The sequence below is a fragment of the Passer domesticus genome, chromosome 1 (assembly GCF_036417665.1).
Source record: "Passer domesticus isolate bPasDom1 chromosome 1, bPasDom1.hap1, whole genome shotgun sequence".
Classification (NCBI taxonomy): domain Eukaryota; kingdom Metazoa; phylum Chordata; class Aves; order Passeriformes; family Passeridae; genus Passer; species Passer domesticus.
This window is the reverse complement of record NC_087474.1, coordinates 15,441,078-15,510,850: the sequence shown is the minus strand read 5'-3', so window position 1 is coordinate 15,510,850 and position 69,773 is coordinate 15,441,078. Positions and strand designations below refer to the sequence as shown.

General features: G+C 43.5%; 3 protein-coding genes and 1 long non-coding RNA gene across 8 annotated transcripts in view; 3 read left to right on the top strand and 1 right to left on the bottom strand.

Annotated features, from left to right (window-relative positions):
- YME1L1 (YME1 like 1 ATPase) overlaps nucleotides 1–10,390 on the top strand; it is an 18,388-nt gene extending 7,998 nt beyond the window's left edge. For all 3 annotated transcript variants that reach the window (XM_064406909.1, XM_064406820.1, XM_064406873.1), the window contains 11 exons: nucleotides 574–664; nucleotides 1,427–1,579; nucleotides 2,887–3,019; nucleotides 3,487–3,549; nucleotides 4,015–4,127; nucleotides 4,478–4,633; nucleotides 5,402–5,553; nucleotides 6,415–6,541; nucleotides 6,641–6,714; nucleotides 7,377–7,463; nucleotides 8,605–10,390. In XM_064406909.1, the coding sequence (XP_064262979.1) occupies nucleotides 574–664; nucleotides 1,427–1,579; nucleotides 2,887–3,019; nucleotides 3,487–3,549; nucleotides 4,015–4,127; nucleotides 4,478–4,633; nucleotides 5,402–5,553; nucleotides 6,415–6,541; nucleotides 6,641–6,714; nucleotides 7,377–7,463; nucleotides 8,605–8,748 (1,293 nt within the window). In that variant the 3' untranslated portion in view covers nucleotides 8,749–10,390. The remainder of the gene's footprint in view (nucleotides 1–573; nucleotides 665–1,426; nucleotides 1,580–2,886; nucleotides 3,020–3,486; nucleotides 3,550–4,014; nucleotides 4,128–4,477; nucleotides 4,634–5,401; nucleotides 5,554–6,414; nucleotides 6,542–6,640; nucleotides 6,715–7,376; nucleotides 7,464–8,604) is intronic.
- Nucleotides 10,391–22,277: 11,887 nt separating this feature from the next.
- LOC135292396 (patched domain-containing protein 3) lies at nucleotides 22,278–28,405 on the bottom strand. The gene is made up of 4 exons (XM_064406635.1): nucleotides 27,526–28,405; nucleotides 27,145–27,266; nucleotides 26,038–26,183; nucleotides 22,278–24,054 (listed from the first exon to the last, which is right to left on the bottom strand). Exons 1-4 carry the CDS (start codon nucleotides 28,255–28,257, stop codon nucleotides 22,481–22,483), a joined length of 2,574 nt encoding a protein of 857 aa, XP_064262705.1. The 5' UTR covers nucleotides 28,258–28,405; the 3' UTR covers nucleotides 22,278–22,480.
- LOC135292492 (uncharacterized) lies at nucleotides 22,536–26,043 on the top strand. Its single transcript, XR_010354786.1, has 3 exons — nucleotides 22,536–23,011; nucleotides 24,018–25,192; nucleotides 25,752–26,043. It is a non-coding gene; the product is annotated as an uncharacterized LOC135292492 (long non-coding RNA).
- Nucleotides 28,406–34,817: 6,412 nt separating the features above from the next.
- Nucleotides 34,818–63,925, top strand: LOC135292167 (phenolphthiocerol/phthiocerol polyketide synthase subunit C-like). Of its 3 annotated transcripts, XM_064406429.1 has the most exons (12): nucleotides 34,818–35,033; nucleotides 35,438–35,558; nucleotides 39,280–39,575; nucleotides 40,139–40,459; nucleotides 41,948–42,065; nucleotides 50,740–50,844; nucleotides 51,970–52,038; nucleotides 52,761–52,914; nucleotides 53,876–54,036; nucleotides 56,903–57,106; nucleotides 57,210–57,391; nucleotides 57,674–63,925. In XM_064406429.1, the coding sequence occupies exons 7-12, from the start codon at nucleotides 51,978–51,980 to the stop codon at nucleotides 63,233–63,235; spliced, it is 6,324 nt and encodes a 2,107-aa protein (XP_064262499.1). In that variant the 5' UTR covers nucleotides 34,818–35,033; nucleotides 35,438–35,558; nucleotides 39,280–39,575; nucleotides 40,139–40,459; nucleotides 41,948–42,065; nucleotides 50,740–50,844; nucleotides 51,970–51,977; the 3' UTR covers nucleotides 63,236–63,925. The 3 variants fall into 3 exon arrangements, with proteins under 3 accessions (XP_064262499.1, XP_064262614.1, XP_064262550.1); XM_064406544.1 differs by lacking the exons at nucleotides 34,818–35,033; nucleotides 35,438–35,558; nucleotides 39,280–39,575; nucleotides 40,139–40,459; nucleotides 41,948–42,065 and adding an exon at nucleotides 46,888–47,098; XM_064406480.1 differs by lacking the exons at nucleotides 34,818–35,033; nucleotides 35,438–35,558; nucleotides 39,280–39,575; nucleotides 40,139–40,459; nucleotides 41,948–42,065 and adding an exon at nucleotides 46,888–47,137.
- The last annotated feature ends 5,848 nt before the right edge of the window (nucleotides 63,926–69,773 follow it).

Below are 69,773 nucleotides of genomic sequence, written 5' to 3'. Positions count from 1 at the left end.
ATTAATCTACCTTTTGCAGAAGTTAATTGGCATATGAAGATGATAATGTTATTTGATCCTTTGTCTCTTAGTACCATCTCTTTCAGGCAGTATTATTGGGACAGGAGATATGGAGATTCCCAGAAAGAAGTGGGCATGTCACTGCTGATGGGATACCTCTGTTTTTTCTGTTCAATTGTTCTTTGACTATTAGTGGCAAAATGAGGACCTCCCTCTTGCCTTCCCCTTGGACAAATAGATAGAATTAATCTCTTTTAATTAAAAAGACTCGTATTTTGATTTGGAATTTTTGATTTTGTTTATTTCTTTGATGACACCTGGTCTTGAATTATTTGATTGTTCCTTCAGTGTTACTGAATTTAATGTTTACTTAGTCTTGCAAACAGTTTTAGGATAAGCTGAATTAAATATTAGTATCCACACAAACTCTGTGGTACACTTTAATCTTTTTCTGTTTGTATTTTTGATCAATACACAATTAGGGACTTAATCTCTAATAGAAAACTTATGTACAAAACCATGCAGTGTTTTATAAATGCTTAGTTATATTTGTGGCATGTTTTTCATGTATAGGTTGAAGAAGCTAAGCAGGAATTGCAAGAAGTTGTGGAATTTCTGAAAAACCCCCACAAATTTACTGTATTAGGAGGTAAACTTCCAAAAGGTAAGAATAATTGCTCAGCAGAAGTTAAAAACCTATGTGAGCCATGTTCTGTACTGTACTTTACAGCCTAGTTTCTTACTGTTTCTTAATGTATTACGCAGATTAAAATACTGGAGTTAGATAAAATTTAGTGTGCCTTCTTCAGTTATTGAACTAATAAACAGTAGTGTTTTGTCCTGTAAAGCAGGAGGGTTTATTAACTGAACTCTTAAAATACCTTTATTTCCTTATGGCTTTTAGCACGTTTAGTGCTTCCTAACTGCTTTAGATAGTTCAGAAAGAAATGTTTTCATGTGAAAGGATGATTGAGGTCACAGTGGAAGTCCACATAAATCTGAAATGTGTAGACCTGAGAAATCTGTTTCTTATTAGTGCTCTACACTGTTTAAAGACAGTTACTTGGAAAGATTTAATTAAAAAAAAAAAAGGATTCCACAGAAACAGCCTGGAAAATGTCACTTTGAAGCAAACACTGTTAGGGATTCAGCTGCTAAACTCAACAGTAAATCTGCAGAATACTTCAGGCTTCTGTTTTGATGGTCTTACAAGTCTCTGTTGTTTTTAAAATATGGATCAAATTATATCTAGATCAGTTCCAGGAAGCTCCTTCAGACTAGCAGTAATGAGCAGTACCTGAAACGGGATCTTAACAGCTTTAGGGAGTCAAGTGTACATTATTTCTCCTAATGCATGGAAGAAACTACTCCTACAAGAAGACTGTGTGGATGTGGTGGTTTTGTTGGGTTTTCTGTTTGTCTTTAGGCATTCTGTTAGTCGGGCCGCCCGGCACTGGCAAGACGCTCCTGGCGCGGGCCGTGGCGGGCGAGGCCGACGTTCCGTTCTATTACGCCTCGGGCTCGGAGTTTGACGAGATGTTCGTCGGCGTGGGCGCCAGCCGCATCCGGAGCCTCTTCAGTGAGTTAAAGATCCCTGGGTTTGACATCTGTGTGCTTGTAAGAGGAAGTACCCAGTGTTGTTTACATTAGTTACAATTCTGGTTGCTGGGAAGTAGTAGTGTATGCGACAAAGAAAGCTTTAATTGTGTAGGTAAATGTCACAATTCTGTGAGCATCAGTTAACTATAGAATCTTCCTACCCATCACATGAAATTATAGCTAAACTTATAACTGATTTTACAGTGGTCCCAGAGAGAAGTGGTAATTCAGTTAGAAACTTAATACTCTATAGACTAAATTGAATATTTGAAATTGTAACTTACTTAGTCATATATAAATTGTAGTAAATTTTAATTGTAGATGTAAGATAAAAAAATTGTGATAACTGTCTCAATTACTGCCCTCATATTTAGATTTTTTTTTTAACTCTTAATTAAAGGTTTATGGCATCATGGCATGGTAATAAGCTGAGATTTCCTTTCTCAGATCCATCAACAGGCTCAGAATAATGGGCAGAATGACAAAACTTTGAAAATTAATGTTTAGATTTATAGCTTTCACAGAAGAGACTTCCTGTTTTAAATGTGAAAATATTTTTGGGGAGGAGAAAATCCAGTTTACCTCTTAAATGAAAGATTGATAGGGTCAAATATATACAATGTATGAAGTAGTTTGCATTTGTAGAAGAAATGTGAATTTATATGAATGGGGTGCAAAATGTAGTACACGTAGTATCTTAAAAATGCATTTACTTCTGGTGACTAGAGAAGTGCCTGACTGGTGTATTAATATTAATGTTACAGATATGTCTGGGGAGGTGACATGAATTGCATCCTGCTATGCATGTATAACAGTTGATGGTCTTCATGTTTATTACAGCATTTTTATTTTGTGTTTTAATACCTGTAAATTTTAGTGTGAACCTTTCGTTGTAAATTAACAGGCAAGTTCTATTAAAGTAAGACAGTGTTGAGACCCATCACATTTTATATTGTTTTTATTTAATAGGCAAATATTCTCTACTCAGGCCTATAAAATAAACTCTTGTAAGAAGTTCATACAAAATATGACTAGTTTCATAGTTTATTTTACTAGTGATTTCTTGTTAGCCTGATAAGAAAAAGCTGATGAGGAAATATATTTTTGAAATGGCAAGATAAAGAGAATCAAGATTCTATTTCCTTTTCTTTAGGCTAAAAGACAGTTTTTGTGATGTCTAAGAGAACATTTTATAATCCAAGAATAACAGAAACAGTAGATCTGCCTGATAGACTGTCTGTTCCTTTGTGTGGTTCAAGGTTCCTTCTGCTGTTTTCCTTTTGTCAGGGGAAGCAAAGGCAAATGCTCCTTGTGTTATTTTCATTGATGAATTGGACTCTGTTGGTGGGAAGAGAATTGAATCTCCAATGCACCCCTATTCAAGACAGACCATTAATCAACTCCTTGCTGAAATGGATGGGTAAATATATGAATTCTGAGGGCACAGAAGGTGCTTGACTGACTGGTATTCTGGATACATGGGTGAACTTTTTCTTCTTGACAGCTTTGAAGTTTTGTGTCATTTTTTGTAATGTTTTAAAGGATATATATTTAATAGGCTTTTATGACTATTTTCTAGTATTGCTAACAGTAGTATTAATGGATTTATTGTAAAGAATATAGTAGCTTTTGAGCTGTATTTGCACAATTTGCACTCAAAATTATTTATTTTAAATCATTTCTCCGTTTTTTTAGCCTGGTTATATATCTAAAGGAAGAAGTTCAACACAGAGATTAGAACATGTTTTTAACCAGTTGCTGAGTTAAACATGGTCATTCTTGGATCATGTTTTTGACTGGCTAGTGAAGTCAGTAACAGTAGTTATTGACAAAGTTGTAAATTCTGTGTCCAGAAAAAAAATAATTCACACCTTGTTTTCCACACAGCTTTAAACCAAATGAAGGTGTTGTTATTATTGGTGCCACAAACTTCCCTGAAGCATTAGACAAGTGAGTATAATTCATTGCTTGTTTTAGACCATGTAGTAAAAAACCATTGCAACAAAACTAAAGTTGCTTGTGATAATCTTCAAGTATTACAGTGTCATAGCTGGAGTTTTCCCTCTTAAAAAGGATGTGTGTTGACTGTGTTTTGGCATTTAATAGGTTGCAGAGTTAAATATGGAGAAATAATTAATATGTTTCTAAACATTTGAAATTTCAGGAAGTTTTTCAGCTAAATTGATAAGCTGCATTCCTTGTTCACAGTGCAAAATTTGCAAATGCAAAAATGCCTTTAAAATTAGTTGTCAGTAAATACCTTTCGTGTCTTTTTACAAGCAGCTAAGAAAAACGTATTCTTTGTATACATGTGGATATCTTTAGAAACAGCAATGGATTTTTGTTCCTTGATATACATTAGTAAGTTTACTGCAGTATTTTTGAGTCCATGTACTAAATTGTCATTTCCCTTAGTGCTCTAATACGCCCTGGTCGCTTTGATATGCAAGTTACTGTTCCCAAGCCTGATGTAAGAGGTCGCACGGAAATTCTGAAGTGGTACCTCAATAAAATCAAGTATGACCCATGTAAGTAAATATTTTGCTGTAGTATCTTTATATGTAACAGTTTTTATACTGGATCAGCCCCCTCATATTAGTCCTTTATTCATTTGGCAGTTGAGACTTTACAGCATCAGTAAAGAACACAAAAATTGTCTCATATGTCATGTTTTTCTCTAGTCCCTAAGAGTTCACAGTGTCTTGAGAATTAGGCTTAATTTCTTTTAAAACTGTTTGGTTTGTTTGTTGTTTTTGTTTGTTTTGTTTGATGCATAATTTTTAATAGAATATGATTCTTGCTTAAAATTTCAGGACTCTAATGTGGACTCTAATAAACAAAATGGTTTTGCTTTGGTTTTTTTTTTCTTCCCCTACAGCTGTTGATCCAGAAATAATTGCACGAGGCACAGTAGGATTTTCTGGAGCAGAGCTTGAAAATCTTGTAAATCAAGCTGCCTTAAAGGCAGCTGTTGATGGAAAAGATATGGTAACCATGAAAGAACTAGAATTCTCCAAGGACAAAATTCTAATGGGTAAGATTTTATACAAAAGACATTAATGTATGTTATAACACACAGAACTTTTCTTGTGTGATAAGGACTTTTACAGGGGAATAGAGAAGTTTTTATGGTGGTGTTTTTCAGATTGTTGCACTGTGGCTTTTTTTTGTTTGGTTTCTTTTTTTGTTTTGGTTTTTTTATAGTGGGGGGTTGGGGTGGATTTCTTTATTTGTTTGGATTTTTTTTAACAAATAAAAGTTTCCTATCAAGTTATTTCTGAATAGACCCTTTTGAGACCAGAGAGTAGTATGTAAAATCTAGTGTGGAATACATTTTTTAAAATTTCATGCAGTTTTTAAAACACTGCATGTCGTACTTCAGCCTGGAGGGAGACACAGGCTTGATTTCTTATTCTTCCCCTGCCAATGACCAGAAATCTGGAGCTTCTGTTGAACTTCTCATGTGGTAGCACAAATCTTAAACATTTTAGACATAACCACTATAAATCCGGTCTATTCATGCTTGAGAGAAGAAATGGAGTTTCTCAGATACTTAGACTGCATTTTAAATCTGCTACTTGCAAGCAGCTTGTCTGTAGGATATGTTCAGGTCCATTTTTTAGGCATTAAAATCTGAGTTGTAAACATTTTGCACTTAAGGGTTAGTTCCTTTTGGTCACATGCTGTCCCTTGGCTGCTTTGTGCCCTGTTTGAGTTTATGTAATGTGTGCATTATGTGAGTTTATGTAATCTGTGGTGGCCAGCTGTACAAGAAGGTTAATTTAATGTTCCTCTGTTTAAGGACCTGAGCGTAGAAGTGTGGAAATTGATGAGAAGAACAAAACCATCACAGCTTACCATGAGTCTGGACATGCTATCATTGCCTATTACACCAAGGATGCCATGCCGATCAACAAGGCCACAATCATGACACGAGGAACAACACTGGGACATGTGAGTGTTTCTTCATCCATTTTTTAGTATTTTAAAGTTTTATTTAGTTTATTAATGCTTCTTTATTTAGCTTTATTTTTGTGTTGGTTTGGTGGTGTAGATGAATTTGTAACAATGCTATGTGCTGTGATTATGTTAATGAATATTGTAATCTGTGGAAATACTCAGTTATGAGCAGTATCTTGGAAAACCCAAGGTCTTTTCTGTGTGATAAAAAGCTTTCTTTCTTAATTTTTTAATAAATGATTGTGCACTGGTATAACAGTTCACATGTACAAGGAAAGAGAAATATAAGTAAGTTTGATTCTGCTGCAGTTGAAATAGCACCCAACAGCAACATTTTGAAGAACATCTGAAGGACTGGTCGGTAGAAGCTCAACTGTACTTTTAACACAGACATCCTTTATCAGGTTCTTTGTCCAGTTTGGCTTTTTTAAGCTTCATTGGTTACCTGTTTTGTTTTTTGCATAGATATTGATAAGTTTTTTTGTTTTGCCTGTATCTACCAAGCATTTGAACAGAAAAATATTTCTATTATGTCTCTTCCTGTTGAACTTTTTCAAGTTAATGTGTTCACTTAATGAAAACCATTGGTCTGAATCCTCTGGGCAAGTTGATTTGTTCTGTTTCTTGTGGCAGTAGGTGTAAGTTGCTCACATTGATGGGGTGCTCAGGGTCTGAGGAGGCTGTTTCAGTGGTTCAGCTGAGCACCTCAAATCAATCCTGATAAATGCATATACTAGAGGCAGGCCAGAGCATGCAAAGTCATACATAAAATCTTTATCTGCTCCAGATGTGCACAAGAATATTTTTGAGAATACTTCAAAATTTGTTAGCTGACCACAGTCCTGTATCTTACAGGTATCTTTGCTCCCAGAAAATGACAGATGGAGTGAAACTAGAGCCCAGTTGCTCGCACAGATGGATGTCTGTATGGGAGGAAGAGTAGCAGAAGAGCTCATATTTGGAAGTGATCACATCACAACAGGTCAGCTAATTGCTAGTTAAAAGAGTTTTTGATCAAGGGTGTGGACTGGCATGTTTAATGTGGTTTTAGTAATGTAACTTAGATCTGTTTGCTCTCTAGGTGCTTCCAGTGATTTTGACAATGCTACCAAAATTGCAAAACTGATGGTGACTCGATTTGGAATGAGTGAGAAGGTAATATCATCAATCTTTTAATATTTATATGGAGCAAAACCAAATTCTGTTCTCTAGCTAAAGCCTATTTGTCTGTTAGTGATCTCTGAGATTAGGGTAAGTAGTCATCACAAAAAGAGTAAGTCTTATGACCTGGTCTGCTATAGAGAGCTCAACTAGAAAACCTGTATATTGACAGTTTAAAAAATTACCTCACAGGATTTTCACTTCAAAATTGCCTTGAAAATCACAAATATCTTCAGGAAACAGTTATAATAAAGCTAGACATTTTGGAATTAAGGATAATTCTGAGTCTGGGAGGGCAAAGGGGGTAACAACAGTGAGTTTTCTGGACTTTCTTTAGAAGCTTCTTTAGTCATGTTGATTGTCCATCAAGTATTAGTAGTCTAGGCATTTTGTTTTGGTTTTTAAGTAAGAAAGCACCTAATTAGGATCTGTACTGTAACCTATTGAAACAGAATTCTGCAGTAACTACATAGTTGATGAATAGGCTTCTTGTTTTGCTTCTGCTCAGAGCGCTTCACTCATTTGACTTATGACTTATGACATTTGACTTAGTGCTTTTGTTTGCATGCAGAAGCAATATGTGCTGAAACTCGTAGAGAGTTTTATGTGTATGACTGAAACAGTAGCAGGATAAAGATATTTTTGTTGTTGTTTAGCTTGGTGTTATGACCTACACTGATACAGGGAAAGTCAGCCCAGAAACCCAGTCTGCAATTGAGCAGGAAGTGAGGACGCTTCTACGGGTAAGAGCCTCTCCCCTCCACTCATACTTCTGAGATTAATTGAACACCTGCTTGATTGGTTACTTCATTTAAGTAATTATACTGGTGAAAATACACCAGTGGATAGAATTGTCTAGTATTTAATGTAGCTGCAACTTTGAATCTCTGCATATCAAAATTTGTTGGTGATTGTCATGCACAAGTAGCGTAAATCAAGTTGGTGGTGTTGGGCTCTTTAATATGCTCTTTAACACTTCTCTTTGGTCAGGATTTGTATTTTTCCTATTCAATTCACAGGAAAAGTATGGCTACAAATTGTTTTAGAACAGATGTGGATGTTTTATATTACTTTCACATTTCATAACTCCCAAGATAAGTAATTTTGTATAAAATCACAGGAATGGCTGTATCAGATCAGAGTGTTACCTCCAGGATCCTGTTCCTTCACAGTGATCAGTGTCAGATGCTTGGGAAAATTTGTAACATTTGATAATAACATTTGATAATCACTGAACTTCCTGATCACTGTTCTGGTAATCTGACTTAGTTTGGTACAGGCAGGAGAATTACTTGTATTGTAATATTTAAATGAGTAACACTTTTGCTGTAGTTGTTTTTGAACTGACTTGGCCTTGTGAGAGCTACCAGGGTAGAACTAAAAGTTGAAGCTGGTAATGCTGGCCGTGCACATCTACTTGCAGCAGCTAGTGACTTAGTGTAGCTGGTAGGTTTCACCTTTCTAAAACTACATAGGGTTTTGAGTTTTATAAATATTTTAAAATGCTTGTCTTTTGAGGAAAAAATCTGTGAATGCTGTAGCTTTGCTCATAGTGCAAAAAATTGTTAAAAAAAACGGAAATTTTCAAATTTAGTAAGTCTTTTTCTAAGTCATATGTAACAGTACTAAGGTTTGTCTCAGGACTTTGTTTTTAGCCCTACTTGTGCAAAATGCACAGGTGGCATAAAGTGTTTGGTTGCTTTTCATTAATTATGCCAGCTGTATTTTTGTGAATCTGGAGCCATGCTAGCTTTGAAATGTAAGGCACAACTTTAAATGTTTGTGTCAAGCTGTATTTACCTGGAAATAATTTTTAAAATGGAATCTTGCTGTTGTTTTTGTTGTAAAGTCTTAAAATCTCCTTCTACATGTTCTCCAAATTAGGACTCCTATGAGCGAGCAAAGAACATCCTGAAGACTCATGCAAAAGAACACAAGAATTTAGCAGAAGCTTTATTGAAATATGAGACTTTGGATGCCAAAGAAATCCAAATTGTTCTAGAGGGGAAAAAACTAGAAGTAAGATGATGACTTCTGGGATATGTAACTGATAATTTGAAGAATGTACATCTAGCAATGCAGTAGTCTTATACAGCATAGCCTTTTTTTCTCTTCCTGATGTGTGTATGGCATTAGTGTCACTTTAATATTAGTCTGTCTCTTGTGAGCTTTTGTTACTCATCTATTTGTTGTGTCTCATCAGAATAAGACACAAAATAAAGCAAGTTCCTCATCCTCTGCTCCTTATACTCTTCGCACAAGAAGTTATTCAGAAGGATAAATCTCAGGGTTGAATTCAGCATTTTGATTCAATCAATGTGTTGAAGCTGAGCAGAAAAACATGCAGATCCACTGGTGTCTGTTGGCACAGCTTCCTGGGCTGTGCTGCTACATGTGTGTTTGAAGTGATACCTCACAATATGTGCTCTGGGGTGTTTTGGAGAGTGACAGACTGAGATGTAAAGCAATAGTATGTCATGTAGCTATTGCTCATACTCTGTTTGAGGTTAGAGACCACTGTTAAAGAATTCTTGTTTAGAAATGTAACAAAACATCTCAAAGCATTAACAGGCTACATTGTGGGAGCACCATGCTAGACAAAAATGTAAGTGGTCATGTTTCCAGTACTCTTGGGGTTAAAATGCACACATGGGTGGCTGGGAGAGAATTACAACAACAGGCTAAATGTGTCTAAGCCTCTTTGGACCATGTTTGGGTAGAACCATAGCAGGGATAAGAGAAATACCTGTGACCTCTGATGTGCTGCTGACAAGTTTCTTAAAATTTTTGTTACTGCAGTAGGCAGATGACTGCTTTGACAGTGCTTTTACACTGCTGGAGATTCAACAGAACTAGTTTCTATTAATACTATGTATGGCGTTTGATAATCCAACAGATAATCTCTTCAAAGGGGACAACATCACTCACTGAAAAGTAATTCAGAAAATGTTTGAAGCATGTGTTGTTGCAAGTAACATTCCTAGTTCTGTTCTTGGTAGAAGTAGGGAAATAATACCTTTTCTTTCAGCCCTTACAGAAACCTTGGGAAATTCTAAGAAAATACAAAAAAGGTTTTGAAAACAAGACTAGTTCCAGTCAAGTGGAAGTGATGGCTAGCAACTATATGCCAGTATTCCTCTGATCTCATGGAACTGGATTTTAGGAATAACACATATTGATCATAATCCTTCTGCACAATGAGCTGTAGTGTTGTGGGATTACAAGCTTCTGTTGCAGAGAGGGCATGTATCAGCATATTAATATTGAAGGTTACCATATTTGGACATAAAAATAGTTGGGCTGGTGCCAAGAAATGTGAATGGAAACTGATAGCTACACCTAAAACTAGAAGTAACATAGTACTATAGAATTTTCTGAGTGTAATGCTTGATTATAACCTATTTTTTTTAGTAAGAGCACATGCTTTTGGGTTGTTTTTCCCCTTTTAAAACAAGATCAACTTTCTTTTTTGCCTCTTTTTGTCAGCTTACTATAGTGGCATCCCACTCAGTGTGGGAGAACTTCCAAATATTATAAAACGGTATAGGAAATGTCTAGGCTGACTAGTTACAGTTGTACATGTATTTTGGAAATATACCAATAGAAACAGAAGTATACTGCATATTTGACATCTGTTTTTGGAGTAATAAAGGTTAATTTTAATTATGCATATTGGTTTTCTTCTTATTCACTGTAAATCGCTATGAAATGTAATACCAAGTTCCCTAGTATGTAAATTGAGGTGTATAAAACATTTAAGATTGTAAATAAATTTAAGAATTATGGCAAAATTGCACTCTGTTTAAGTGAGATTTCTAGGGAATGTTCTCCCTAGAAATTTACACCTTTTTTCAATTGCTGCTTTAGTAGTAGGACTTGGAAGTGATCTTTTCCAGCTAAATAATGTGAATTTGCGTTTAAGAGAAACAAAAAACTTTTTCTTGTTTGAAGTAACTAAAATCTGTATTGAATGATCTTGTTTAGCAGGGTAAGTTCTTCAAGTCCAACTTTCCTTATTCAAAAGCTTCTTGCTATATGCATAGGATAGTATCAAAAAGGAAAAAAAAAGATGTATCATTGGGTCATGACAGATTATTACAAGATCAGCCATAAAGTGTAAAGGGTATCTTTGCTTTCTGGCCAACTTAACAGCACAAGTATTACTGAAGAGTTTGCTGTCATTCCTAGTTGGTTTTGTGCATGTAACATATGTGTAACATATTCCAAGAAACTTGTCTGGTAACGCATTGGATTTGATCGCTGGTGCTCTTGGGAGCACCTAGGACCTGGAATTTTTCCTTTCATATTGGGCAGAGATAGGAGAGCACGGGGTTGGGTTTATGTGGCATGGTTTTTGTAGTGAGGAGGCCACATGGGTGGCACCTAAGAGGAGATGCCAGAAGCTTCCCTGTGTCCAGTGGAGCATTGCCAGACGGCTCTAGGAGGACCTGCTCCTGTCAAGGCTGAGCCCCTCAACCCTGGTGGTAAAGCCTTTGGGACAACAAACTCAAAGGAGTGGAAGAAACTCTGCCCAAGAGCAACTGCAGCCAGAGAGAGAGGAGTGAGTATGTGGGAGAAACAGCTCTGCAGACACCAAGGTCAGTGAAGGAGAAGTAGCAGGGTTTGAGTGAGATTCTTCTCAGCCTGAGGAGGGAGGAGCGGCAGAGGCAACCTGTGATGGACTGACCGCAACCCCAGTTCCTGTCCCGCCCCCACCCTGCTCTTACCGCTTGAGGGGGAGGAGGTAGAGAAAAGTGGAAGTGAAGGTGAAAACAGGAAAGAAGAGGGGTAGAGGAAGAGGTGGTGTTAAAATTTGGTTTTATTTGTGATTTGATAGGGAACTAAACTAATTTTATCGACTCAAAACTGTTTTTGCCCATGATGGTAAGTGGTGAGTGATCTCTCTTCCTGCCTTCATCTCAACCCACAGGCCTTTTCCTGTGTTTTCTCTTTCCTGTCCAGCTAAGGATAGAGTGGCTTTGGTGGGCTCCTGCTGTCCAGCCAGGGTCAACATAACACAACCATGAAAGCAGCTTCCAGAAATCAGTCAGAGAGGTGTTCCTTTAAGGATGAACAGCCTCCTGCTGTTGAAAACAGGGCAGAGCTAAGTGCTTAGATACACTGTTTGCATTTTAAATACCTCTAAAGTGGTCACAAGCAGGGTGCCACATAAAAATAAGAAATTAAAACTTGGACATAATTCTGAATTTTCTGTATTCCTGAGGCTGGCATGCCAAAATTCTACCAGCAAGCTTAACACAAAGAAAATGCAAAGTTCCAGTGAAAGTTGTGGCTGCTCCTTCTGACTGCTTCTTACTCTGTGATGACCTGAGTCAGCTGAATGTCAGAAGAGTTTTCTAAATATTAATCCTTTAAACTGGCTGTGAAGACAGAGCAATCAAGCCATCCCTAACTTTCTGGTCTATTGATCTGCTTGGCAACTTTGGCTAGAAGTAAGGAGGCCTATTTTTGCTTCTAAAAGATAGCCAAACAAAACAATGAGAGGTAAGAGTACATGTTTTAAATAGGCTGCTCTCTACTTCCCTCAGAAGTAAATTTCCCTTTTTCCAAACCCATCACTCACACATATTTATTAAGAGGCCTTCCTCTGGCATTGGTCAACATGAGAGCATCATCTGCTCCTTCCACAGCATCATCAGTGCATAAATGTCTGCAACATTTGCCATTAGAGCACTAGTATGGACCGTGAAACGTTTAATGGGAGAAGTGGGGACTCTAGTGCATTTGTTTGTGTTTAGTGCCCTGCTGGAAACTTAATGCTGCTAGCTGTAATTCTGAGATTCAGCATGGAGTTTTGACTTGGAGTTCAGGACCAGATTTCTTCTAAGATTAATAGTAGTTTTCAGTCTTTCACTACTCTTTCAAAAACTGTTGTGGAGGTAACAGAAGGATCCTGCCCTGTATACTGAGTCTCATTAAATGGGCCAGAAGTTACAGGAAACAGAGGCAGACTCTGTCCCACTTGCTTAGTCAGAAGAAACCCTCCACAGCAGCAGATTTGGACTGAATGGTTTAATAAGTTCTACACCAATTTTTCCAGAATTACATCAGTTACCGTCATTCACTTTATTTCCAATGGGTCATTCATGATATTGGCAACAAATTATGAATTCACTTTTACCTTTTGTCCCTACAGCTTAGAAGGCTACTTGTCTTATATTCTTAGCTCTTATTCAGTGAAAGCTCCTCAGGATGAACAGAATGGAATTTATGGGTTTACAGTTTTAGGACTGAGCTGCTTAAACCTGAGTTGCCTTTTCACTTTGTCTTAAATCGAGCTGTGATTCTCTCTAGAGAATTCTTGCCCTGTCATACCATAGCATGGCATCTCCCAGCGTGGTTACTCAGGAGGTCCATGCAAGTTCAATAACATACAGCACATCCTTTGCAAACTGCAGGCAACAGAAGCTACACACAAACTTTTTAAGGGTACCAGATGTTCAACCTTAGCTAGAAAACAGGACACCAAAAAAGGTTTTGAATAGAAAATGGGAGTCAGCTTGGGGTGAGTCTTCCCCAAGGTTTTTTTTGTGCTGCATTAGGAACCAAAGCACAATTTGTCTCCTGAAGACTTATGAGTTATTGCAGTCTGAGACAGTTCTGATCTCTTGTAATTTTGCTGTAAAACATCCAGATTTGAGCCTCTTGGGTAAAGACTGTCTTCCAGCTCAGTGCTGGGATGAATTACAGCACCAAGGCAAACAGGTGGAAAATGCAGTCAGGTGGAAGTTACTCTTCCCCATTGTGAACATGTCCTGACAAACATGTAATCTAGTCCATTAAGCTGGCACAGTGGTCAGTGTTTATAATAACTTTAATACATTCAGAAGCCACAAAAAATATTTAACAACATTAATGTTGGGGCGCGTTGGTTTGCTCCCCGCACCCCCGAGTTTTATACATGGTCTAGCCCTGGGGCACTCCCTCTTATTCCCTGTTAATCACCCTGTCTGTCATCCCTTTCCCCTCCCTGTTTAGCAATGTATCCACCTGAACCCCTCCCTGGACCCCCATCCATCACTCGGAGGCCAAGTCCCATTTTCTAGAATATTCCAGCCAGGCCATCGGGTGATTGGCTCAGGGGCCAGAGACACTCCCCACTTCCCCTCTCATTGGTTAATTTAGTTGTCAGTTCAAGGTTTGTTACACCCCCCGGAATCCCTGATTGGTTGTTGGCTGCCCTTCAAAAGGCGCTGACAGGCGCAGTTCTTGGTCTTTGGCTTGTGTCTTCCCTGGAATAAACCGGACTGTGACACAGCTGGAGTCCGTCTCGTTCCTTCCTGCGGATTGCAGTCTCTGTTCCTCACCTGGAAATCCTCGTCATTATAAGGCTGCAAAGCCTTAGGTGCTCTCCCAACCTCGCGTGGGCATAGGAGTGCGCCCCAGTGCTGCCGGTGACGCTGGCCACAGCCAGCCGGGTTTTCCTTTGAGGCCAGCCGCCGCTGCAGTTTGGCGCCCAACGTGCGGCAGCCGGGAACATCGCCGGAACCCACGGACGAGGTTTCCAGATCCCAGGACACGCTCCGCTGGATTTGGACTTATACCTCACTGGCCGTCAAGCTACCTCTGGGTGAGCAGACCCCGTTTTAGTGGGTGGCGCTCCCCGAGGATTGGGATCGGCAGCTCCTCGCACCCCAGGAGTCGGTCCCGCCGCAGGATCCACCCTCCTCGGACCCTTTCCCGGATTCACCACCGAGTGTGAGTTTTCGCCCTTCTTTCACCCCCGTCTTCTTAAATTTCTGTTGCCCTTTTGTTGACGGTTTCGTCCGTCCTCCTTGTCAAATCCTGCAGGTCATTTTCGTCCAGCGACGGGGTTCGGTTGGTGGTCCCCTTTCTTTGCTCCTTTTTCCCTCCGAGGTTGGGCGGTTTGGGTTGTGGTTGTAACATCTTAAGATGGGTGCCAAGGTCTCCACAACCCAGAAGAGACTTATTCTTAAAGTTCAAGGGATTCTTGTCGTTGGGGGGTTTGAAAATGTTAGTAAAAAGGAAATAAAAAATTTAGTTGCTTGGCTGCTCTCCCAGTTCCCTGCCACCACCCCCGAACAGATTGTTAATTACGTGTTTTGGTCCCATGTTTGTTTGAAAGCAGAAAGTATGTGCCGTTCGGGGGATTCTAGGATGCTAAAGGTCACATTTTTGTGCTCTCAAATTCGGGACCTCTTGAGAGCTCAGAAGGAATTGGAACAGCAGCCAGCCACAAGTTGTTCAGTCCCAAGTTCGTACGGTTCTCCCTACCCTACCCCTCATTCCTTATCCTCTACCCCTAAGTCCGGGATTCTAAAGAGGGCAGCCCGCGACAGCACCGCGCAGGGTTTATACCATCTCCCTGGCTCTCTTCAGAATGCCCAATCCCCCCGCCGGAGGAGTCCTGGCCAGACTCCTCGGGATTTATCCAACCCTCCCTTTTCCCCGGTTCGCGTTCTCCGCGGTTCAAAACGTTCGGTTCGGTTCTGTCCTCCCCCTTCTCCTTCACCCTCTGAGGATTCACTGGCGCAAGATGGCGCCGGTGAATCACAAAATGGCGGAGGCCGCATGGCTTTTCCCGCCAAAACTTCTTCTTCCCACAATCCTTTTCTCTCTCCCCACAATCCCTTCAATCAATCTGACCCCTCCTCTTTTATGTCATCCCCTCTCCCTTCCGCTCCGCCCTTGTCTCCTCCCATTGCTCCTCCCTCCGCGACTCCTCCTCCTCGACCAGCTCCTCCCAGATACCACGCCTCCAAGGCGAGGACAATACCACCAGTCCCCGCCCCCGTCCTTGGTTCCTCCTCTTCCTCCCCCAGTTCCGGTTCCCACGGTACCCCTTCCGATTCCCACGGTCCATCAAGCACCGGGAGGGGGGCTGGGAGTCGGGACCCAGAGCCGCCGCCTACGCTCTCTGCGGCCCCAGTTGTCTACCATCCGGGGGCGGAGGGGAGGACCCAGGCCCAGTGGACCCCTTTCCCAAACTCCACAATTAAAGAACTATGCAAGGCCCAAAAAGATTACACTCGAGACAGCGAATTTTTTCGGGGAATCTTGAAGGCCACGCTCACTGATGCTGTAGTTATCCCTGCCGATCTGCGGCGAATTTTCTCATGTCTTTTGAATCCCACTGAGTTTGTAGTTTGGGAATCTAAATGGAAGAGAGAAATTTCTAAGTCTCTACCATCGTTGTGGGACAATCAAGGCACCGCCGTAGATTCGGAAGGGGGAATCTTAACAACAGATCACCTCAGTGGAGTGGGGGCTTGGGCCGACGGGAATTATCAAGCCTGGTACATTCCTTCGGAGGCATTGAAAGCTACCACATTGGCGGCGCAGAAAGCGTTTTTTAGTTTAAGATCTCCTACTGCTCCTTTAATACCTTATTCTAAAATCGTGCAATCAGATAATGAACCTTTTTTATTGTTTGTTGAGCGTCTGCGCAAAGCAATTGACATGCAGGTCAGAGACGAGGCGACCCGGGATGGAATTCTAGCCGAGCTAGCGGCGGCGAATGCCAACTCCGCGTGTAAGGCTGCCATTCTCAGCCTTCCCCTCGAGCCGCCGCCAGAGCTTTCCCAGATGATTGAGGTATGCGAGAGGAAGGTGGCCGTTCTCCCGGAGGAGCCTAATCAGTGTTCCCGAGCGCCTGCACGTCGTGTCGCCGCCGCTGGACCTGGGGAGGTTCAAGTCGCTGTTGCCCCTGTTCACCCTCGTACGCCGCGTCCCGTCCGCAGACCACCGCCCGGCACGGACGCGCCGTGTCATCTGTGTCATCAACCTGGACATTGGATGCCTGATTGCCCCTTGAGGCGAGAGTTTATCAGCTTTAGGAATCATCAGAGGCCTCAGGGAGCCAATCAGCAGCCAAAAAACTAACTTGTGAGCGCGCCTCCTCCCCGCGCCATGAAATAAATAGGGCAGGCGTTTCTCCATCTTGCAGGGGGGGAGGGAGAGAAGAAGCTTTCCACCAGGCTTCCCAGCAAAACCTGCTTGTTTCACAACACTCATCGGACTTGACACATGATGCATCAATTGATATGTCACCATTTTTAACACGCCCAGTCTTGACAACTTTCTCAAATTTCTCACCATACAGGCTGCAGTTGACGGACTCCCTTTACATCAAGGACTCCGATTTTAGAGACGTCTCGGTCTGCCCGAACGTGCCAGGTACCTGGTGGCGGATCAAGAGTAAGTACGTTGTCGTCGGAGACACAAAACACACGCCAGAGCACATCACAATCTTGCCTGGTCTTCTGTCATCTGATTTACATCAATTTTCCGTTGCACTCTACTGCACGCGCCCTCCCATCTTCCTACCAAAAGGGCAGGTGATAGCACAAGCGATCCCTGTTCCTGAGTTAGACCTTTTTAACACTTCAGACACTTTGACACCTGTTGTGGCCTGGTCCCAGGTTTTATCCAGGGACAAGCCGAGACTCACATGTCACTTGCAGAAAGAGGGAGATTTTACCACATTGAATGGGCTTTTAGATACTGGGGCAGACGTGACGATCATTCCCGCAAAGGAATGGCCGTCACAGTGGGAATTGCAGGACGTGGCTGGAAGGATCCAGGGTGTTGGAGGGGTGCAATTGGCCAAGCAATCGAAGGGCATTGTGCAAATTATGGGGCCCGACGGGCAATTGGCATCGATCCGCCCGTTTGTTTTAGACTACGCGGAACCCCTGTGGGGAAGAGACCTCCTTGCCCAGTGGGGAGCCAAAATTGATCTTCCATCGGCTCCCCAGGTTTTTCGGGCAGCGGCCACTGAAGAGCGCCCTACTCAAAAGTTAAATTGGAAAACGGATGTTCCTGTTTGGGTAGAGCAGTGGCCGCTTTCCAACAAAAAATTGAAGGCGCTCCAGGAGCTCGTGGAGGAACAGCTGCAAAAGGGACACCTGGTTGAGACCACGTCACCATGGAACTCACCGGTGTTCGTCATTAAAAAACCTAATAAGGAGAAATGGCGGCTCCTCCACGACCTTCGACAAATTAATAATGTCATCGAGGATATGGGGTCTCTTCAACCAGGGATGCCGTCCCCTGCAATGCTCCCTCAAAATTACCATCTGGCCATCATTGACATCAAAGATTGCTTTTTTCAAATTCCCTTGCACCCGGACGATGCCCCACGTTTTGCCTTCTCGGTTCCCACCATAAACCGGGAAGCCCCAAGGAAGAGATACCACTGGCGAGTTCTCCCACAAGGGATGAAAAATAGTCCTGTCATCTGCCAGTGGTACGTCTCTTCCTTGCTGTCCCCAGTACGTGCAGTGGCGACGGAGGCGATCATCCATCATTATATGGATGACATTTTAGTCTGTGCTCCGACCGAGGACGTGCTTACCCATGCGCTTGACCTGACAATCAATTCATTGGTTGCTGCAGGGTTTGAGCTGCAACAAGAAAAAATTCAACGGATGCCGCCCTGGAAGTACCTGGGCCTTGAAATTGGCAGACGCACGATTGTGCCCCAAAAAATCTCAATTCGGCCTCACATTCGGACTCTGTCTGATGTTCAGCAGCTGTGTGGAGCTTTGAATTGGGTGAGACCTTGGCTGGGCATCTCCACTGAAGACCTGGCCCCCCTTTTCAATTTATTGAAAGGGGGAGAGGAGCTAAGTTCTCCAAGGACCCTCACCCCAGAGGCACGAGCTGCACTGGAAAAAATTCAGACGTCCATTTCTGAGCGCCAGGCTCATCGTTGCATCCCAGAATTACCATTCAAATTTATCGTGTTAGGAAAGTTACCACATCTCCATGGGGTGATTTTCCAATGGGACAAATCATTCAGGAAGGACCAGGGACCTAAGGATCCCCTCTTAATCATAGAGTGGGTATTCCTTAGCCATCACCGGTCCAAAAGAATGACACGGCCACAAGAGCTGGTGGCAGAACTGATCCGCAAGGCTCGCCTTCGGATCAGGGAGCTGGCAGGTGTGGACTTCGAATGCATTCACATTCCCATTCAGTTAAGTTCAGGTCATCTGACGAAAGCAATGTTGGAACACCTGTTGCAGGAAAATGAGTCACTGCAATTCGCACTAGATAGTTACTCCGGTCAAATTTCTATTCATCGTCCGGCACACAAAATTTTCAATCCGGAAGTTCAATTTCATCTTTCTCTAAAATCTGTTCAGAGCCGAACCCCTTTGAAGGCTTTGACCGTGTTCACTGACGCGTCTGGAGCATCCCACAAGTCAGTGATGACTTGGCGGGATCCTCGAACTCAGCGGTGGGAGGCTGATGTTAAAGAGGTCAAGGGATCACCTCAAATAGCTGAGTTGGACGCTGTCGTCCGAGCCTTCGAGAAGTTCTCTGAACCCTTTAATTTGGTTACTGATTCAGCGTATGTAGCCGGAGTGGTATCCCGTGCAGAAAATGCGGTCCTGCAGGAGGTTTCCAACAACACGCTATTCATCTTGCTCTCAAAGCTTATTAGATTAGTCTCCCACCGAGAGCAACCTTACTATGTGATGCATGTCAGGTCCCACACCGATCTGCCAGGGTTCATCATGGAGGGAAACAGGAGGGCCGATGCCCTTGCTGCTCCTGCCCAGGTGACCCCGCTCCCGGACGTGTTCCAGCAGGCTAAGATCAGCCACCAGTTGTTCCATCAAAATGCTCCTGGTCTTGTTCGTCAGTTTAAGATCACGCGAGAACAGGCCAAGGCAATCGTGGCCACATGTCCCCAGTGCCAAATGTACCAACTCCCATCCATCTCCGTAGGCACTAACCCCCGTGGATTGTTCAGTTGCGAAATGTGGCAGATGGATGTAACGCATGTCACGGAGTTTGGACGGCTCTCATTCGTTCATGTCTCCGTTGATACCTTTTCCAATGCAGTTTATGCCTCTGCCCACACAGGGGAGAAGGCCAATGATGTTAAGAAACACCTGCTATTGGCTTTCTCCGTACTGGGCATCCCAAAGTGTATAAAAACAGATAACGGCCCTGCGTACAAGTCCAGGGAGTTGCGAAGCTTCCTGCAGCAATGGGGAATTGAACACAAAACTGGCATCCCCCATTCCCCGACAGGCCAAGCCATGGTGGAAAGGACCCATCAGAGCCTAAAAAGGGTTTTGAGTCAACAACATTCGGCGATGAAGATGGATCCTCCACAGATCCGCCTTGCCAGGGCACTTTATACCATCAATTTTTTGAATTGCTCATTTAACAACTTAAATCCACCGATAGTAAGGCACTTTGGACAGAACGAGACGATGCAACTGCGAGCCAGACCGCCTGTTATGGTGAGAGATCCTGAGACCTGGAAAACGGACGGCCCATTTGATTTAGTAACCTGGGGGAGGGGATACGCATGCGTCTCCACCCCTTCAGGCTTGAAATGGGTGCCATCCAAATGGGTTCGGCCGTTTGTCCCAAAGAGAACTCCAGCGGTGAGTGTTGCACGACAGGTGGAGGAGGCATGCTGGCGGAGAAAATGGAAGCCTTTTATTAATGATCTTGATCTTCTCCCAGAGCTAGACCTTCCCCTTTAATTATATTTCTTAATCCTTTTGTATGTTTTATTGCAGAGCTCATACCATGACCACCCGAGCAAAATCCATCCTGCCGCTCGTTAACATCGCAACCATTGTCGTTTTGTGTGCCGTGCTGCCGTCATCTCAACCATGGGTTGTTCCCCAACCCAAAAATAACGTCTGGAGAACCCTCGCCGGCGCCCTCGGCCAAGACAGCATCTGCCTGACCACCGCAACTGCAGCAGACCCCTTGTCCACCTGCCTTGTGGGGATTCCAACTCCTCCAGATGAGTTGCCCGCCTCCCTTCATACCTCTTTTGAACCCTTATTTAACAATAAAATCAATCGCCCCTCCAATCTCTACCCTAATATCGCCTGGAGGAAGTTTTCCAATCGTTTAAATCAATCAAAATCCGAACCACCTGAGTTTACGTTGCTCGGTTCTTCCACAGCCCATTTTTGTTTTCAGTTTTCCCCATTCCCGGGTCAGGATAATAAATCATATACACCAATCATATCATCAAATCATACCGCCGGGAATTGGTGCTCTTCCCTGTTCCAAATTACCATCCCCATCACCTCCAATGATAAACCCAAGTCCCTTCCCAGTGGTTTGTTTTTGATTTGTGGAAACCGAGCTTGGCAAGGCATCCCCTCTCGCCTTCTCGGAGGTCCGTGCACCATTGGCCGGTTGACGCTGTTTACACCCAGCAAAAGTCAAATTACTGATTGGCAGAAAATAAGGGTCGCAGCAAATTCCAATCGGACAAAGAGAGATTTAGCTAATTTGGATAACACTTGCGACGAAGAAATTGTGCATTGGGGTAAACCAGAGGAGGTAGCATGGATCACCTTCCTTCCCTGGGTGGCCGTTGCTCAAGCTCTAGGTGAATTAGGCCACCTGGAGTGCTGGGTTGCTAAGCAAGCCAATCTTACATCAACCGCGCTCAGTGACCTCTTAGCAGACGAGGAGATAACAAGGCAGGCAACGTTACAAAACCGAGCAGCAATAGATTTTCTATTGCTGCTCCACGACCATCGTTGTGACGAGTTCGAGGGGCTCTGTTGCATGAATTTGTCATCCAAGGCCGAGGACGTCCGGATCTCGATTGATAAAATGAAAGAAATGATAAATCAAATAAAAGAGGATTCTTCAGATTGGTTGGGGAACATGTTCGCAGGATGGGGGTTGTCGGGATGGGTTTCATCTGTCCTGAAGACCGTTGTCTTAATTTTGCTTGTTATATTGTTGATTTTGGTTGCTGTATCTATTATCTGGAAGGTTTTGAAAAGACTTTTGTTAAAGTTAACGTCCCCGGTAGAAGTCAACCGAGTGGCAGCGGAGGAAGAATGGAGGTTTGGAAAAGAGGACTTTGAATCTGCACAGATGATCGATCACCCTGATGTGGACAGCTACTCGGAGGACAGTTTTTAAGCTATTATAGTTCTTTTTCTCGTTTTTCTTTTAAAACAAAAAAGGGGGAGATGTTGGGGCGCGTTGGTTTGCTCCCCGCACCCCCGAGTTTTATACATGGTCTAGCCCTGGGGCACTCCCTCTTATTCCCTGTTAATCACCCTGTCTGTCATCCCTTTCCCCTCCCTGTTTAGCAATGTATCCACCTGAACCCCTCCCTGGACCCCCATCCATCACTCGGAGGCCAAGTCCCATTTTCTAGAATATTCCAGCCAGGCCATCGGGTGATTGGCTCAGGGGCCAGAGACACTCCCCACTTCCCCTCTCATTGGTTAATTTAGTTGTCAGTTCAAGGTTTGTTACACCCCCCGGAATCCCTGATTGGTTGTTGGCTGCCCTTCAAAAGGCGCTGACAGGCGCAGTTCTTGGTCTTTGGCTTGTGTCTTCCCTGGAATAAACCGGACTGTGACACAGCTGGAGTCCGTCTCGTTCCTTCCTGCGGATTGCAGTCTCTGTTCCTCACCTGGAAATCCTCGTCATTATAAGGCTGCAAAGCCTTAGGTGCTCTCCCAACCTCGCGTGGGCATAGGAGTGCGCCCCAGTGCTGCCGGTGACGCTGGCCACAGCCAGCCGGGTTTTCCTTTGAGGCCAGCCGCCGCTGCACATTAACACGACACAAAAATGAGAAATGCAAATGCAATCTCTAAGTTTTAATTTATTTTTCTTGCCTGGCTTTTCTGAAACCTTTGCTTCCCTGTTGTTTATTGTCTTTCATTTTCTTAATGTCTTATATTCCCTGACAGTCATTACAATTGAATCTACATATAATAAATATAAATTAGAACACATTAAACTTAGTCACAAACAACCTTTATAATTTCTCAAGCTCAAGTTTTTTAGATTTGGTATTGGGTGATCTGCCAAAGTTTCCAAAAAATGTTAAAAACACTGGAATAAAAACAAGACCATGAAGAGCCCCAAACAAAATAACAAGGAACATGATCTTGAAGAATGTCCTAAAGATGTAGGTGTTCGCTGCAGCCAGGACAACTACACCCAATATCGTAGAAACTGCACCTTGCAGAACTGGGTAACCTAGCAGGGACAGAGCTTCAATTGCCCTTTTATTGGCTGACGACTCTCCACTCGTAACAAAGGCATAGGAAATGTGAGCAGAGAAATCTACTGAAAACCCAATGCAAATGACCAGGTTGATCATGGATATGGAATCAAGGTTGACGTTCCAGAAGGTCATGAAACCAGCAACGCCAACGATAACAGAGGCTATAGCAAAGGTCACCCACAAGCAGCACAGCGGGTTGGGAATGAGCAGAAGGGAGACAACGAGCATGGCCCCGGCAGCAACGACAACGTTCTGAACAGTGTTCTGCACTATCACCAGGTACTGGTCGTAGTAGATGAAGGCTGGGTGATACACCTTCAGTGGAATGCTGCACTGCTTGGCTGCCTCTCTTAACTGGTTGAGGAGATTCTTCTCATCCACGGCTGATGTCACGTTCACTGTCTGGATGAAGAAACGTGAAGCCTCTATTTCATCCTGAGTCTTGTTTATGTCCCACCCAAAACTGGGAACAATTCTGAACAGTATAGTTAAGTTATTTAAGAAGTCAGTCTTACTGTTTATGTTTATCAAACTCCTTTTGGCAAGTACTGTGTATACTCTCAGCCATGACTCGGAGAGATTCTTATCTACATAGGAAATGTTCTCTAAGTTTTGTGTGCAGCTCTCAATGCCAAGACGCACCGACTCATTCCAGTAATCTACACTCTCAGTAATGACAACCATGACCCTGGGTCCATATGTGGAGAAGTATTTGTCATCATCATCATAGTATGGAATAACATAGGAGGCATCATTTGCCAGATTTCGGAGATCGATGCCTTCCCTGATCTGAGTACACCCATAAACACTGCCACCCAAATATGCTCCATAGAGCAACACCACGAGCACCTTGATCCATTTATTTGTAACAAAAGGGCCATAATACTGTTTAAAGAATACGCTCATTGGATGCTCCCCTTCTGGCTGAGATGGCTGCCTAGAACAGCTGCCGATACAGCAGGCGTTGTACAAGCAGGAGTTCTCAGCCTGTTCTACATCCACACGCATACAAGTCAGCCAGTGTCGGTTCCCTTGCTCCCTTTTGTGATTTAATACCAGAACTGCCCCAAAGAAGGTCATGGTGTATACATAGCAGAAGACAAAAGCTGTCCCTGTATAGAGGCAAAAAGACCTCACGGACGGAAAAGCAGTCCAGGTGCCAATGAAGAAGGCCAAAACATCTGTCAGAGTGGTGATGGTTACAGAAAGTGCTGCTTCTGCATAAGTCTCAGCCAGCAGGGATTTAACACTGGATTTCTCTTTTTTCCTTGAACTTTGTTCCCAGGAAGCAATCATGATGAACATGTCATCAACGCCAACCCCTGCAAGAGGAGAGACTGTTAACGCTGCACTGCAAATGGCAGCTTCCACCAACACTAACGAAACTACAACATTAATCACATTTCATTCTGCATAAAATCTGAAAAAGGAAGTTGGGCTTCTAACACTGCTCAAGTGCTGATGAAAGTTACAAGAGAATCTGGAAAACAGATCCTTTGTGTGTGGCTGAATTCATTACCTTTTAGCACCTCCTGGTGACCTGATGAGTTGTTGATCCCTCAGCGACTCTGCTGAAGGACTGAGCACACCCTACTGCATCTCTGATAAGTGTCTTGTAGTTGATGTCCGTGTGTCCCCTGATGCAGATGACACAGATTTCAAAGCACCACATATTCTGATGCTCTACTAATCTTACCACTGAAATCATCCCCCATTACCTCTGGAATCTCTTCTTCAGCACTGCAGCAACTTGGACCAATAATGTCTTGTTCTGCCTTCAGAAGGCAGGAAGAGCAGTTGCTACCACATGGGACAAGAGTGATATTCCAGTTTTCCAGTGGCTTACTTTTTTAATGCTCTTTGCCCTCCACTTCTCTCCAGTTTATCTTCCAGCACTTATTCATGATTTATTATTAATTTCTGTTCACCTTTATACTAATGTGCTCACACATATTACCTGACAGGTCCCTGGGAAAACCTGCCAGGAAGACTGGATCCTGGGTTTGGGTTTTTGCTAAGATGCCAGAGTAAGTGAGCTGAAGTTCAAAAATGAAGAGCCAATGGGCTTCTCTCACCTCTGCTAACTCTCAAGATTATTATCTCACACCTTTCAGTATTTTGCCATGTTGTCAAGGGCTCTTCTATTCACTGAAAATTAACACACAGAAGGAAAGCAAGGCTGCGCAAATGGCAGAGTGAGATTTAGCCAAGCACAGAAGAAGAGAGGAAAGTATTACCTGCTACCTGAAAAGGCAGTTGCCAGTAAACATGCAAAGATGAATTAGGCAGCACATCAAAAGGTACTAAAGGATGGCAGTGAGCCAGTCTGCTCCAGAAAGCAAGCAGCCTTCAAACAAATCCTCTGATGTACTGAGAATTTGTTTGCTTTAATGCAAGGAAGACAGAAGTCTGCGTGTTATTGCTGAAGATCTGAAGTGACTGGCTTAAGCCCTTTCCCAGGTATACAAAAGGGGCTTCTTGATAGTCAGAGCCACTGCAATTGATGAGCAAGCAAAAGTAAATTAAAATGCATTAGAATTATGCATGAAACAAAGAAACAATGCCTGCCCAAAGGAGCATTGCATTGGGCATCTTAGGATGATGCACAGCCTTTGTCAACCTGGGAGCTCCATGTGCCTTCCTCAGCATGTGACCAAGCCCAAGAAAACATCAGAAGAATATATGATATAGGAGACCAGTTAGGATTTTAAAAGCAGTAATTTGTTTGCAGCAACATTATGTAGTTGGAAACATTATCTAATTGCAGCAACACTATCAATATTTGGAAAGTTCAGCACTGGCTGTTAAGCAGCCTGTGTAACAAGGATGCAATGATACCAACTTCCTTGGGTTTTTGGGGGGAGCTGCTTGCTCAAATGGTGCATCACTTCAGTTGTGCAGCCAACTGAGACTGGTTCATACATAGATGTTATATTGCAGAGAATGAATCATCCTGGCTACACTTCCAGGGACACTAGAACCATGCCACAAGTGCTAACTGTTCCACTCTCATTTACAGTCTTCCTGCTGTAGCAGTGGATCTAGATCAGACCTTGTCTTCTGGGGAAAGCTGCCCTTGCACCAGAACCCATCTCCAGTCCCACTGTGGCACACTGAGCTGAGCTGAGGGGTTTGCCCATCTGCAGGTGCTCTGAGAGGGCTGCACCTCTGGGTATCTCCTACACTCACTTCAGGACAAAGTGTTGTATCATCTGACATTCATATCATAAAAGACTGACACCATCAGGTTGTTTTAACTTCACTCTGGTCTTTGTATCTGAATACAATTCACTTTTTCTACTTACCCAGAATCAGGAATGGTGCATTTGCTACAGTGACCACAAATGGTACTCCACAGAAGAGCATCAATCCAAAGCTGCTTAATACAGCTAAGCCAGAAGAAAGCACTCCACAGCTTGCAAGCCAGATATTGTTTCTTATACAGCTCAGTCTGAAAATATTTCAAGGAATATCTGTTATGTGTCAAATATTTCACCAAGGTGTTTGGCATGAAAAGTACATACCAGTGATACCCTCTCTCAGAATAACTCCCAATGAAAGCTGCTAGGAGAGTTCCCAGGTGTCAGCATTACACAAAATTAATTTTTCTGGGAGGTATTATACACACTATTAGCACTGCCCAACTATATTCAGAAGAGTAAGGATGTGTACTGATCTTGGCATCAATAACTAGAGATGGCAAAATAAGGACACTTAAGCTCTACCAATGCAGTGAGACTTTGGGTGATACTAAAAATTTGTGAGTTTCTAGAAGGTCTTTGATTTTACACGAGTTCTCGCTGTAGCATATCAGTGGAAGCACCTTTCAGGCACTACGTGCCATGTAAAGAAACTTTCTCAGCAGGCAGGTTGGCTACCAGCCTTTTGCCAAGATGCCCGGGAGGGCTGCCTCAAGCATCTCACAAGAAATGCTCTAATAGGTATGATGCTTGATGCAAGCACTAAACCAGCCCACTCACCCTACAAGTCTAATTTGTGGAAGTACAGGACACAGACACTGCTGTACAGCTGTTGAGTGTGCAAGAGTTCACTTTTCATCAACACTAAGAAAGGGCAGGTTAAGTTCTCTGTGGCCAGCAGTTAAGGCTCTGACTACTAACAGGCGAAACAACTAAGGCTGTACCCAGATTTGCAGGAATCTTTGAAGCTACTGCTCATCCACCTGAACCTTAACAAAGTACTGAACACTTGTTCAAGTTTTCATCTACCATCTAAGCAGCTGGGAGATACACAGACAATAAAAGGCAAAGAAATACATTTTGCCTATAAAATGTCACAGAAATTCTGCAGCTTCAAGAATGCCTTCACTTGACAAGAGCAGAAACCGGCTGACGGAGGTAAAGAAAAGCAGAGATCACTGCTCATTGAGCCATGGCTTAGAGATATTTTACCTTAAGCAAGAGATGACTGCAAAGCTTATTGTTAAGAAATATGTCACGGAGAAGAGTGGGATCACACTCTTGGTATTTCCTTCAAACTCCTGTTGTCTGGACAGTGAGGTAAAGTAAGTCACCTGCCATTAAAACAAGAAGAAACGTTGAAGCACTTCTCTTGGCCTTTCTGCACAAGCACAAGCAAGGCCAAGCACCCAGTTGGCAGAGGAGCATTGGCCTGGCCCTCACAGCCCACCTGCCTTCTCCCTCCATCGTCCCTTTCCCTTTCCCTTTCCCTTTCCCTTTCCCTTTCCCTTTCCCTTTCCCTTTCCGCAACGGCGCTGCCCGCACATTTCGGGCTCGGCGGCTCCGCACGGCCGTACCCGGCCCCTGCGTTACCTGAACGGAGCCGAGGCGCAGCTCCGCCACTTTGGAAGTGATGCTCTGCAGGAAGCTCTCCAGCCACTGCCGGCTGTCCTGCGCCTCGGGGCCGTCCTCCCGCAGGTAATAGACCAGCTTCAGGGCCCTCGCCCTGAGCACCCGCCCGCCGTCCGTCTCCACGCCGCCCAGCGCGGCGCCCAGGAAGACGCTGCCGTTGACGGGGAAGCGGAGGCTCCCCGGGGCGGGCGGTCCCGCATCGCCCCGCCGCGACAGCAGCGGGTTGGGGCTGGCACAGACGCCGGCGGTGCGGGCGCAGAGCCGCTCGTACTCGGCGTCGTGCACGGCGGCGTTCAGCCGCAGCACCTCTGCCCACGCCGCCGGCTCCAGGACCGAGGTCCCGTTCGTCGCCACAGCGATGAGGGCGGCGTAGGCGCCCTCGGTGGGCAGCCGCGGGGCGGAGAAGCGCTCCGAGTCGTCGGTGGGGAAGTGCCGCCGCACGAAGTCGCGCTCGGCCTTGGCGGGCCCCCACGTCGGCGTGAACTGCCCCTCGATGTCGTTCGCCTGCCGCCGCGGTAGGAAGAGGAAGCCGGCGCCCAGCCCGCCCGACAGCAGCAGCGGCACCAGCACGAAGGGCCAGGGGCAGGCGGCCACGGCGCTCGCCAGCCCTTCGAAGAGCCGGCGCAGCGGCCGCTCCACGCAGTTGGTGTTGCGGCAGGAGCAGCGCTCCGCGGGGTCCCGCGGCCCCGCCATGGGCGAGGCGGGCACGGGCTGCCGGCAGCAGCTGCGTCCCACGCCGGGGCCCGACGGTGCGGTGTGTGCCGGTGCCGGAGCAGAGGAGAGAGCAGAGAAAGAGGGAGGGGAGTTCAGAGCCGCCCTCTGCCCGGCAGAACCTCGGACCGCGTTTTTCAGCGGGCGGAACCGCCCCCGCCGTGACTCAGCGGGGCTTCCGCCGCCTGCCTGGGACTGACAGTGGGAGCCGGGCGGGCAGCCCAGGCTCCCCCCGCCGCGCACCGCCCCAGGTTCGTGTCCTCCCTGCCCTCCGTGTCCACCCTGCCCTCCTTGTCCCCACCCTGCCCTCCGTGTCCCCCCCTGCCCTCCGTTTCCCCCTGCCCTCCGTGTCTCCCCTGGCTCTGGCTCCGCGGGTTCCAGCCCGTTTGCGGCGCCCGCCGCGCTGAGCCGCTGCCCAGCCCAGCTTTGGCTCCGTGATGACCCCGTCGCTTCCCGGCACGGCCCCGTGCTTTCCTTTCAGCCTCTAGACGTCATCGGCTTTTTTAGTGTTTTCCCCGAAGCTGCTACTTCACTACTATGCATTATTTTTCCATCTAAGAGCAAAACACAGACAAGTGGTGGTGTGTATTTCTCAGTGTACTGGTTTGGAAAACGGGAAAGTGACAGCAGAAGAAATAAAAGACTTTGAAACAAGGGTTAGCCATTCCAATTGGCAAGTCACAAGAATATCCTAGTGATATGCCAGAGCTTTATGCAGTAGCAATGATAGAAAGAATCTTTCCAAGTCCAAAAACTGTCCTGCAGCCTGGTGTTCTTGACACTGGTGACAGTGATTTGAGTGGTTTCAGGCTGAGAAGAACATTTAAGCTCAGATGTGACAGTGCTAGAGAGGTGTCCAGATAATATGTCACAGACAGGCACTTCTCCTTGCCTTTGAGGGAAGCAACTCTGTCCTCTCCTGCCAGTACTTGCAGAAAAGTTATAGGTATTTCTTCTCTCCCATCTAGGGAAGAGAGGCTTGGCACCTGTGAGTATAAAAGAGCCAGCCAGGCTCGGAGCAAGGTTGTATATCTCCTGCATCTAGGGCAGGTTGGATCCTGGTGATTCCTTTGGCAGTAGCTACCCAGTCAGGGTACCCACTGGGCACAGGCCGGTGCCTTTAGGTAAACTCTGAGGCTGGGAATCTGCCTTACAGCATGGAAAGACAGTTGCACCAACTCTCAGTTCAGAGTGGTGTTCAGGCAGGTAGTGCATGCCAGTCTTCTCCCAGAATCTGAATGCTTGTCCTTGTTCCCTGGCCTATTCATTCACTTTATATTAGGTTCTAATAAGAAAAAAAAATTCTCCTTGGGGCAGGGCCAGGAACTGGTCATAGGACTTCCAGTAAATCAAAGTTTCTGGTATTTTTTGGATGAAGGCACAATCTCTCTTTGTTGTTATGTTGCATGTGCTGGAAGTTTCAAAATGACATTCCAGTGAATCACTGTTTGGCTTTCCTTCCTTCCTTCCTTCCTTCCTTCCTTCCTTCCTTCCTTCCTTCCTTCCTTCCTTCCTTCCTTCCTTCCTTCCTTCCTTCCTTCCTTCCTTCCTTCCTTCCTTCCTTCCTTCCTTCCTTCCTTCCTTCCTTCCTTCCTTCCTTCCTTCCTTCCTTCCTTCCTTCCTTCCTTCCTTCCTTCCTTCCTTCCTTCCTTCCTTCCTTCCTTCCTTCCTTCCTTCCTTCCTTCCTTCCTTCCTTCCTTCCTTCCTTCCTTCCTTCCTTCCTTCCTTCCTTCCTTCCTTCCTTCCTTCCTTCCTTCCTTCCTTCCTTCCTTCCTTCCTTCCTTCCTTCCTTCCTTCCTTCCTTCCTTCCTTCCTTCCTTCCTTCCTTCCTTCCTTCCTTCCTTCCTTCCTTCCTTCCTTCCTTCCTTCCTTCCTTCCTTCCTTCCTTCCTTCCTTCCTTCCTTCCTTCCTTCCTTCCTTCCTTCCTTCCTTCCTTCCTTCCTTCCTTCCTTCCTTCCTTCCTTCCTTCCTTCCTTCCTTCCTTCCTTCCTTCCTTCCTCTTGTTTAGTAGCTCAAGGACTAACACTCCAATTTCCATGCCAAGCGTTTTGCAGACCATCTAACTTTTGTCATTTCTTTCAACCATGAGCATTTACGTATCTTGGCTGCTCCCTTCACCTTAAAGGTGTGCCATCCCTTTTTTGGCATCATGGGCAGGACGCCATACCCATGAATTCCAGACAGGTAGTGATGGGAAGAATATAAGGTGTGCCCAACTCCCCCAGGCACAGTACGTGCAAATTTGAATAGCCCTGACGCAGGGCTTAAATGGATAAATGTGGTGTTTAAGTAAAAGGTATAGAAGGGGAAAAGTAAAGCAGTTTTATCTGCTGGTTTTTGCCCAAAAGGAGAGGTATGCTAACAAATAGGCAGGGGGAGAAATGACTGGATCTCAGCAGGGTTTGGTGAAAGGACTGCAGGATCAGTTGAATGAGAGAAGAAATAGCCTTTGGTAGCAAGAGTTGCCAGCTACCGAGTGCGATAGTGAAAGGGAGAGCAGGCTGCTCGCTGCTGGGCGCCGTCAGGAAAAGGAAGAGAGGCTGCCGGCCGACGCGCTGCTCCGAGCGCTCCAAGAGGCTGCAGGCACAGGGGCTGCTCGCGGCTCAGCTGGGAAAGGGACAGTGAGCACAGGCGGAGGCAATGCTTGCGGAGCGAGATCGGGAAAAACAAAAGAGGAGGCATTGAGAAGCGGATGTCAGCTTCTCATTCTGCAATTAAAACTCACATGAAAACATTCTGTGTTTTGATGTTCCGTGCCTTTAACGGCTGCTGTGCTAAATTTTACAAAACTGGTAAGGCAAATTCAGAGAGCATCCTACTTATGAAGGGCAACTGTAATCGCAGGAGCCATCCACCAAAAAGCTGAAACTGTAGTATGCAAGCAAACTTGCTACAGTAGTATGGCAAGCACTTAATGAATTGAAAGTTGAGATTCTACCTGAGGAATGTCAAAGCCAAACTCTCTGACAGACCAAAGCGATCTTTACTATTCAACTCAGCTGCATTTAAAGAGACAGAACAGAGATATCCTGAGTGGGAAAAAGGACTTTCTGTCTCGACTAACCCCTCCAGGACTCATATTGTTTTCTCTTCCCAGGAATGATACTGGTAATGATGCCATGCATCTGCACTGAAGATCAAGCTAACCATCGAAGCTTATCCTTGCAGGAGCAGTCATTGCCCGCATGAACTAAATTTGGTTCACACATAAACAAACTCGACCCACAAAGTGGAGGCCCTCTGTGAGGAGCCAATTCAGTTTTGTTATGTCTCGCCAATGGTTGTCAGGAGCACGTGGGGGAGGGGTGATTGTGTGCCATGTCCAGGAGGCAGCTAGGAGAAGATGGAGCAAAGCCTTATCTCTAGGGAGACTTTGCCTGGCCAACATGTCATGCCTCATATGGGACAGGCAGTCAGCAGGGGAACACCGAAGATGCTGTGCCCCAGACACACTCTCCAGTCAGATGGCACAAGGTCTGTGCCAGTGGACTGCAGTGGGACATTGGACTGCGCCAATGGCCTCCTGTCACCACACAGTCTTTGTGAGGGGCCAGGGCCATAAAAATAACTGCATCACAAGCTTTGGGGGCTCTTTGGAGGCTGTGTCCTTTGGCTTTTGATGCTCTTTGGGGGCTCTTGCTCACCCTCGTGTCTGTCCTGCCTCCCTGTGTCCCTGAGCGGCGCTCTGCCTGCTTCTTCTCTGAGTCCCTGCCTGAGCCCCCTGCGTCCAACCCTGCCCTCCTCCGAGCCTGCCCACCTGTGATCCTCGTAGCGATCCTGTCCAGGCTTCTGCACCTCCTGCCTGAGCGCCCCGCACCTCGTGTCCGGCTGCCCATGGCCGCGGGGCTGTCCCCAGGCAGGCAGCGGGCACTGCCCCTGCCTCGGGGATGTCGAGGGCGCGCCCCGACCTCCGGTGGTAATGCCCTCTTTTCCCCTGTGTGTCTCCTTGTTGAGGCGATCCTCCCATGTGTGAGGACACGAGGCTTGACTCCATTTTTCTCAGAAGGCTGATTTATTAAGTTATATATTATATTAAAATACTACATTAAAACTATACTAAAAGAACGGAGAGAGAAGAAGGATCAGAAGGCTACAAAGAACAAGAAAGAATAATAATAGAATGCATAACAAAAATCCTGTGATTGCTCACAGCTTTGGCACAGGTGGCTGTGATGGGTCACCAATTGAAAACAATCCACATGGACCAATGGAAGATGCACCTGTTGCATTCCACAGCAGCAGATAGTTATTGTTTACATTTCTTTCCTGAGGCTCTCAGGACGGGAAAAATCCTAGCAGAGGATTTTTCATAAAATATCATGGCTACATCTCCTCTCTCTCTCTCTGTCTGTCTCTCTCTTTCCCTCTCCCTCTCTCTCCCTCTCCCTCCCATCTTTCTTTCTCCTGCTCTTTCTTCTCTAGCCCTCTTTAGTAGGATAACTCCTTTTTATTTTTCCCTTTCGTTACCAACAAACGGTTCTCAGATACAATGTTTTCCTCATTTGGCTTAATATCGTTCCTGACCATCTATTTTTAAAAGAACACCTTGCAGTTTCCCACATTGGAACACAAAACTGTCACTTCTTTATTTGTGCTAATCAGTATGGCAACTCTAGTATATTCTGCACCACAAATGCTTCTCAGTTGTGGGTGCAATTTACTGTGGCAGAAATTATAAAGGAGATCAAAGCAATTTGCCCACTGAAATTCAAAAGGTAACTTGACATAATGCAAGTAGATTTAAAAGGGAATTCCACTCTTGGTGTTACCTATTTAATTTCATTTATAACCCAACCAGCAGTAAAGGCACAATTTTTGTTTTAACAATGCATAATGCTATGGTATATACTATATACCCAATCATTGTGTCAGAATTAAATCACAGCAGAGCTGAAGCCTACCCCCTGGAAAACAGAGTATGGGAGGGAATACTCTGAGGGAATGGATGTGCCTGCATGAGAACCTATTGTGACTTTGTGCTTGTAAACAACCTTATGATAGATTCAAGTAATCGCTGTTATATTTGTGTGTGTAACTTTGTTGAAATTATAAGATGTGATTTTATTATTCATCTCCTGTTGTACCTTATCGATTGTTATGATTTAATTATGCACTTATTGTTATGATTTAATTATGCACCTATTGTTATGATTTAATTATATATAAGCGCTAGAGCCTACCCCTATTGGTATCAATCTTGCCTTGATGAGAAAACTCCTATTGAAGCAAGCACAAGAGAAAAGACAAAGGACTTTGATTCCTGTTCATCATCATGTGGAAGAAATCCACTCAGTGATGGTGCAAGTGTGGAAAGATGGGGACCTCCATTGGTGGGACATTTTACTTGGATGGTCAAACAAGCTGATAGATACTTGACATGCCTAAGAAGAGAGTTGACAGGGATAGCTGGTGCCCCACATTTAAGTGGGTTGTATTTGCCTCTTTTCAAGATCTGGGGGACACAGCCCTATAATCAATTAATTTCTAATATCCCTAGTGGCCTTATCTCTAGGTGGTGTCAGACTATGCCTGACGTCATCCACCTGAAGTCCACATAAACCAGTCAAGAACAGCTATAAGAAAAATCCTGAAAAGCAAAAAAACAAGCAGATTGTTCACCATTCAGGTAGATGAGTTGCATCCCTGTTGCACAGCACTCAAGGTCAGATCATTTCTCTGGAGAGCAGGAGACCCAGGCTCAACCCCACTCTGAAACTGCAGTGCCAGAACCTTCTCTCTGCCACAGCAGGGTCCACTGTCTGTCTCTGGGGCATTTTTACCCTGCCAGAAGCAAGAAGCAAGAAGGATAATTCAGCCCAGGTGTCTTTAAGCAACAGCCCAGGCAGGCTTGCAAATGCAGACATGACTTTGGTTGTGGCCTAAGTGTCACAATGGCTCCAGGGCTGAGCCAGCTGCTAGCTGAGAGACAGCAGGTTAGGGAGAGCAAATGCAGTTTTTTGCATGTGTGACCTTCTGTACAGCGTTTGAAATTAAAAAGCAACATGTACCTAGTTGGTGAAACTCCCTGCTTCACAGCCATTTTTTGTTTAAAAATTCTTCTTCAGTTTGCCCCTTCAGCCTCCATTTTCCCTCTACTGGAGCAGGGCTTGTCTCCTGCTCTGCCCATGGCTGCCTGTTGTCTCTGCTCACAAACTCTGTGGTGATATTTATTTATTTTGAAAGGTAAAGCTGTCCCCAGTAATGCTAACAAACATTTTCTTCTTGTTCTCTGTTTTTTTGTGTCTTTCAAACATTTACTGAGCCTGGAAGTGATTCCAACAGTTTTGTAGAATCATGGAATAACTTGGGTTGGAAGGATCCTTTGGCACTCATCTGCCATGTGCCCTGTGCAGAGAAGGCCAGGTCACTCAGGGCTTTGCCCAGATGACTTTGGAGTTACCTCCAAGGGTACATATTCCAGAGCCTCTGGGCAACCTGCCTCAGTATTTGATACTTTGTCATGACTTTTCCCCTCATAAACGCCAAGGTTTTGGTAGAGGGCCTGCAGGGGTGGCCTCTGTGAGGCGAGACCAGGCCTGCCCTCAGCTGGTCACAGTCAGTGGCAGCCGGATCCGACAGACCCAACCTCAGCACGGATGGGCCCGTCCTCAGGGGAGTCTGTGGCACCTCTGGAAAGGTGTCTTAAAGTGACGGTGGCAAACACTGAGAAGAAGGAGGAACAACGCCAGGGTGGGAGGAAAAGGAGGAAAGAAATCCGCAGTGGAGCAGGAGGAGGGAAGCGAGAAGAGCACACCTGGGTAGGGGCTGTATCCAAGGTTTTGCCAGAGCAGGAGCTGAAAGGTGCAGCCTGGAAAAGCTGCTGCCAGTGAAGGAACCAGTCCCATATGCACTGGTCCCAGTGTCCTGCACTGGCCACTGCCTCAGCAAAGCAGCTGAGCATGGCCCAGGGTGAGGGCACTGAGGAGGAAAAGGTCTGAGGGGGGAGGAAGAAGTATGAAGGAAAGCAGGACTTTTCCTCAGGGCTGTTTGGGTTTGTTCAGTCTCCCTTGATACCAGAATTTGTAATTAATAGGTTGTTAATTGGCAAATAAATTAGATTCATGGAAATTCCCTGAAGGGGGAAACAGTTTTTGCCGGTGACAGTATCTAACAGAAATTTCTCTGATACGATTTGTGACAGTTGGTCCTCTTTCTTTCCCAGGATAACTCTGAGAGCAGCCTGGCTGTGTCTTCCCTGTACCTTCCCATCACATGTCTGAAGACAGCAAGAGGATGCTCCCTACCCATGGTCATCTCCAGACAAGATCTAGGTCCTGTGCCTGGTACGTTGGGTGCTCCTGGACCCAACCATCATGATGCCTCTTCACTGGTCTCACTCCAGTGAGCTGTTTTTACAACTTTTCTAGACTATCTCTATAGTAAGACTCAAACCAAGAACTTTTTACAGTGAGGATGCTCAGGTACTGGAACAGGTTACCCAGAGAAATTGTGGAGGATCCACCACTGAAGATGTTCAAAACTGGACTGGACAATGTCCTGAGCAACCTGCTCTAGCTGACCCTTCAGAAGGCAGGGTGGACTAGATCTCTAGACAGCTCTCCAACTGGAATGACTGGAATTCCTCTTGTGCTGGGGAGCCCTGACCTGAGCAGTGCAGTGATGATGAGGTCTTGTGCTAAGTGGAAGAAGATAATTATTTCCTTTAAAGTGCTGGCTATGGTCTTGCTCATGCAGCCCCCAAAGTGGTTGGCTGTCGCCTCCACAAGGTTGTGTTGTTGACTCACATTCATGCATTGCTAACTCGTGCTTAGTTGTCTGGGTGTTGAATGTAGTCTTAAAATAAATCTGTGACGTGTAAATTCTTATGAAATAAGGAGGAAGGGAGATCACCAAACTTAGCACTTTCTACTTTCCCAGCTCCATGGGTATTTATTTCCAAGCATACATTAATGAAAATCCCTATGTACGCTGTGTTTCATAGGTAGAAAATATCTTTGTAATTTCTGTACTTTCAATAAATCCCTTTAGCCTAAAGTAATTTCCTTATACAACTGCAAAGATCTTTTGCAATCATGTTCTTTGAAATAAAATGATATAGCATTAGATATAAGTTTTCCCAACTTCTTGGTAAACCTTGTCAGGAATTCTAGCTTGTATGTTCTATTGTTTGGAACATTTAGTTTACACAGGAGAAATGACAATTTTTCCGTGTTTTATTTCAAGTTATGTTAATACTGTTCTTCAGCTACTTTTCATTTCTTAGCTGTATGCTTTCATAAAAAATAGGAAATTAAAATATCATAATTAATTGTAAAGCAAAATAAATTTCCCCAAATCATTCCAGTTGGAGAGCTGTCTAGAGATCTAGTCCACCCTGCCCTTCTGAAGGGTCAGCTAGAGCAGGTTGCTCAGGACATTGTCCAGTCCAGTTTTGAACATCTTCAGTGGTGGATCCTCCACAATTTCTCTGGGTAACCTGTTCCAGTACCTGAGCATCCTCACTGTAAAAAGTTCTTGGTTTGATTCTTACTATAGAGATAGTCTAGAAAAGTTGTAAAATCATCTGTGAACACCAGTACAGCTCTCAAGAAGCTAGGGACTGAATTTGTCTTGTTTGTCTATTTTCACAAAGTCTTTGAGCTCAGTCGTAGACTGTGGTGAAGTGCAACACAACCAAGTCTCAGGAAGCATTGTGTATTTTACTTTCAAAATGCACAGCTCTGTTCTTACATCAGGAATGGACGGTTGTAGTTCCAAGTTCGCAGTCAGAGCATAGATGGCATATTTCTGACCCTCCCTTTGGAATGCCAGGACAGAGGAGCATTTCCAAATGCATCCAGTCTGCCCCTGGAAAGTGCTTTGCAAATTGTGTGAGACACACTGGACATGGGGGTAAAACAAAGTGACATCAAGAAGTCTTCTTTCCCATTTCTTCCACCATGATGCAGCATAATTATGCTAGTGCCATTTCTAAAGGAAATTTGATGGACTTGATCTTTACAATGCCCTCCACAGCACCTGGCAGAGAAATTATATCCTATGCTATCATATTCTTTCCATGCACGTGGGAAATGCAGTGCCTCAAAGCCCTATGTGCAAAGGCAGCAGTTTCATTGTGAAACTGGGGGCTGCCAGTGGGAGATGTGTGCCCTCTGTGCCTTCACCAGCCAGCATGAAAGAAAGGATCACATTTTCCTTGGCCTTCAGGAAAATGCCCACAAAGGAATGACAGGGGTGGCTGGGTGATGGGGACAGCAGAATGGGAGATGAATTCCTGGTTTCCTCTAGGGTGGATCTAGAATATGAGATTCCAAAGAAACCCCAGAAATTATTCTGGCACCAGGACCATCCTGGTGCCAGATGTTTATTCTTGTTGAGGATCTGCTTTTGCTTTCCTTTGGGAGCGCACAGTGACAGATGCTGGGTGCTGGCAGGATGAGTGGCTCCTCTGCTGCACGATGAGATTGCATTCTATTGATTTTTCATTTTTGTTTTTGGGAAGAGTGAAGGTGCCTATTTGTTTTAACTTTTGGGATGATGCTGTGGATAGAAATTGTCTTTTTCAATTGAACATTATCTTGAACAGAATTTCAGCCTACCAGTGTAGGATACCAGAAAGGCAAGGTATGCTCTCATATTTTATTACTTTAATTCTGAGGAATATTTCTTTCCCAGATGACTTTAAAAAAAGTTCCTGTTTTCACAGTGATTTCGTAATCATGAGGTTTCCCAAGAAGACTGCATAAAACCCTGGAAGGCAATGATATGATGTAACATGAACATAATTTTCCCAAAGAACCTAATCAACTTTTGTACTTGTACATCCTTATAAGGGTCCATAACATTTCACTTTCCTTAATGTACATAAATGATTTCCCAACTTGCTTCCATGAGAGCTGCAAATGTTTTGCCTCTTTGATGAGTTGTTATTATTTGGGTGTGTTATCTTTGTAGTCTGCTTTTTATTGCATATATGTTTATAAGTTTCCTCATAAAATGGTCAGTCATTCAGGAACTGTAAGTGCACATTATTATGGAGAAAAACAGAGTAAAACTACAGTGCCTCTCTTTTACTCCTGCTTTGATCAGACAATGTCTGCTTGAAATTTTTTGGTGGTAACTTTTATTTTAAACACTACCTTATACATTTGTCTATTTATATATCAGAGAACACTGATACTGAACATGAACTGAACTCTGATTTATTAGAGTGCAGAAACACAACAAAGATATTGCAGGGGCTAATGTGAGCATTTATTCTGTTATTTGTGGAGGGGATGAGCTTTCAAATCCTTCCCCATTTCATTTACTGGAAGGAAATTTCATGCTTCCCTGACAACAAAATTTTTTTTCCAAACACACAACTAATATAACCACTGCACTTCTGCTCCACAGTGTTTCTGTTTCAGCAGAATATTAGAGAGGTGTCTCCTTGTCAGGTTAATCCAGTCTCTTCTATCTACTTATTACGGGTGTGTCAGTGTAATATCTTCTATTGCTGGTGCAAACATGGAAGTCTGCTTGTCTGGCTCTATCTATGCCTGCATTTTTTTATCAACATGTGGTTTTAAACTTAATTTTATGAGCCAGAATATTTGCAGGGATGTCAGTACCTGCTTTACATACAATATAGCAAAACTCTCCAGAGAATTTCAGCTTCCTGAATTCCTGTCAGCTTGGGAGTGTGTTTCTTAGAATGTTGACATGTCACATGGAGACTTCATATCCTTAGGGAAAAAACACCTTTTTGATCCCTGAGTATTGACAGCCACATTAAATATTACTTTTCATAAATGAACGAGAGTGCATCCTGATCCCACCAGGTGTTCCCCTGGTACCTTCATCTTTCTTCACTCCTTTCTTTTTCCTCACTGGTCAGCTACTGGAATATAGTCCAGGGAAATCACTCTTGTTCAGTTAGCAATGCTCTCAGATTACTAATTGTAAAACACAAATGTAATGCTGGCTGCGTTCCTTTCCCTTTACTTTTCTCAGATAGGAATTATCCTCTAATTGAAAGAGTCTTTTTCCTTCCTTTCCCAGCCATTCCTCATGTTCATTATATCCACTTGGAGTGGGAGTGCAGTGGTCCAGCAGCCAGCTCTCTTCAGTGCTCCATTGCCTTAATTGACCAGATGTCGTGGTTTAACCCCAGCCAGCAACCAAGCACCACACAGCTGTTTGCTCCCTCTGAACTTCAGCTCAGGTTCAGACCAATGTTCCAGCCTGTCCAGTGCAGCAGCACAAAACCAGCAGGAGCACCCTGGCCACCTGCCAGCCCAAGCTGGCAAACATCACCATGGCTGCTATCAAGATGTTCCCAGGCACAATTCAATAAGGTGAGAAGTAGCAGAGCACTACAGCAAGCAGCAAAAGCGAAAAACAGTCACTAACTAGCACTAGGTTCTAACATGCAGTCAGGAAAGCGAGCCCCATGGCAAGCATAGGTGCCCACTCATTACCAGCTAAACAGCACTAACAGATATAAATTCAGTCTAGCACATCCCAATCAGATCTGTCATAATCTCAAACCCTTCAAGCACCATGTTGGGCACCAAACAAGGATGCTCGTGGTTTAACCCCACTCAGCAGCCAAGCCCCAGGCAGATGCTCACTCACTCCCTCCCTCCCTCACGTTCAGGATTAGGAAAGAGAATTAGAAGGGTAAAAGGTGGAAAACTCATGGGCTGAGATAAAAACAGTTTAATAGGGAAAGCAAAAGCTGTGCAAACAAACAGAGCAAACGAGGGAATTAATTCACTGCTTCCCATTGGCAGGTAGGTATGTTCAGACATCTCCAGGGAGCAGGGCTCTATCATGTGCAATGTGCAGTTACTTGGGAAGACAAAGGCCATCACTCCAAATGTGTTGTGTGTCTCTCCTTCCTTGTTTTTCTCCCCAGCTTGATATACTGAGCATGATGCTATATGGTATGGAAACTCCCTTTGGTCAGTTTGGATCATCTGTCCCAGCTGTGTACCTCCCATACACCCCCAATTTCCTCACCAGAGCAGTGGTACAAAAAGTGGAAGAGTACTTGGATCTGTGTAAGCCCTGTTCAGCAACAAGAAAAACATCTGTGGATTATCAACTCTGCCCAGTCCAGATCCAAAACACAACCCCACGTCACCCACTGTGAAGATGGTCAACCACCCCTGCCCAAATCAACACACAAGATCACCATAAACTGTTAAAGGCTCTTACTTAGACACTCATCTCCTATGTAAGTAGATCCTTACACAGTCACCATCTAGAGTGGGTGGGCAACCACCCACTAGGTAAAGAGGCTTCAATTTATGTGTGTCAAATTAATACACAGATCTGCAGTTCACATGCCTGTCTGCCATTTCCATGAGGTCTGTTTAGAAGAATAATGTATTCTTAAGAACTTTTCTATCAGTAAAGCAAAAGAACAGCTCTTCAGTTTCTTCTGGTTCATTCTAAAGCTACAGGGTTACCAAAACAAATTTTTAGGAAGAGTCAGATTTCCACAACCAGAGACTAGTGCTGAATGGTTCAATATCCAATTGGAGATTAGTGATCAGTGGTGTCATCAGGCTTCCAAATTGGGATCAGTAGTATTTAATATCTTTATCAATGGCATAGACAGTGGGGTTGAGTGCACCCTCAGCAAATTTGTAAATTACACCAAGCTCAGTGGTGTGGTTGACAGCCCTGAGGGACAGGATGCCACCCAGTGGGAGCTGGACAAGATCAATAAATAATCCCATGGGAATCTCATGAGAGTCAACAAGGCCAAGTACAAGGTTCTCTACCTGGGTTGGGACAATCTCTGATACCAATATAAGATGGGGGATGAAGGGAATGAGAGAAGCCCTGCTGAAACAGCTTGGGTGGATGAGCAGCTGGACTTAGCCAGCAATGCACTCTCAGGCCAGAAGACAACTGGATCCTGGGCTGCATCAAAAGATGTGTGGCCAGAACATCGAGAAAGGTGATTCTGCCCTTCAGCTTTCCTCCTGTAGGACACCATTGTGACACTGTGGTCCCCACCCTGCCTTTTTCTGCTTAGCCAATGGCCACCAGTGGTGGTTGTGATAGCTGTGTCTGACTTACAGATATGAATCCAATAGCTAAGGGCCCTAAATCTTGCTCGACAACTAAGGGCAGTTAGTTTTGCCAACAGCTCAGGGCTAGTTGACCATGCAACAACCCAAAATACATCTGGTATGTAAGTATGACTGTAAGTCAATCTTCTTATTCCACGAATAGTGGACAGCCTGGGCCCATTGAGCTGTCCCGCATGGGAGAGAATCGCATGCCAGGATCTCTCCTTGAGCAGGAACATCTCTCAGGCCTACTCCTTATTGCTGAGAGACCTCTCACTGCAACAGATTCTTGGTAAGTGATTAATAGCATGCTAAACTTTGAAATCATAGCTGAGTGATATAAAGGATTGATTGTGCACAGGTTATCCTTGAGGCATAAACCACCGACCTAGTCTGGGACTAAGTCTTCATCCATCTAAATTCCCCTCAGAAAGCAGTTAAGAAAGCAGCGTGTCTTTTTTTTAACCTCATCACTCAACAGGAGGGTGTCCCTGACAGTTTTGTCTGACTCTGACCTCTATGCAGTAAAAAATCAAGTGTACCTTGAATTGAATCTTGTTAAACCACTGTCACATTTACTATCAGACTTTGTTAAGTTGCTTGTTTATATCAATAAACATATTGCTACTTCTCTCTTACAGGTGAAGTGAGAAGTGAGTATCACTTAATCTGTGATACTGTTCTGGAATACTGCATTCATCTTGGGAGTCCTCAGCACAGGAGAGACATGGAGGGGTGCAGAGGAAGGCCACAAAAAAGGTCAAACCAATGAAACAGCTCTGAGAGAGCTGGGGTTGTTCCGCCTGGAGAAGTCCTCTTAATACTTAAAGGAGGCTTAAAAACAAGACTGGGACAGACTTTTTAATAGGGTTTGTAGTAATAGGACAAGGTCTCATTGTTTTGAAATAAAAGAGGGTAGATTCAGAGTAGATATAAGGAAGACATTTTTTTACAATGAGAGTGGCGAAACACAAGAACAGGTTGCCCAGAGGGGTGTTAGATGCCCCATCCCTGGAAAACATGCAAGATCAGTCTGGACAGGGCTCTTAGCAACCTGGTCAAATTGAAGAGATGTCATTGCAGGGGGCTTTGACTAGATGACCTTTAAATGTTCCTTCCAACCCAATCTATTCTATTTCAAATTACTTTGGGGTCTCTTGCTTAATGGGAATTGCTTGAGTTAAAAAAATTCAATAAACAGAAGACCAAGAAACCAACCTTTTCTTCCTTATTGGGAAGACTGTTAGTTGATGTGGAACAGAACCTCTTGCAGAGAGGCAGACCAAATGAGCAATTATTTTTGGCACAGCAGAACACTGCTGTTCCTCTCCCAAAGACTCCTTGAACAAATATACTTACCTGTCTTCCTTCCTCTGTTTTGTGATTGTTCTCACAGAGAGCTCTTGCCATGCAAGATAAACAAGAGAACATAATGCAGGGAGTGCCCTGCTCGGGAGTAAGCAGGGTAATTATCTGCTAAAGGATAATTGGGTCAAGTGTGCATCATATGCTTTATGCTTTCATTTGGAGCATAATACTTGTCTCTGGAATCTTCTTTTTGGTTCATCTCTTGTTTTGGTATGCGTGGCTTTTTTTTTGTTTGTTTGTTTGGTTGGTTTTTATTTTATTTTTTTTTTAAGTTTGTTTGTTTTGGTTTGCTTTTTTTTGTCATTTGAGAAAATATATGGAAGATGAAGATTAGTTCATGGGTCTTTTTAGGCTAATTTTCTATGGACATAGGTTGTTATCAACCTTGTTGTCAAGACATGCCATCTCACTTGACACTTTGAAGCTTTTCTACAGCCTTCAGAAGAAACCATTTGTGGATTTATAAGGAAGACTGTAGCCAGAAAGGATAAACTCATTTAGTGGGTAAGACTTTAAGACTTCGACGGTGGACACTCGCTTAGGTGCCAGGCTTACAGACTTTATAGTGAATCCAGAAGCCAAAGGTAGGTGGCTGTAATCCCCCAGTGGGATGAGGAAATAGGAGACTCAGGAGGCGGAACAACGAGAAGTGCAGAGCTTAAGGAGTGGGAAGAAGCTCTACTGCCAGTAAAAAAGGAAATGACCACTCTGGGTGACATTGGTCATCCTATGTTTTACAGGCTGCAGATGGGTAATTTTGTGTACCTGGAGTTAAAAAGAAGCAAATAGCAACCAGGTAAATAGGTGCCAACATCTTCAATAGCCTCTTATTGCCTGCAGCAGTCCAGGAAGGGTTGCTGTGGGTTGAGCCTTTAGCTGAGTGGCTGCAGGAGGATGTTAAAGAGGGTGCCAAGAGGGCAAGCACAACTGAGTTTGGCTCTGCAACCTAGCAGATAGGGTGCTCATTTGGGAGGTGAAAATGACTGATTCTGCTTCTGAATCAAGACTAAGGGTTTTATCTGAGACAGCTACTGCCTCCACTATCAAAAATAATTCAGTGTAGATGGTTCAAAGTCTTCCTGGTGATTCTCTAGTGATTAAGTGTGTAGATGACAGAGAACCTCATTATGGTGAATTTATTAGCTCTGGCTAAAGGCTGAAAATGTGTTACAATTTTCAGTGCCCACAAAGCTAAATGAAATGAATGTCATCAGTGCTATGTTTTGAAATAATCTACAGGTGTCGGTTGTGCTCTGGGCTTGTTGAGACCAGATTGAATTCACAGGAATGCCTAGTGTGTCTCTGGAATCTCATAGGCTTGAACAGGATGCTTAGTTTTCCAGTGCACAGAACTATTGGGTGTGAACAGGATGGCAACAACAGGAGTTCAGGGTTCTTCTAAGTTGAAGATAGAGGTATCTTATCAGTTCACATTCTGGTCTTCTGGGTGAGCAAGTTTGGGGGTCTTTTTTGCTGGTTTGGTTTTATTTTTAACTAAATTTGTCTGTTAAGTCCCAAACACTCATTGAAACCCTGAGGTAGCTATTGAAGTCTTTATTTGGATATAGTCCATATTTCCTTCCTGTTGACAGTGGTAGATGAACAAGTTTTGTAAGATGTTTTTAATCAGAGAACAAAAATAATCTTTGTTGGAGTGCATCATGGAGTGCAGAAAATAAAAGGTACCATTGCACGCTGGCATCTACACCACAGTTTCACTTATTTAGTAATTTTTTTCTGCTTTGATTACTAATGTGGTTTGGAGCCTGACTTCAACTTTCCAGTTTTCACAGAACTCTGTTGACAAGTTTTAAATTCGTGCTTGAACAGGGGAGTTGAATTATGTGATCTCTGTAGGTCCCTTCCAACACCATTCCATGATTCTCTGAAAACTTGCATTTCCCACAACTTTTGTTGGCATGCCAATTAGTCATGCCTGCAGGGAATCAAGCACACAAGTGGACAGAAGAGTCACCAATAGTCTTTCTTCTGAGCTGTTGCTCACCTGTTTTTCCCTGTATTGGTGATTGTGCTGTAAAAAATTATTAATAAATACTGGAACTGAACTCTGAACTGCAAATGTCTGAGGTGGATCTAAGTTTACTTTGCTAGGAGCCCACAACACATATTACAATTTAGGAATACTTCTGTTAGTGATAAACTCTGTTTCTTAGTCTGCCCACTTCTTAGTCCCAGAGGTATCTCTACAGGGCAGTGCTTATCTGCATGACCCGGTGTATGTTGACCGCTTCTCTTCACTGTGAGTATGAATGTGTTAAATTTCTATATCTGACATCCTGCAAGGATTATTTAATTCCTTTGACTTTACTCATCTAACATTAGCCATTTGCACACTGTGACCTGGTATATGTTTGGGAGGTGTGCTTGTCTTGTGTGTCAATGTACATGAAGTTTATTAAAATAGTTAAATATATTATTGCTGCCTACAAGAGTGACAAAGTAACCTGTACATTTGGCCAGCTAGAGGCTCCCTTCACTAATACCTATGTGTATTTAAACAGATTTCTATGGTTGTTTCACCACTTGCATAAGACCCTTGGAATTGCCAGAAGATGCAATTTCTGTGAAAACTTGTTTGCTGTCTGTAATCCTGTAACAGCCTGCCAATCTGCAAAGGCTGATACATGTTCTCAGGCTGAGGGCTGCTGTCGAGTTTATAGGGATCAGGAAGAAAACCAGCTTTTCTTAAAGGAACAGTTTTGAGTTGATGGAGCTGTTATTTGAGGCCTCAGGCTGCAAGTTATCAGCTGTCAAATAGAGAGCTTCTGCCTTACTTATAATTGTTTTGGTTGCAGGCTAGATTAAAATATACACCATTTGTTTTTCCATTACAATTCTTAATTGTTCAATAATTTAATACTGGAGAAAAGTGGAAATTATCTGCTCTTGACTATTAAGGAAAGTCAGTGTGGCATGCAGGGGTGGCAGTGGTGAGGTGCATGGCTGAGCTTAGATCAAAGGGTCCAGGGGGTTCCTGGTGTCAGGGACACCCAAGGCAGGGCAGGGAGCTCCTGCCTGCAGCCAGCAGAGGCTGTCTCTGTCCTGAGAGAGGCTTCTGCAGTTCAGGCCTTGCCAGGATCAGCTGTGGGAGATTGAAACAGCCCAGGGGAGCAATGTGACCAGGATGGGCAGATGTGGATCGAGGGGGCAAACAGGGCTTGAGAGGGTGCAGCCATTTGCACAGAAGGGCACGTGAGAAGGGCTGTGCATCCTGCCTGTGGACCCACAGCCCAGGGAAGTGCTCTAAGTCTCTGCCATGATGGTGGGCACATGCCTCAGATACAAACCCAGTGATTCTACAGAGAAAGCCTCTGAGATGTTTGTGGCTTCCTTGCAGATGGGACTGGTAAGGAAGGAGACTTCAGTAGAAGCAGTAGATTACAATGAGTGACCACACTCTTCTGGAGAAAAGGTAAATGTCTGCAAAAGATGTGCACAGGGTGTTGCATCAGCTAGCTGAGTTGCTGGAAACAGGCTGTCCAGTACTAGAGAGGCTGAGATGGACATAGATAAGTGGTTTCAGAACCATACACCCGCAGCAGACCACACAGACAATGTGACATCTTTGACCCGCATGACGCCCAAAAGCCTGACTCTGCTTCACTCCCCATCCTCCAGCATTGCAACCAAAACCAGATATGAAGCTTTAACTGCTGTAGACACCCATGAACAAGGTCTGTGAGGAGAAACTATACCAGCAGCAGGCAGTGGATGCCACAGAAGGAAATGACAAATGCTTGTAGTGGGTGAGGCACTGTTAAGGGGTATTGAGGCACCCATCTGCTGGCCTGAGAACAGGATATTCTTTGGTGACAGTGGACTGTTCGGGAGGGATGGAATCCACCTTTCTGGAAGTGGGTGGTCTTCAGTTACAGGCTGGACAACTTAGTGAGCTTGGCTTTAAACAGGAGGACTCTGGGGGTGAGGTCCAAAGTGGCAATATTTACACCATTGCAACCAACTGTGGAGTAAGTCCAGCCAACAGAGCAGTGACAAATTTTCCTTATTTGCCCGGCCAGAAGGCAGCCACCTGTCACATCAAGTGTGTGTTGATCAATGCATGGTCTGAGGAACAAACAGGAGGAACTGGAACTTCATGCATCACTCAGAAAGTTATGATATCACAGGAATAACTGAACCATGGTGGGACAGCTCACATGACTGAAGAATTACGATGGATGGCAATAGATTGATTCATAAAGACAGGCAGGGATGAAGAGGAAAATGAGTAATGCTGTATAATAAGGAAAACCAGAATATGTAGAGGTCAACTACAGCAATTGAGATTCTAGTTGGACAGAAGATGAACATTTTTCACAAGAGAAACAACAAGTCATTGGAATAATCTCACCAGGGAAGTGGAATTCCCCAATTTTGACACTTCTAAGATTCAGCTGGAGAAGGTGCTGGCCATCTGCTTTTTCTAAAAAAGATTGCAGCAGGTCATCCTTGAGGTCCCTTACAACCTGGTATTCTATGATACTATGAAAATAGTTTGTATTTACTATACTATACATGGCTCAAGGCTAGTTCTACCTTTTTCTTTTTTTTTTTTTTCTTTTTTTTTTTTTTTTTTTTTTTTTTTTTGGTGGGGAGGAGGGGGGTACCTATTTCTGACCAGTTATGTTTCATCTTTTATAAAAAAATAACATCTTAAACATCTAAATGTAAGGCCTGATACCAGGTGCAGTTACTCAATAGTGGAGTTTTCAGGGGAACTTTTTGAGATAGCTGAATGCAATGTCAGAAATCAGAAATAGAGAAAGTGGGGATTTGACAGGATGTGGTATTTCCTTCTGAGAAGCTGCAATTCTGAAAAGGAAACTGGAAGTCCTGTTAGATAATAATCTTATTTCACATCTCAGATTAAGTGTATAGAAAAAAGAATTAATGTCATCCCTGCATACACAAAAAGGAATATTGAATAGGTATAGGGAAATTATTGTTCTACTGCATTTGCCAGTGAAAGTGGTTTTATATAACTTTAACTCCCTAAATTGATCTGATTTTCCCACTGCAGGTTTTCCTCTGTTGTCTTTGGAGAAGAAAGCTAGATGGTTACTGTAGACTATGTGCATAACATTTGCATAGCTCAGGTTAAAGGAGGGGAACCCTATTCATGTCCCAGCAATGTTCAGAGTTTACACAAGGCATGCAGATTCCAGATTCCACCTCTAGGAAGTTAAGAGAAACCCTCTTATGATCCATCCTTTCCTTATCATTCAAATTTTAGGAACATTTTGTAAACATCTTCATACTATGATGTCATGTCTTCTCTTCTACTTGTTGATCATCAGGAAAGGAGTTGCTTCTGTCCATGCTCAAGCTATTAGCAATGGCACCAGACTATCCACAGCTCTCTGAATGAGGCAGGGCCTGGATATTTTTTCAAGCTTTCAGCAAATGCATGCAGACAATTTTGAATCATTTACTGTCATATAAAGAGCTTGGTTTTGCAATCATACATAAGATTACTATTAAAGTGGGGGGGAAAAATAAAAGAAAAATAACGTAGAGGCCAGAAGATGCTCTTCCTTTTACTTCCGTTCCTCCTTACTAGCCCCATGGTGCAGAGCTAATAAAAAGACCTAGGGGTTGTCACATATATTACTCTTGTGGTGGGGTCCTTTTTCACCCCATTAGTTTAGTTCCTGGCATAGCAGAACCCTGCTGTGCTTGGTGTTATTAAAACTTTTATAATAATAACAACAACAGTGATAATAAGTCTACTGGAAAACTTCATAGCTGTAGAATTAAAAAGGTAAAAACTGCTTCCTTATTCAATGACACATTAATTAATTATTATTCATTATAATTATATATAAAGCTAATGTTTGAGACTTGACTGATTGGAAATTGTTTTGCCCAAAAGCCAGTGCCTTTTCTTACTAGGTTTTCATGATAATGCAGAATGACATATTTGTGTCACAACCTCCTATTTTGTCAAAGCACTGCTTCAGTGAAGAAATAATATCTAGTGGTTAGTGTAGTAATCCTTCTTGTGTCCTGATGGAAACAGGGATCCCACATGTATTTTAGTCTTGATATCTACTTGGAATTAAAAAGCATTCAAATTTTTTTTGTCCGTGTTGCCTTTAAATGACATGCAGTCCCACCGATATTTCCCTCATGCATGTTTTCCCACCAGAAGACAGTAAAAACTTAATTGAAATAATAAATACTAGGAAAATAAATAGCTGTTTTCCTGTATTTGAGTCTCAGCTGGGTGTAATTGTTTGAGGAAATGCACATATATTTTGTTTCTCTTTTTGGAATTATCAGACATAGGTCTGGATAGAAGAAACCAAAGGTTTTGTTCAGAGGTGAACACTGTAATGGCATGGGAGAAAAAACAAGTGTAGTGCCTCCCATTTGACAGTTTTTTGTTTCTCTTTTCAACTTTTTACTTTTAAATTTAGATGAAATGCATGACAAATCAACATGCAACTTGGTGACAAACCAACATGTAATTCAGTTATAAATAGGCTGCCTACGTTAGTAACAGACTCAATCCATTATTGCTACATTTGCTTCCATACTTAGTTCCTATTTCTGCTTCTGTCATTGCTCGAAAGGATTGGGCAAGCACTTGGGTTTATTAATATATTCCAACTATGATGAGACTAGTGCAAGTCATTAGCACTCAGGCAACACACTGCTAAACTGTAAACAAAAATGTTCAGAACCAATGATGTGAACAGCTCTTTCTTAGTCCTTCACCAGTGTTCACATTGTTCATATTGTGTTTGGATCAGTGGGGTTCAGATTGGTTTAACTTGCATTGAAATTAATGACCACAGGTGTGCAGGATTCATTTCAATATTCTACTCATACTTAACTAATACCTTAAAATATGGCTTAGCAGCCATTGCTTTCAGGTGCTGATTGTGAAACTGTAACAGAATTCCACAGTGAATTCCTAGTTCACTTGACGAATCCACGTTCTGTTCTGCCAGGGAATGGTAGTGGTATCAGCACTAATAAGAGTGCTCTTTAGAGATGTGTAAACGATGGAGATTCTCAAGTCACTTTCAGACTAGCCATCTTATTAATAAGTCTCATAATGATATTGAGGAAGTATGATAATTAAGTTTAAAATCACTAAATAACTGGCAATATGCTCAGAACTGAGAAAGGTGAGTGACTGAGATATTCAGCTGTGAAATGGAGAGTAGAATTTAAAACTTTCAGAGCAGGTTATGAAGTTTCTTGGTGGGAAAATATAACAGAATAAACTGTTTATTCTGTCCATAAACAGAATAAACTGTTTATTCACAACACAATGCTTTTTTGCTTTCTTTGTGGAAACAGTTGTGTCCCACCATCAAGGAAAACTTAAACCATAAGTGAATGTAACCCTGTGTTTTTATTACAAAGTCAGAAGAGGAGAAAGATGAGTTTAGTAGTTGGGATGAATTCACATGAGGGAGAGTGAAAAAAGGATCTAGCAGTGACTACTGGACTTGATCACTTCTGAAGTTATTTCTGGATATTCCAGTGTTATTTGGCTTTTAAGCAGATGGCAGTTTTTAGAAAGAAAGTTCAATACAGCTTTTAATATTGTGGTAGACTCAGAAATACTTTGGGACTTTTTGTCTTTTGGCAAGGCTTTTGTGCTTCTACATTTAAATGGTCATGCTCAGTAAAAGAAAGCAGCTGTGGAATCAAACATGAGACTGAGGTTTTAAGTTTGTAGAGAGTTTATCTTTCGTTTTCACAAATAATGCCTCCAACAAATAGGGCTTTAACACTAGTTCATATTTATCAATATTAACAGTAAATCAAACTGAGTTGTTACTTTAAAGACAGAGTATTTTAGCTCATAGTCTTAGGATCATAAAGATTTTATGAGCTGTTTCATGGTAAGATATCTCAAATTAATGGTGTTGCTAACTGTAAAAAGTTAGATAAGACAGAGGTTTTACTACTGTTTTAGTGTGAAAACTCATGACATCAAGAATTTACTACTTCAGGGAGTTAGTTTTGAACTTTAGTCGGGTTTACTGACTAATCACATGACGCATTTTCTGTTTTCCTTTGAAAGGCGTTAACATTTTAGCATGCCCATTTAAAAAAGAAACCACACAGAATCCTATATAAACGACTTCCACAGCCAGCCTATTGCTTCACCCCACTGGGATGATATAAGGTAAGAGTGACATAGCTCTAGAAATGCTAAAGATATGGTCTATGTTATGATTGGAATGTCCTTAATTTTCTATTACTTGCTATTTAAGTAATAACTTAGGAAAAATACTTAAAAGTACTTTTGTGATAAAATATTTCATTGGGCTTTGCAGCTATAGTTTAGCAGTTACATTAAAATAAGAAATCATAGAATCATAGAAATCATAGACAATTCAGAAAGAATGTAAAGGAAACAATTATTGTGTCAGTTTTGAATTTACATTATTAGTAAAATAGAATTTACTCCTAGAAAGCCAGATTCTGGTCTCCTTATTTTTGCTAGGTGGCCTTTTAACTTTCTGCCTATTCTGTTCTTAGTGTAATCTAGAAGTAAATTTTTCAAAGTATGAATCTGAGCAGTTATTCCTAATTTCACCTTTCAAAGCAAACCTCCAAGAAAGAATAACTCTGAGTGATGAGTAGGGCTGTGAAACAGCCTCGTCTCTGCTTCACTACTGACAGTCAGTGCCTGAGAAAGGCTCTTTGGGACCTGCTGTGCTATCCCTGGGATGGAAAACTCTCCCCACTGCCAAGAATCCCCCACAAAACCTTTCTAGAGGAGTCATCTTCTTCTCCTCTTTGTGGGTGGAAGGAAGTCCAAGAAGAGTGCAGGGCTTAGAGCTGGGCATCCTAGTGAGTTCTAATTAGTTCAATTGAACTGATTCTCATCTGACAAGTTCCTTTCTCGGAATCAAGGAAAAAAAAATCATCAGTCAATTCTATCCTGGAGTATTTAATTTGACCCCAAAGAGAATTCTTGTCTTTGCCATCTAATTTGTTGAAAGGAATCACCTTTTGTTAGCAGAGATTAAACAGTAAAAAGGAAGTGTGTGTGCATGACAGAGTTTGGGGAATTAAGTGGGGAATTCCCTCTGAAAGTGGAGACAAGAGGAAGAATATAGTACAGAGCTCTGTCCACTTGTGGGCAGTGTCATTTGTCATCACAACCAACAGTAGATCATTCCAGATTAACTAAGTTTTGAACAAGTTTGTGTGTTTGTGGGAAGTTCACGTTTTAACCTAATATTTATTCAATGGTAAATACATAACTCTTGGTCTGGACTGACAGTGCTTCTGTCTTGTGCAGCCCAGGAGATGGAGATGGAGACTGCAGATGAAGTTGCTATTGTTGGAATAGGATGCAACTTTCCTGGAGGTAACTTTGGGGTAAAAGCAAAGCAGGCTGTGAGGGAACATTGAAAAGCAGAGTCTTTTATTAATGCTGAAATGAAGGAAAGCAACAGTTGTTGGTTTGTCCCTTGGTTGAATTTGTTTCTTTCCTGCTTGTGGGATCTTTTTGAGAGGTGGTGCTGTTGTGGAAACTACTTGGCCTGAATTTGTTTGCAGACAGACAGACAAAAGAATCTGCAGTGCTGGTTGTGGGAAGGGCATTGAGCTGCACATGAAACTCATACAAATGAGCTGGATGGGTGTGGGATGATTTGACCTTTCTGCGTGTTCACTGGCTGGGTGATTGTGCATTGTTACAGGACTCTGCATCCATAGGGACAGGGCAGATGAAGGGCTGGGCATTCTTATCAGCAATGCCTGTAAAAGAAGCAGGTTGAGTTTTCCTAAAAGAAAACTTCTTGCTTTATTACAGTAGGTGGAGTAGATGTAGTGAGATTGCAGGGAAATGGGAGAGAAGGTGGTTAAGGGTTTTGTGGGGATCCTTTGCTTTTAGACAAGCAGTGAGGGGATCAGTCATGCTCTTTCATTTTCCTCTCACCAAAGAATGATCAATTATTTTTGTGGCAAGTCTGCTTGAACTGCCTAGATTTACAGGTGGGAGGTCCTTATTGCTGATTGTGCATTTCTGAGTGTGTGTGGGTAGGGGGAGAACATAATTTAATCTGTTTTAAAAACTTTGTACAACAGGAGATGGAATTGACAATTTCTGGAAAGTCCTGGAGGAAGGCAAAAACTGCACGGTAGAAATCCCCCCTGAGAGATTTAATGCCAAGGAGTGGTATGATGCAGATGGCAACAAGCCAGGAAAAATATGTACAACACGAGCTGCTCTTCTTGATGAGTGAGTCTGTTCCCCTGCTGCACCACTGACTTTTGTAGTACTTAGACTATGGGTACAGCTGCTCAGGGGCTGTGATAGGGTGAAGAATAGCAAATTACAGTAAGGTCAAAATAAGTGTCTTTTATTTGAATTCCACATTCACCTAAAATCCTCAGGCTGTAGAGCTTCATTCAAAGGAGAAGTTGACATGCACAGAAGAAATCTTAATGCCTCCTGAAATTTATACTTGGCAGGGTTGAAACACAGGACCCAGAATTACTTTAGTGCTTAGTCCCATGTTAGATAATGAATCCTGCTCTGAAATCAAGAAATGATAGAAAGCCATATAAATCTGCTCTTGGGATACAAGATTAAAATTGGACTTGGTCTTTTGTAAGCAGGGGCCTATTTTGAAGATGCTTTAAAAATATAAATACACACAAAGTATTCATGAATGTATTGTTAGAAAAGCATGGTTATCTATTGAAAACACCTGAGCCGACCCTCTACTTTTTGGTTTTAAATTTAGAGCATTGGTCTGTATTTGCTTAAAACAATCTGTAATTTTTGTAGAAGACAAGGTTTGGTGGGGGATTCTTTGCAGTGAGGAGAGACTCTCATTTTGTTTATAACTTGTTGAAGCTATGACCACATTACCACAGAGGGAGTCTCATTCTGCACATTTCACAGTTTGAGGAATCCAGTTGGTAGTAGTGCAATAAGCGTGAGAACAAAAATGGGTAGGAGTGGGCTCTTAACTCTGAAATGCAGAATCATTGATAAAATGGCATCTTTTGTGGTGGGACATGAAACATCTTTGGCTTATAAACATTTTCTTCCGAATTTCATAAATGGGAACTGTGGCCTAAACACCAGTTACTGCTTGTAATTTCATGAAGTTGCAAAAAATGTTTACTGTGAGTCTAGAAGAAACGGATCTTATATACTTATGTCATATTTTATTCCGGACTGTGTATTTCAGATTTAATTCATTTGACAACCACCTGTTTGGGATTAACAATATGGAAGCAGAACGCATGGATCCACAACAGAAATTACTGATAGAGTGCACATACAAAGCCCTGGAGGATGCAGGAGTTCCTGTGGAATCTATCAGTGGCTCCAAAACAGGTGTTTTTATTGGTAAGATGAAAATTTCATGGCAAAGAAAGTGTGTTTGAACCTCACAAAGAGGAGCAATCCTTCATAACCTTTCAATATGTTGTCTAGCACTGGATCTAGGCTGGATCTAGACTGGAGATTTAAGGCTAAAGTGCTATGGCACTAGTGGTTAGTTTTGGTAAGAATTACCAGGCTACTCTAGAAGTTCATGGTACAATTCCTGCATCTCTTTTTGGTGCTCTTCTTCCTTAGTTCATGAACTGAAGGGAAGCTTGAAACTGCATCTACAACCCAACCCTTCTTAGGAAAGATACTCCCAAGCCAGGCTGTGATGTCCCACCCTTAAGGGGAAGGGAACACCCAAGATGTGTAATTGCTCAGGTCTGCAAAAAATCACCAAGTTTTAATAGTAAATTACACACTTGGCATGGAAATTGGAATGTTAGTCCCTGACCTGCTACATCAGCACATGGCAGTGGGATGTGGATAAAGAGGTGGGGTGGAAGGAAAAGAGAAAGGAAGAGATGAATTAAAGAAGGGGAGAGAGAAAGAGGGCAAGAAAGAGAGAACAAGAGAGAATGAAAGAGAAAAAAAAGAGAGAAAAAGAGAGAATGAAAGAGAAAAAAAGAGAGAAAAAGAGAGAATGAAAGAGAGAAAAAGAGAGAATGAAAGAGAGAAAAAGAGAGGAAAAGAGATCACCAGTCCTTCTTCCAGTGTTGGTCTGACCAATGAGATATCCAGGGTCTTGGAGGACCCCCCAGGTTTGTTGGGGGTACATTTTTATAGATATGTTTTCCTGCCCTGAAGACAGGTTGCTCTCTTTCTATGCAAATTATCATGTCCAGTTCCTTCTTTCAGACCTTTTTGGAAGTGCATCAGAGGCTTTGGGGTTCTTGGGTGGTCTTAATGCCCTCCCTCCCCAGATTGACCTTGGGTCAATATTTCGTTCCCGTTTCTGTGCTGGTGCTGGCCATTGTTTGTTGATGGGGGTAGAGTGGTAGGAAAGTGCCCAGCAGAAAAGGACCTGGTGGTGCTGGTGGTCAGTAGCAGAACATGTGCCAGTGTGTGCCCAGATGGCCAAGAAGGCCAGTGGCATCCTGGCATGTATCATCAATAGTGTCACCACAGAAGCAGGGCAGTGATTCTTCCAACTGTATATGGCACTGGTGAGGCCACAGCTGGAGTTCTGTGTCCACTGTTGGGCCCCTCAATTCGGGAGGGACATTGAGGTGCTGGACTAAGTCCAGAGAAAAGCATCAGAAGGGTCTGGAGCACAAGTCCTGTGAGGAACAGCTAAGGGAGCTGGTATAGTCTGAGAAGAGGAAGCTCAGGGGTGATTTTATTGCCCTCTACAACTGCCTGAAAAGAGGGTGTAGTGATGTGGGGATCAACCTCTTTTACAGGCAACTGGAGACAGGTGGAAAGGAAATAGCCTCAGGCTGTGCCAGGGGAGGTTTAGATTGCACCTTACAGAGAAATTCTTCATATAAGGGGTGATTGGATATGAGAATCAGTTGCCCAGAGAGCTGATGGAGTTACCATCCCTGGAAGTGTTTGAGGAAAGACTGGATGTGGTACTTCATGCCATTGTCTAGTCAACAATGTGTTATTTGGGCACAGGGTGGACTCAGTGATGTTAGTGGTCTTTCTCAATCTAACTGATCCTGTGATTTTGTGATTGTGTCTCTGTGGAGCAGAGCAAGGATGTTTATCCCAGAGAAGTGCTGCCCTACCTCCCCTTGGTCCCATCTCATTTTGGTTTTTTTAATTCTTGGTTATTACTGACAATCCTTGGTTGGCTCCCTGGCTATCCGGCAATCGGTGTTTGACACATACACATAGGCCCCTTGTCTTCTGGGCTTCTACACAGGCCTACACTTTTCACTCTATATGCTGTTTTCCAGTATAATTTGGTTAAGGTGTTCTGGGGATTAATATCCTTTTAAAGCAGCAGAAATCCTCCTGTGTACCAAGGTGCACTTGTCCAACTGCCTTTGTCAGTACCCAAAAAGTTACTGAGGAGATGATACCAGATACTGTTGAAATATATTTAAAAGACAATAATAGTGTAACAGCACGTTATTGCTGGTGTAATCTGTGTCTCTTTAAAAAGGAGTTTTCTGGGGGAGTTTGCCTGATGTACCTATTGGGGAAATGCTTCAGATTACCTATTAGTCTGAGAGATGCTCTTCTTCCATTGAGAGCTCTATTCTTTGCTCCCTGAATAGAGCTACTGCACTTTCCACACGTGCTCATGGACTTGGGGATCCACCATATTTCAAGCTTAGTATTCCCAGAAAGAGGACACAACTGCTCTCACAGGCCCTGCTCTTTCCTATTTCCTACTGCTTGCAAGAATGAAAAAAATGAGGAATATAAAGTATTGGATGTAGTTTGTGCTGTGACGTTTAAATTGGTACATCTGAGGAGCTGAAGCTCATATCTTGTACATTTATGTCTGAACTACCGTCCAGTAACTTGTTGCTGTTAAATGTTCTCATAGGTAAACTACAACACCCTGAGTCTCAAAAGTGTATCTCAGTCTCAGAGTGAGATACAGACATCTAAGCAGACTACAGAGATCTTAGCTGCATCATACAGTGGGCTGAGCCATCAGAAAGGGCATTTCCTGGGCAGGTAGGAATTTCCTGTCATTTCTTGGGCAGGTAGGAATTTCCAGTGTTAGGTATGTGCGTGCAAGTTGGATCCAGGGGAAATTGCTGTGACTTCTCCCTTTGACTTGTGTTGGAGCAAAGCTTCATGACAGGAGCCCTGATGCCATATGGCTTCATCTTAACACTGAAAACCAGACCACACCACCAGGTTTTCAGCTGTACATGCATGTTGTTGGCTTGGGTTAACTTGACATGTATCTGATGTTTTCCAGGTCTCATGAATCGAGACTATGAGATCATAACCAGCAGAGCTGTGAGTGAAATAAATCATTATGATGGTACTGGAACAGCAATGAGCATTGCTGCCAACAGGGTCTCTTTCACATTTAATCTGACTGGACCGTCTCTGACTGTCGACACTGCGTGTTCGTCTTTTCTTTTTGCTCTGCACTATGCCTTACGAGCCATTAAATCAGGTAATGGGACTGAAGAGGTGCTGAACAATGAAAACAGAATTTCTACTGTGTCTGTCTATCTCCAGAGCAATCTCACCATGACTATGTTTCTGCTTGACTCCAGGAGACTGTGAGGCAGCAATTTGTGGTGGGGTGAACTGCATCATCGATCCCCGCACCTTTGTATCTCTCAGTAAAGCCAAAATGATCTCTCCAGAGGGCATAAGCAAACCCTTCTCCAAAAAAGCGGATGGCTATGGAAGGGGAGAAGGCTGCGGTGTTGTTTTCCTCAAACCACTGAAAAAGGTAAGACTGCTTGTGAAGCAGGCTGAAATAAGACTGGTTCCTTGCCTGAATTTTGTGTCTTCAGGTCTAATAATGACTGTTCCAGAGAAGTTTTGCCAATTTACATTTAAGATTAATGAAGGATTTCTTTAGAATTTATCAACATTCTGTAACACAGGGAAAGGATCTCGCATGTAAAAGTTAGTACCATAATCTGTTTTTTCTTGGCTTTCTTGTGGTGTTTGTTTTCTTTACAGAGAAAGCATAAGTTTATTAAAGACAATTTAACTTTTCATGGAACAGGCAAAGGAAGACTACAGCAAAATCTGGGGTGTGATAACCATCAGTGCAGTCAATCAGAATGGCAGATCCACGACTCCAATCACGAGACCGTCTCAAATAGAGCAAGAGAAGTTACTGCGCAGCATTTATGAAAGTCGTGTTGATCCCTCAGTTGTGCAGTACATTGAAGCCCATGGAACAGGAACTGCTGCTGGAGATCCTACAGAAGCTGAGAGCCTGGGTAGTGTCATTAGCAAAAACAGGTCTTCCAGAGTTTCCATTCTGAAAATTGGTTCAGTGAAAGGAAATATTGGACACACTGAATCAGCTGCTGGAGCAGCTGGGTTAATCAAAGTGCTCCTGATGATGCATCATGGAAAGATTGTTCCATCCTTGCATTACTCAAAGGAGACGAGCAGTATTGATACAGAGAAATTAAACCTTGCTGTTGCCACAGCTGTAGAGCCCTGGGAAGAATCCAGTGAGTATGGAAGAGTAGCTGGCATCAACTGCTTTGGATTTGGAGGAACCAATGCTCATGTTGTAGTCAGGCAGGTGAAGCAGCCAGAGGCTCTTCCTGCCTTTAAGAAGCCCCTGGAATTAGTTCTGCTGTCAGCAGCATCCCCTAAGTCCCTTCAGATGACAATGGCGGACACAGCTGAGCAGCTGAGCACAAGGAACTCCGTAACTCTCCCAAGCCTGGCCTACACCTCTGCCTGCAGAAGAAGCCATGCCAGCTACAGGTACCGAAAAGCATTTGTCACAAATTCCCTCCAACACTTGCAGCAAGAGCTGAAGCTGGCAGCGAGCACGGAACCTGCCATGTCCAAAGTGGAACCACAGCTGGTGTTTGTGTTCTGTGGCAACGGCGTAACGCTGAAGGAGTTCAGTGAGGCACTGCTGAGCTCAGAGCCAGTGTTCAGAGACAAGTGTAAGGAAATAGAAGACCTTTTCCAGCAGCACGCTGCCATCAGCCTCCTGCCAGCAAGAAATCATAGCCCAAAGGACTTGCTAAATCCAGAGTTTTCTCAACCCTTGCTGTTTGCTCTGCAGGTTGCTGTAGCTTCCCTCCTGAAGCACTGGGGTATTAAGCCCGTTGCTGTTGTTGGCCACTCGGTGGGGGAAGTTGCTGCTGCACACATTGCTGGGTACCTTTCCCTGGCAGATGCAGTCAAAGTGATTTATCACCGGAGCAGGCTGCAGGCAAAGACTCCCAGGGGCAGAATGCTGGTGGTTGGAAACATCCCTGTTGAAGAGATTGCAGAGCGCCTGCATCCCTACTCAGGAAAGGTGTGCATTGCTGCTTTCAACAGCCCCATTTCCTGCACCTTGTCTGGGAGTGTAGAGGCTGTGGAAGCTGTCCAGAGTGAGTTAGCTGAAGCTTTCAGACAGAGAAACATCTTTCTTCACATTTTAAAAGTTCCAGCTGCGTACCACAGCCCCAGCATGGACATGATACTGAGGGAGCTGGAGGAGCAGATAGAGCCTTTAGAAAAGCAGAAGGGGGAAATGGAAGTGATTTCAACACTGACTGGGGAGGTTGCATCTGAAAATGACTTTGCTCGGGGCAAATTCTGGGCACAGCATACCCGTGAGCCTGTTGCTTTCACACAAGCCATCCAAACTGCAGCCAGAGGCAGGGAAAACGCGGTGTTTGTGGAAATAAGTCCTCACCGAGCACTGCAGCGAAGCATAAAAGAAACGCTAGGGAAAGGCACAAAGGTGTTGTCGTCTTTGCAAACGGATGCAGAATATCAGACACTCTTCACACTTGTAGGAAATCTGTTTGAACTGGGATTTAATCCCAACTGGCAGCACTTTTATAATGGGTATCAAAGTGTTCCTGTGGCCATTCCACGATATCAATTTGATCGTCAAAAACTCATGAACTGCCTGGGAATCCATCAACAAGCAAACCAAAGAGGTGTCAGTGCCAGTCATCCTTTGCTTTATGGCATAAGCAGTGACAACGTGGAGTTTGGCTGCCTGGTGTCCCAGGAAACGACACCGTACTTATATGAGCACAAGAACAATGGGGTGGCCTTAGTCCCTGGTGCTTTCTATGTGGAGCTAGGTCTGGCCTCTGTGATGAGCAGCTCAGAACCTAAAGTGCCTCTGAGCACTTGCCAGCTGAGTATCAGTTTTTCTGCACCGTGTGTTCTTACACAGAATTCCCAAGTGCTGAGTATCAAGCTGAGTCCGCAAAAAGCCATGACAACTTTTGAGGTTCTTTCTTCCTCCAACGCAGTTTATGCTACTGGCCAAGTGGCAAAGGGGGGGCTTGAAGGTGTGGTGGAAGAAAGCAGCATCTCCTTCCAAGCTATTTATCGAAGATGCAAGTCAGTGATTAGCAGAGAGGAGCTTTATGAAGCACTGTCTCAAGTTGGCTTTCAGTATGGCTCCATATTCAGGCAGCTCAGTGATGTGCATTATTGCCAGGAGCTCAAGGAAGCTATAACGAGCATAAAGGTGAATGAGGAGACTGCCAGAGACATGTACAGCTACTGTATCCACCCAGTGCTGCTCGACTGTTTCCTGCAGATGACCGCTGTCCTGACCTCAAGGACACTCCACTCCCGAGCAGGCTTTCCTTCAGGGATAGGCAGCCTGGTGGTGCTCCGCCCGCTGCAGGAGGAAATGATGATATACATGAGAATGAGCAAATCCACTGGGAACTGCCTTGAGGTCTGTGGATGCTTTGTGGACAAACATGGCTCTGTTTTGGCTGAGCTCAAGCGCGTTGCAATCACTTTCATGAAGGAAGCGTCTTCCAGAGACAATGAGTTCCTTTTTGAAAACAAATGGAAAGAAGTCTCTCTTTCACAGACAATTGGACAGCTGGGGTTTAAGCCCAGAGTGCTTGTCTTTGCAGACAAATTTGGAATAGCTGAGCAGCTCAAAAAATACTTGCATCCTACTTCCAGATATGTTATGTATGAAGGCTGGGAATGCCTTGTGGAAGGCGATGCACAGGATAAAATGAGAGCAGAGGTTAAGGATTATGATGAAATTCTCTTCCTGTGGGGAATCCAAAAGTTAAATGAAGATTCCCCAAGGAAAGCAGTAGATCAGCTGGCAAAGTGCTGCGAAGCCTATCGCCAGGTCGTGGTGGCACTAAGAGAGAAGATGTCTCGCTGTTCCGTCAGGGTGATCACCTACAGAACAACAGAGAGATATGTGGACCACGTTAACTGTGGGTTTGCATTGTATGGCATGACCAGAACTTGTACTGTTGAAGTTCCAGAAATCACATTTCAGTTGATTGACCTCAGCTCCTCCACTTCCCTGGACATCTCAGTGTTAGCAGATGTTCTTGTCAAGTACAAAGGTGGGGACTATCCAGAAGTCTGCATCAGCCAGGGAAGAATTTATGTGTCCGAAATCAGACGCACGCCTTTTGTAGATGCAGATTACATCCAACCCATAAGATCTCTCCAGAAATCACAGTCATTCACTTTGTACACTTCTGATCCATACACAGCAAAAGACTTGTCTGGGGAATTATCCACTGGTACTGCTACTCAACTTGACGAACAGAGTGTTGAAATTCAAGTGGATAAAATTTGTCTGCACTCAGAAGATTATTCTCCCATTAGTGTTTCTAGCTGTAACTTTGGTAATACACTGTATTGGAACTCCCAGGCAGGAGACAAACACAGGCTTCTAGCTCTTGATTTCAGTGGCACAGTCACTGCAACAGGCAGTGATGTGAAAAAAGTGAAAGTGGGAGATCATGTGGTTTCATGTTATCCCACTGCTGCATCATCCAGAGTTCAGATTCCAGGAGCAGTTTGTTTCAATGCAAGGAAATTCCCATTCCTCCAGAATGTCCCTTGTGTGTCATATTTCATCATTGCATGGGAAATCTTCAATCAGAGGTTACCCAAAGGAAAACATGGCAGAGCATTGGGTATTATTACTACAGAGCCGTCCTCAGTTTTGTGCCATATTCTTTCTGCAGCAGCAGAAGAAATGGGTTGGAGACCAGTCCTTGCAAAGCCCACTCCTAACGTGCTCCAGTATATTAACCTGTGCAGTGCCCTTGTTGTTCTTCCTCCAGTCAACAGACTGTCTCAGGAGGACCTGGCCCACATGTCCTTTCTTAAAGATGTGGTGCTTGTGTGTGGCAGTCAACAGCCTGAATGTATCCAGAATGTCAGTGAAATTGATCATGAAAACATCAGCTTTCATATCCTTGCTGTTGCCAGCCTTTTCCGGAAAGCACCTCTAAAGGAAGTGCAGAAGACCGTACACGCCTGGATCAGTTCCATGGATATGAAACGGTTTAGACATCTCTCAGGTTCTGTTTTCCAACAGTCTGAGAACTTTGAAGGGCTAAATTCTGTGATGTCCTATTTCACCTGCACTTCTGTCCCCCTTGCTGTCCTGAGAAGGCAGAAGGACATGGGTGTGCTTTCGGACATCCCGCTGTACGAGCCCCAGAAGCAGCTGTTCAAGCAGAATGCTGTTTATGTAGTAGCTGGGGGGCTCACTGGACTCGGCTTTGAAACGGTGAAGTTCATAGCTGAGAACGGGGGAGGGTGTATTGCAATTCTGTCTAGGAGAACTCCCAGCAGTGAGAAGCAAGAAGAGTTAAGGGCTTTGCAGCAGCAGTACAAAGGGAGCAAAGTAGTGTCTGTGCAGTGTGATGTGGCTTTGACCAGTGACGTTGAGAAAGCTTTCCAGTCCATTGCCAACACTTTTGTGGGGACTCCCATCAAAGGGGTGTTCCAAAGTGCTGTTGCTTTACACGACGGCCACCTTGAAGTGCTGAAGCTGGCTGACTTTCACAAAGTGCTGAGCCCAAAAGTAGCAGGGACCCTAAATCTTCACTGGGCTACCAGAGACCAGGAGCTTGACTACTTTGTGTGCTACTCCTCTGTTACTTCCTTTCTGGGCAATGCCACCCAAACAAACTATGCAGCTGCAAACTCTTTCCTGGATGTCTTCTGCCTCTACAGGAGGAACTGTGGGCTTTCAGCCCAGGCCATTAACTGGGGTGCCTTGAACCTCGGCATTCTGCTTAACCAAAACCACATTCAGAGCATTCTGGGATCCAAGGGCATAGACATTCTGCAAGTGCATGAAATTCATGACTATCTCAGGAAGACCTTACTTATAAACAAGCCGCAGCAAGCTGTGGTCAAATTGAACTTTCAAGCTTTGTATCATCATGTTTTTACTCAGATTATTTCTCTTAAAAGTCGCTTCATATCACTGATGTCAGAAGATTTCAAGAACAAGATTGAAATGTCTGAGGAAACTGAAGTCCCAGAGGCTGCCTTTCTCAAATCTGAGGAGTACATCACCTCACTGGTGAGTGACCTCACAGGAGTGGACGCAGATGAACTAACCATGAACACGCCACTTTCGTCTTTGGGCATAGACTCTATGTTAGCTATGACAATTCAGAACCGTGTCTTCCGGGAGCGAAAGGTGGACATACCCGTTGTGAAACTGCTTGATCCTCACACAACTCTGTCAAGTTTAGTGGTGGTGTTAGAAGAAACAAGCAATGCAAATGGAACAGTTGAAAAGAAGCATGCTGTTGTTGAAAGCACAGAAAATGGGAGCTGGCTATAGGAATCTTCCCAATCAGGAATTGTGTAACTTTGACAATACTCGGACCCTTTGTAGCATGTCAGAATGTGTAATTGCAGAATGCCTGGTGGTGCTGAATGTACTCGTCTGCACTGACTCAGAAAAACCCACACCAGGTTCTTCTGCCTTTATTCTGCTAGCTGTGTTAATTTCAGTCAGTTGTTTGACTTTTTACTTTCAATGTATTTTACCTTAATTTTCAATAGTTTTAACTGGAAATAAGTAGGTATTTTCCTACACATTTTATTTCATATTGCATTTTTAAATTGTATTCAAGTTTTGATGAAAATTGTATATTTGCACCTCTAAGCAGTAAATATACACATAAAGCTGTATAAGCTTATCAGCATTTTTGTTATATTCTATTGTTAATATATCATTATTTTTAATATCACCAAATATTTATAAGTACAGGCATCTTTTTGAAAGTCTGATGTCAATTTAAAAACCTAGTGTTTTGCTTGTGTCTTCAAAAATATTAACAATTTACCAATTGTTACCTATTGTCAAGCATACAAAAAAGCAAATGTTTTTTATTATGAATTAACAAATTTTTGTGAAAGCCCAAATAAACAAAAGTAGTAAAATGTTTAAAAAAAAAGCCCTGAAGTGTATTCTTATCCTATTTTATTTTTTTGTCCTTTATCTGCTCTCCTACTTAAAATCTTAACCCTAATACCTGCCCTGCTTTTGCTCCAGAGAAAAAAAACAGACTTTTCTACAAAGACACTGAAGAAAACTTTGTCTATAGTCTTTTAGTATCGGAATAGGGTATTGTATTATTTCTCCCTTTTCTCCCTAATTCTGATGAGTTGTCCCTTTCAGATCTGGTTGTATTTTCCAGTGTCTGGAGTATCCATGGCCTATGAGGTCCCCCTGAAATAATCTGATCTCCAGGCTGAACTTGGTCTCTCTTAACTCTCATGTGCCAGCCCCAAAGATCTTGGTGGTTTTATCCAAAAGTGTTCAGGTTTATCTGTATCTTTCTCATAGTGGAGGGCCCAGAGCTGCAGCAGCGTTCAGGATGGGGTGTAGTGAGCCAAGTGCGGTGTACTGGTGGTCATGTCACCCCAGTGTGATGCAGAGTTCCCTGCCCAGCTGGCTGCTGGCTTTCATTGCTGTCAGTGTGCACAGTGAGCTCGTGTTCAGTCCACTGCCCATGGGGACCCCCAGTCCTTTTCCTGCTCTGCAGCCCATCAGTGCCTGCACTGTAACGCTGTGTGCTTCGTCTGTCTCATGTGCAGAACAGGGCAGGGGGCTAAGCCACCCCAGGAGCAAGGCCTTGCATTCACTATGGTTGGAAATAATAAAGATTCTGTAATGCTCTTTGCCTTGTGAATACTGGCCCTCCCTTTCCATGTGCCAAATGCTCTCACCTGACTTGATGCTGGCTAGGCTGTTAATAAAGAGCCTGCAGGGTGCTGCTACTGACTCACTGCCAGATGGACTTGGCACAGCTGATATCACCCTTTAGGCCTGGCAGGCCAGTGAATACTCCACCCAGCTTATAGTTGTCTTTTTCAATCTATCTAGTATCAGTTTGGCTACAAGGATGCATTGGGACACTGCTGAAAGTCCTTATGGAATCAAGGTGCATAAAATCTTTCCTCAGTGTTTTCATTCTTCAAGGTAATCAGGCTAGTTAGCCCCCATACCTCTGTGGAAAATCCATGATGGTTGTTGCTAGCCATGTTTTAGTTAATGTCCTTTACTACCTGTGTCATTTTGAGCTTATGGCTCTGTATGAGCGGAGATCTTTGTGACTTTGCCCAAACATTTTGGAGGGAAGTATGGTAATGAAGTGAGGAGCAGTTAACTGTATACATGTATATACATATACATATGCAGAAAGGCACAGGGAGGATTTCAAATCCAGAGTGATTCTGATGTGGCATCACCTGACCAACAGCCAGGCAAATTACAAAGCATAGAATTTGTTCTCTGCAGCACATTTGTTGTACTCGTTTTCTGTGCTGTTCCCTGTGCAAAAACACAAGAACCTTGTAGCACTGATGTCAACATCAAAGCAGTAATCCAGCAGGGCTGCTTTGCACAGCAGGAGTAGATAAAGGTATGACAGGTTGGACAGATGTTAGTTGTATGGCAATCTCTCATAGATGTCCACATTGCACAGTTGTGACTGAATCTATGGATTTCAGCCTTTATACAGACAGGTCTGATTCTGAAAGACTGAAGCACTAACTTTGGCTGGCTGCAGCTCTTTGGTTTTCTCTCACCCAACAATCACTGCTCTGTCAGTACTGTGAAATCCCTTTCTTATCTCTTCTATGTGTTTTGCTTTTTACTGCTTCTGTGAATCTGCCATAAATATCCCAAAGGTCAGAATATTTGAACAAAAACAAGATCATTGCCAGCCTTCAGAAATACAATCAGAAACCTAAGCTCAAAAAATGCTCTGGCAAAGCATTTTCAGCTGCAGCCAGGGCAATTAGAATTAGCAGTTTGTAACGCAGGGTTAAGGCAGCAATGGCAGAGCACTGACTGCTCTTTCATTTGTGCCTGATAAATACAGAGACCATGTGACCAAAGTTATCTACAAGCAGCAGAATGGACTGCAAAACCAGAAACAACCTGCAGTACTGTAAGAGCAATGAGAAAGTCCTGAGCCCTGTTCTGTCGTGCCAAACATCATAAATGGAACAGATAAACAGCCTTTTGCAGTTGGCAATCCTTTTCCTAATACAGCCCAGGGTATCACCAGCCTTCTTGGACCCCCAGAGCTGGCAACCTGTTGTCCTCCAGGACCCCCAGGTCCTTCTCCACAGAGCTGCTTTCCAGCAGGTTGACCCCAGCCTGTCCTGGTGCAGGGGGTTATTCCTCTCGTGGTGCAGGACCCTGCACTTGCCCTTGTTGAATTTCAGACAGTTCTTCCCTGTCCATCTCTCCAACCTGTCAAGGGCCCTGTGAAGGGGGTATGGGCCACTTCTGCCAGCTTTGTGAACTTGCTGGAACAGAAGAGGCCTCTGCCCCTTCATTCAAGCCATTGATGAATAAGTTAAACAATACTGGGCCTGGCATTGAACCCTAGGGGACCCCACTAGTGACAGGCCTCCAGCTACACCTGGTGCCACTGATTATCACCTCTGGGATCTGGCGTTCGGCCAGTTTATTTTAAATAGATTTAAAAGTTCCTTTTTTTTTTCCTTCATCAGCTGTCAAACATGATTGCAGAGACCTGTACTGCCATTTCCTCCTGGAAATATGATGTTCTTCTCAAGACCTGAATTGTACTTAGATAAATTACACGTGAAAAAAAAAATAAATCTGTATCTGTGTTTAACAAAAGGCTTTTAGTGACAATGTTCTTTGGCGTTTGCAGTTAACTCAGTTAACTACATAGGGGTATTTTTAATGATTCTGAACCCTCGGTCTCCAAACTCTCAATACTGTCATTAGAGGAAGGAACCCATTAACAGGATGCGTATTCAGTAATCAGATAAATGTGACTCTGGGACAATACTTGAAAAACTATTAATTTTTCCAGGCAGAGCCTGAAGTGATATAACATTTGGACAATATACTAAAACACCTGGCTCCCCTTCTCTGAGTACAACCATAAATGCAATTAGTCAGATATGTTCTAAACAGAAGCAACATAAATACAGAATTAATGACACTGAGCCCTAATGTTTCTTTGGAAAATGTGCTCGTGGATGGACTTTTTGCTTAGGCACTTCATCAAAACATTCTCCTATTGCATAACAGGACCTTGCAGGCTGAACTAATGAATGCATTATCCTGCCAGTAAACCAGCGTCTGTTTCTGGTTTCACCTGGATCGTAAAACACCTGATAACACCCATGTTGGCCCGGAGGCGTGTTCTGCACCAGGATCAGGGGCCACAAGCAGCCTGTGGCAGGACTACGACATGGCAGTGGCCAAAGCTCTGCCAGGACCCAAGACCAGGGCTGGCTGTGGCCATGGCCTCCCCACTGTGCCTCTGGAAGCCTCTTCCCTGTGGTCCCAGCTGATCTGCCTTGGCCCCAGGCAGCCAAACCCCAGCATCTCACAAAGCCAACTTGTGTTTTCTCCTTCAGATAACACTCCAGAGATGTAGGCATTCAGTTGATAGTGGGAATGTTACTGATAATGGCTTCTTTCAGTCATACCTTACAAATGCATCAAACATTGATTTTCGCTGTAAAGTAAAAATGCCGTATCGTAAATGGACCCATGTAAATGTTTTACTTAATGTAGTCAACAGATTAAGGCATGTCTTACTCAACAGGCTGTTCCTATGGTGCTGGTGGAATGTAATCCTGACTCTGCTACTCAGTGTTTGCACCTGTGACCTCAGAACCAATTATAAGAAATGGTGACATTACTAACAAAACAAGACACACATTTTGCAGGATCCTTGGAAAGCTACAGCAAAATTACTCAGACACGTGAGGCTGTTTGGATGATGAAAGGACTGGAGTACCTCACACATAAGGAAAGCTGAGGCAGCTGAGATTGTTCAGGAGAAGAAGGGTTGGGGGATCTTTTTAGCGTATATAAATTCATGAGGGGAGGGTGCAAAGGGGGCAGTGACAATACCAGAGGTAACAGGCACAGACTGAAACATGAGAAGTTCCCTCTGAACACCAGAAAACACTTTTTTTTATTGTGAGGATGACCAAGCATTGGCACAGATTGCCTGGGGAGGTTATGGAGTCTCCATCCTTGAAGGTATCCAAAAGCCTTTTAGACATGGTTCTGGCACCAGGTTCTGGGTGTTCTGGCTCAAGCAGGGAGTTAGTCCAGATGGCTTCTGGAGATCTCTCTCAAGCTGCTGTGATTCTGTGAAATCCACTGGCAGATGGATTTGATCATCTTCATCATTTCAAATCTTGGGTATGTGTGACACTACCACATTAAATAGAGCCTTGTGGAAAAAAACCCCAATCAATTCAGAAGCCTGTGACTGATCTCCTTCTTTCCCCTGTACATCCCAGTTAGAGTCTTCAGGTCAGACCAAATCATCCTAGATTAGTCAAGGGTGAGAACAATACTTTGAGAATAGCTGACACATCTCACAGAGCAAACAGGCTGCTTGTTTCAGCTGCAGTGTTAGTTTTTACTACTTGGACAACAGCATGTGACCCTGCAAGAAAGAAACTGACCCATTATAACAAAAACGAGAGCCTCCGACCCAGGGAGTGATTGGCATCTGACTCCATTGATTCAGAATGCTGAACAATTGTTTTATTAAAACTATATTATATTACATTATACTATACTATATTAAAGAATACTATCCTACAAAGAATACTAAAGAAAAACCCGTGACTGTCTTGAGACAGCCAGGACACAGCTTTGACCCAATAGGCTAATTAATATAAGCAACCATCACCAGAATCTAATTAGGAACTCACTTCAGGTAAACAATCTTCCTAACACATCCTACATGTGCAAAAGCAACAGGAGCAGCAAGTAGAGATAAGAATTGTTTTCTCTTCTTCTCTCTGTGCTTTTCTAGGAAAAAAAATCTGGGAGAGAGAATTATCTCTCTCTGTTCAGAGAATGTGAATGCCACAGACCCATTCTCCTATTACTTTGATGGATGGATTCAGCAGAGTGACATCTTCGATGCAAAGTTAGTCACAGACACTCTATGCACACATACACAAAGAAAAAAGAAATCTTTTTCAAGATAAAACCATTCAATAGATTTGAATGAGGCCTAATGACTCCCCTCTCTAAAATACCTGCTTTAGCACTGGCAGCAGGAGGAACCCAGGGCAGTTGGCTCACACAGCACTCTCTTGGAGACAGCCAAGCTGATTTTGTTCAATATTCACAGAAATTCAACCTGCATAAGCATGGATGGAAAATCTGTAGCCTCCTGGCCTATGTTTGGCAGAAGTCTGTGCAGCTGGAGTGGGGCCGAATATGGAAAATGTCTGACAAAATTCATTATGGTGTTACTCCAGTCGAGATGTATCAGCCTGCAGCAGATGAGTGGCCTTGTCCCTGCTTGTGACACAGATGGAAAAAAAGCTGATGGAACATCTTGAGCCACAGTACTGGCTCAGAAAGACACACTTATATCTTTCATGTGAGAGTAAAGGAAGATTTTGTTCAATTGATGGGTTTCTTTTCAATACTCAGAACAGGAAGAACTGGCTTCTGTGTAGAAATGCAATTTCTTGTCATGACACCATTTATTGCAAAACCATTAAGAAATTCAGAGAATGCAATATTTCATATTGACATGATGGACCTTTACTTCCATAGGTGAACTGAAGAGAAAAAAGCTGGTTATTCTGCTTTTTAAGTAATAAAGCCACTAGTTAATGGAACTGATAATTTCTGGGAACAGAAAAAAATAATATGATGGAAATATTCTTAGAAAGATTTAATATCAAAACATTGTGTACACAGCAGAAAATGTGCATGGTGTGAGCTGTCTTCTTGTTGAGTAGATATGTTACTGCAATCTGAAACTTCAAATCAGATTTTTAGCATGGAGACTCTAATACTGCTCTCCATGAAGTAAATAACTTTGTTTTTCATG

Bases quoted from the DNA above. Each gene is read 5' to 3' on its own strand.
- LOC135292167 (XM_064406429.1), top strand. From the start codon at position 51,978: ATGGAGATGGAGACTGCAGATGAAGTTGCTATTGTTGGAATAGGATGC. The intron at 54,037-56,902 runs GTAAGATGAAAA...GATGTTTTCCAG, and splicing joins CAAAACAGGTGTTTTTATTG to GTCTCATGAATCGAGACTAT. The intron at 57,107-57,209 runs GTAATGGGACTG...GCTTGACTCCAG, and splicing joins CTTACGAGCCATTAAATCAG to GAGACTGTGAGGCAGCAATT.
- LOC135292396 (XM_064406635.1), bottom strand. From the start codon at position 28,257: ATGGCGGGGCCGCGGGACCCCGCGGAGCGCTGCTCCTGCCGCAACACC. The intron at 26,184-27,144 runs GTAAAATATCTC...AAATATTTTCAG, and splicing joins GCAGTCATCTCTTGCTTAAG to ACTGAGCTGTATAAGAAACA. The intron at 24,055-26,037 runs GTAAGTAGAAAA...CTCCTCTTGCAG, and splicing joins TGCACCATTCCTGATTCTGG to GGGTTGGCGTTGATGACATG.